Source organism: Artibeus jamaicensis, unplaced genomic scaffold, assembly GCF_021234435.1.
Source record: "Artibeus jamaicensis isolate MK-2021 breed Jamaican fruit bat unplaced genomic scaffold, CSHL_Jam_final scaffold_537, whole genome shotgun sequence".
Classification (NCBI taxonomy): Eukaryota; Metazoa; Chordata; class Mammalia; order Chiroptera; family Phyllostomidae; genus Artibeus; species Artibeus jamaicensis.
In genome coordinates this window covers 1798641-1869858 of record NW_026522047.1, presented here as the reverse complement: position 1 = coordinate 1869858, position 71218 = coordinate 1798641, and the positions used below count along the sequence as shown (strand labels likewise).

Here is a 71218-nt window from a genome sequence, read left to right as displayed (position 1 = left end):
TTGGTGAAACCAACCCAGCCCAGGGTGTGGGACCCAGTGTAACTGCGGAAACTGAAGGAAGGTGTTTAAGGCATTTGGAAGGGAAAGAGGCTGCTGAGGAAGTCAGACGGGGCTCGGTACCATTTGTAAAGGGAAGGCGTGTGGGTGTGTCCCTGTGTGTGGTGAACAGAAAGCTCTAACTGGCTGTGTTAATTAGTGTGCCTTCTGGATTATGGAATAATGGGTGGTTTTAGTTTCTTTATTTCCCAAACTCACTTTTTAAAAACAATAACTGCATAGAATCAGGAAAAAAAATAATGTTCCTATCAAGTATGAGAGTCTGCAAAAGAAGATCTTAAAGTGCAAATTTCGCAATGTTACACCAGTTTTCTCCAGGTGATGAGATTAACAATCTTCTAATGTAAAGAATTATTGTTTAAAAAGCTTTTTTTAGTAACTTTTAAGAAGCCTGATATTTGAAGACAGCATCTATGGGTAACATACCTCCCCAAGGGTGGCTCTGAGGCGTTGGGTCAGGAACTTTCCAGGGCAGTGAGGACCAGGGCCAGACCAGGCCAGGGGCCAGACCAGCGACAGACAGAGAAGGGTCTTGGTGTCATGACAAATCTGCTAAATTTCAGAAAGGCCTACTTGGCCCCAGCTTGGAAGGCAGTGAGCTGGTCTGGGTTCGTGGCTGACCATCTGGCAAGTGACCCCCTCAACAGCCCAGCTAATGGTCCCCAAGCCAGCCCACAGTTCCCTTACCTGGGTGGCAATCAGAACATAAACCAGGTGGGACTGGCCACAGCTGCAGTGGCCACTATAGTCACAGATGTGTGATGGAGGCAGGCGGCCATGCCGTCCTGTTGCCTCAGCCACTGATGTCCTTTTTGCCCAAGGACTATTGACCTGCCCATCCACATCACTCACAGCGTCATGTGGAGGAATTGAGGAGCCAGCAGGTGCAGCTTAGCATGGCCTTGGATGCACACCAGGTGTCATGGGGACAGGACAGGGATTTCAGCTGCCTGTCAAGGTCGAAACTCAGAATTCAGATGTCAGGGTGCACTCCCTTCTTGGAGCCTCCTCTTCAAAACAAGGATGGTGGTGGCCAGCCACTGACTGGTGGGCAGGAGGGGTGTGTAAACACCCAGCTCCCTGCACAAGGTGGTGTGAGACCATGGGAACTGTGTGAGCAAAGCTAAAACAAAAGGGCCTGTTTATGACTTAGCTTTGAGAGCCACACACCATTTTTGCAACACAGATCAGCCCGGTTGTATGAAGGAGGGGACTGTACAAGGTCGGGGTGACAGCATGTGAATTTGGGGGACACCTTGGAGGCTGACAGCTGCACTAAGAATGTGTTTTGCTGCTGAAAGGGAACAGACCTGTCTACTCATCTTGAATTGCTAAACCTTCTGGGAGAGCTCCAGGGTCTGTCTTGGTAGGGGGGGTGGTGAGCATCACCTGGCAGTCTGTGGGTTCCCCTCCTCATTGTATTCAGTGCCAGCCCCTCTGCCAGGATTACACCAGGACTCTGCCCCTTTCCCATGGCCCGTGCTGAAAGCCACAGAATGCCGAGATCCTGGTGTTCTCTCTGGGCTGTGGTGGTGGGGGAAGAAACAGGGAAGGGAAACAAAACACAAGACACGTACTCCTTTAAAAAGGTAAAAAATAATAGTGAAAATTTATTATTGCAATCCACATAGTTTATATAGACTCTTCTTCACAAGCCTGGCACTGGGAGGAGAAAAAGGTCATTGTTCCAAGTCATGGGGGTAGGTGTCCCCCTTTGGTGAACCCACCCCAGCAGGAACAGGGTGGGTCATGCTTAGGTCTCCCTTATCCAGGAGAGATTCTGATGAGGTCCTCACTAATTGTTCACCATCTCTCTGTATTGAACTCAGCTCTGGTTCTAAGAAAAGTACCTTTGGGAGTTGTTGGCACCCTTGCTTCTGCAGATGTAGATGTTTACCCTGTTCTCACCCTGAGTCTTGCTGGACTCCTATTGGGAGTCCATGGGAACTTCGTGCTCTTGGACTATTGTGGACATTATCTGTGAATAAGTGGCCAGGAATGACCAATATTGTAAATGTCCATTATCCTAACAGACTCCACAAACAAGTTTAAAGATCCATAAGTAAAATGTTGAGATGGTGTCAGTGGTGTATGAAGCTCTGTGGGGCCCAAGTACAAGGAGAGGGCATTACATAAGCTACTGTGTCATGGGCTTCATGAATGCCACATGCAGACCGGGTACGCCTGTCACAGGAGAAACTCGGTCCTTCTTGCCAATGCAGTAAAGGATTACAGATCAGCAAGTGTATTCGTGTGCAAGCAGGGTTTTAGTGACATGTTCTCACGGAAGAGGACAGGTGAACATCCCTTGTCCTCTTACATAAGGGAGGCACAGAGGCACATCCCTTGCTGAGGTGGGAAAGGCAGGAGCACCAGGTCTTCTGTCCTGAGGACTTACATAATGGGTGGGATAGGGGTGAAGAAGTTACATATTGATTGACCGGTAAGAGTGGTGCCAGCTTCCATGGGGGACATGACTATGCAAACATAGGTATGTGTGTGTGTGTGTGTGTGGGGGGGGTCTGTTAGCCTGAATCCTTATCTTGCTTCTGACCCCACTTGGTCATCTCGTAAAATAGATCCATGACAGGAGTTAAAGTTGAGGCGGTTACCCAAAGTTACCAAAGGTCTCTTTCTGTAAGCACTAGGGACCCTCTCATAAAAGATAGTGGACAGAGGTAAGGAATTAACCAGATTTGTTTTACGGGTCTTTCCGTGAGTGCTGTAGACACCCTTCCATCTTCTAGGCCTTGGGATGAATACAGTTTGAAACCCTTTCTTTCCCAGATAGTGGAAACAATACCTAGAATTTCAACGTGTTAGCATGGTGTTTCTTGTGATGCTAGAACATCTGACAAAGGAATTGGACCAGGCACAGGACTAGAGTCATTGGGTGACACCCATCTTCCTCTTCCTTGTCCTCCTTGCCTTGGCTCACCATCTACCCTAACACCCCAGTGCAGGCAGGTGCTGTTCCCAGTGTCAGTTCTCAGCAAGGGGTGGGTGAGGGTCTTGTTTCACAGGCCACTCTCAGCACCACCTGCCTGTGTTGAGGAGGCTCTGAGGATGCCCAGACTTTAGTGAGAGGGTGGTGATCAGGAGGGAGGCACATCCCTAACCTCACCTTCCTTCTTAGGGCAGCTCAGTCTATGTGGGGAAAGCAGTGGTGTCTGCTCAAATTCTGAATTTGGTTAGACCCCACTTGTTCAGCCAGGCTCATGTCCATGCACAAGCATCCATCTCTCCCTGCCATTCACCTCTGATGCTCCAGAGGTTGTAGGAAACCAGAAGAGCCGAGAGAAGGCAAGGGAGAAGTATGGAGCTGATTAGGAGAAAGGCCCTTTCCAGGAGTCTGGGGAATTCCCTTCCTGGGTGAGTCTGTCTCAAATCCCTCTCTTTAGGGAGTAACAAAAGTAGACTGATTCCACATTTACACATTTGCAGGAGTTGAATTTCTGTGGCTGAGAGAATGAGTTCTTTGTGGCTCTTTAGGAATCCTCTGCTTTCAGTGATGGGGAAAATGAGAGATGTGTATGGAGACAAAACGTTTTAGAATAGGTCAAAGAACCATGAAGGAGTTTGGTGCTGACATCCCCATATTACTATGGAACTGTTTGTCCATTTCATCTCTTGTAATGAAACTGGAAGGTTTGTTTAACCAGTTACTTCTATACTAATTACAATCTTGGGGAGAGTAAGGGGCTGTGACTTCCTATGGCTATTGATACGTGACTTAATGCTAATGACTCACTCACTCAACCTGCAAACATAGAGCTTCTCCCCAGAGTGTGTCCTCTGGTGTCTGATGAGATTTGTCTTGCATATAAAGCCTCGCCCGCACTCTCTGCAAACATAGGGCTTCTCCCCAGAGTGTGTCCTCTGGTGTCTGATGAGATCTGACTTCCATGTAAAGCCTCGCCCGCACTCCCTGCAAACATAGGGCTTCTCCCCAGAGTGTGTCCTCTGGTGTGTGATGAGATCTGACTGCTGTGTAAAGCCTTGCCCACACTCCCTGCAAACATAGAGCTTCTCCCCAGAGTGTGTCCTCTGGTGTCTGATGAGATGTGACTTGCATGTAAAGCCTCGCCCGCACTCCCTGCAAACATAGGGCTTCTCCCCAGAGTGTGTCCTCTGGTGTCCTATGAGATGTGACTTGCATGTAAAGCCTCGCCCGCACTCCCTGCAAACATAGGGCTTCTCCCCAGAGTGTGTCCTCTGGTGTGTGATGAGATCTGACTTGCATGAAAAGCCTCGCCTGCACTCCCTGCAAACATAGAGCTTCTCCCCAGAGTGTGTCCTCTGGTGTCTGATGAGACGTGACTTCCATGTAAAGCCTCGCCCACACTCCCTGCAAACATGGGGCTTCTCCCCAGAGTGTATCCTCTGGTGTGTGATGAGATCTGACTGCTGTGTAAAGCCTCTCCCACACTCCCTGCAAACATAGGGCTTCTCCCCAGAGTGTGTCCTCTGGTGTCTGATGAGAGTTGTCTTGCGTGTAAAGCCTCGCCCGCACTCCCTGCAAACATAGGGCTTCTCCCCAGAGTGTGTCCTCTGGTGTGTGATGAGATCTGACTTGCATGAAAAGCCTCGCCTGCACTCCCTGCAAACATAGGGCTTCTCCCCAGAATGTGTCCTCTGGTGTCTGATGAGAGTTGTCTTGTGTGTAAAGCCTCGCCCACACTCCCTGCAAACATAGGGCTTCTCCCCAGAGTGTGTCCTCTGGTGTCTGATGAGATGTGACTTGCATGTAAAGCCTCGCCCGCACTCCCTGCAAACATAGGGCTTCTCCCCAGAGTGTGTCCTCTGGTGTGTGATGAGAGTTGTCTTGTGTGTAAAGCCTCTCCCACACTCCCTGCAAACATAGGGCTTCTCCCCAGAGTGTGTCCTCTGGTGTCTGATGAGATTTCTCTTGCATGTAAAGCCTCGCCCGCACTCCCTGCAAACATAGGGCTTCTCCCCAGAGTGTGTCCCCTGATGTGTGATGAGATGTGACCCATCACTGATGCCTTGCCTACACCCTCCATGCTCGATTGTTACAATTTGTGACATTCCTACTTCCACAAAAAACTTGCCTGTGTCCTCCGGACTCTCTTTCTGGCCTCTCTGGGGCTCTTCTTCCATCAGTCTCTCATGCTCACTAGAGCTCATTTGTTCTTTGAAAGGTTGGAAAAAGGGTTTTGAGATTCTCCTCTGACTGATCCTTTTAAGCAGAGGTTTGGACTTTTCTTTGACCTCTTGACCTTCAGCTTTATTCCAGCTGTGCGTACTAGGATGTTGCTGCTGCTGATTCTGATCCTCCGGACAGGGTTCCTCTGCTTGGAGGTGTTTTCTTGCAGATGTTCCTGGGAGAATCTGAGAGGGATGACTGAGTTTCACGTGGTGGCTGAGGAAGTTCTGACTGGAGAAGGCCAGAGAGCAGGAGGGACATGGGTGCACCTCTGGCTTTGGTTCTGCTGAAAGAGAAAGGTTTGGTCAGGGCAGATGTTGACAATGCCTGGGCTGTATGATTAGTCTTCTGGTAGGACCTGCCCCGTGAGTCCTTCTTACTGTGGTGACGACACAACCTCTGTCTCCCAGTGTCCACTCACCGCCTATTTTCCTGTTTATTTTTATGCAGTGCATCTTCCTCAGAAATACAGAAAGCCCATATCAAGGGTCTTTTCTAATGTTGCCCGGACTAGAGACTTTTGAAGATCACGAGAGGCCATTTCACTCCCTGTGTGGATCGAACTGCAGTGACCTTTCCCACCTGTAGGTATCTTCCAAGTCATGTTAAAGGGGAAAACCACAGGCCCCAACTAGGAATCACTTCTCTGTTTTCCAAAATAGTAAAATGAAATTTGCTTCCTCCAGCCTCACACCAAATATTTATTTATGCTTTATCTCATTTAGTGTTAAGACTATTTCAAATGCACTAAGAAGACCTGTTTCAAAATATTTCAACCACATTTCTTACACACCCGACTCCTGTTCCTCTCTGGCCAATCCACCATGCTCTATCACCTGGAGATGAAGTAATCTGAGGGGATTCCCCACTGGTTAATTTTCTAAAAATTAACAAAACAGAAGAGAGAACACACCACTCTACAGCTGACAACTGCACACTTTCACTCAGGAGAGTCCCCAGTGTCTCAACTCGGGTCATCAGCACTGCATGTCCGGGCTGCTAAGCATCCGTCTGATGTCTGTTTTTACCCTCTGTGCTGAGACGAGACCTGAGTGACCCTCAGCCAATTCAATGCTGCACCTCTTTTCTTCCCTGGACTAGCTGCTCCCTCTGCCTGGGATCCTCTGGCCACAGGTATTTTTGTAAATGTTGTCTCCTGAGAGAGCCCTTCCTGGACCACCTGCCACACGCCTCCCCTCACACTGATCCCCAGGCACTTGTCCCAGATTAGTTTTCTCCAAAGCACTAACCGCTGTGTGGTGTCATGCACATGCAAGCTTGTGTGCCTGGGTTTCTCTCCTTCACCCATCAGCTCCTCAAGAGCAGTGATTCTGATCCTCACATCAACCTGTATATCCAGGTCCCAGGACACCATGCACCACAGAGTAGGATCTCTCATGATAATTCATTGAAATGATGAACGAATGTGCCCTGCCTGAATGGTGTGGCCTGGTGGGTTGGGTGTTTTCTGAAAACTGAAAGGTTACAAGTGCAATACCCAGTCAGGGCACATGCCAGGGTTGTGGGCCAGTTGGGGGTGTGCCAGAGACGACCGGTTAATGTTTCCCTTGCACATTGATTTTTTTTTCTCCCTCCTTTCCACTCTATGTAAAAATAAATAAAATCTTGTTTAAAAATTTTTATATATGTATTTATTTTCATAAAAGGGGGAAGGGATGGAGGGAGAAAGAGAGAAACATCAATGTGTGGTTGCCAAAGCCCAGGAATATGCCCCAACTGGAATCAAACTGGTGACCCTTTAATACACAGGCCAGTGTCCATCCAGTGTCCATCCTCTGAGCCACACCAGCCAGGACAAAAATCTTTAAACAAAAATGTTTTATTTAGAAGTATGGAGGAAAATTCAGAAGAAACAACTATAAAAGTGTCAGAAAAACTGAAAAAACTGCCGTGGTGAGAGAACTGGTTAGTGCTTGTAAACTGCTCTTGGACTTCCACCAAGATGGAGGCAAGTGAATGGTGCCCTAAATAAAGTGTAGGAGGGTTAGAGAAAGGCCTCTCAAGAGAAAACACATGTGGGCTGAGTACTGGATAATTAGTGAGCTAATTCAGAAGCAGAGCCCTAGATCAAACACCAGGTTCTGTGATGTGAGACAACTTGATTTAGAGGTTGGAGAAGCCAGTATCACTGGACATTATGGCCAGTCATGGTGGAGGTTAAGTCTAGAACTGGGTGTTAGAAAGTAGTATTAGGCAGGATGAACACTGCAAACAAGACTCGGACGTAAGGATTCACATGACATGCTGGCAGACGCTCAGACACTGAACAGAAGGTTCCCTGAGAGCATTAGGGGCCGTGGGCAGCACCAGAGCCTGAGGGCCTTCAGAATCAGTGAGGGGCTGGACATGGATGTAACAGGTAGTGGGAACTCATCACTGGTTTTCTTTCCCTTCCTCTGCCTCAATTCCAGGTTTGTGAACTGTGCCCGTGATGATGAAGAGCAGAACCTGGTGGCCTTTCAATACCATGGGGAGATTTTCTACCGAACCTGCCGGGTCGTCAGACCAGGATGTGAGCTGCTGGTCTGGTGCGGGGAGGAGTATGGCCAGGAGCTGGGCAGCAAGTGGGGCAGCAAGTGGAAGAGAGAGCTTGCGGCCTGGAGAGGTGGGCACCACTGTTCTTCAAAACAGAGAGAATTCTCCATAGAAACATTTGTGATCCAACTCTTAAGTGGAGTACAGTCCACTCTAAAGTCAGTCAAGTTTCAAATCAGATGCTTCAGAAATTCACAGTTCATTCATATGCCTTTGATTCTTAGACAAATATTTTATATATGTTTTATTTTTTATATATTTCATGCCCGAAATAAACAACTGCAAATAGTGCTGAAAGGCTGAGAGGCAAAATAAGAGCAGTTTTTTTTTTGTTTTTTTTTTAATTTTTTAATTGATTTTGCTGTTACAGTTGTTCTATTCCCCCCTTCATTCCCCTCCACACTACCCCCCCATCCCCACCATTACCCCCCTTTAGTTTATGACCATGTGTCTCAAGTTCTTTAGATTCTATATTTCCCATGCTATTCTTGCCCCCCATCTATTTTCTACCTACTGTCTATGCTACTTATTTTCTGTACCTTCTCCCCCCTTCTCCTCCTCCCACTCCCCTCTTGCTAACCCTCCATGTGATCTTCATTTCTATGGTTCTGCTCCTGATCTAGCTGTCCTTTTAGTTTGCTTTTGTTTTAGGTGTGGTTGTTAATAACTGTGAGTTTGTTGTCCTTTCACTGTTCATGTTTCTTTAACTTCTTTTTCTTAGATAAGTCCCTTTAACATTTCATATAATAAGGGCTTGGTGATGATGAACTCCTTGAATTTGATCTTATCTGAGAAGCACTTTATCTGTCCTTCCATTCTAAATGAAAATTTTGCTGGATAGAGCAATCTTGGTTGTAGGTCTTTGGCTTTCATGACTTGGAATATTTCTTTCCAGCCCCTTCTTGCCTGTAAGGTCTCTTTTGAGAAATCCGCTGACAGTCTGATGGGGACTCCTTTGTAGGTGACTGTCCCCTTAGCTCTTGCTGCTTCTAGGATTCTCTCCTTCATTTTAATCTTGGCTAATGTAATGATGATGTGCCTTGGTGTGTTTCTTCTTGGGTCCAACTTCTTTGGGACTCTCTGAGCTTCCTGGATTTCCTGGAATTCTATTTCCTTTGCCAGATTGGGGAAATTCTCCTTTATTATTTGTTCAAATAAGTTTTCCACTGGTGGCTGTGCCTTTCCCCTTCTGGTACCCCTATAATTCGGATGTTGGAGCGTTTAAAGATGTCCTGGAGGTTCCTAAGACTCTCCTCATTTCTTTGAATTCTTGCTTCCTGACTCTTTTCTGTTTGGCCATTATTTGCTTTCTTCTGGTCCACTCCATTGATTTGAGTCCCAGTTTCCTTTTCATTGCTATTGGTGTCCTGTGCAATTCCATTCATTTCAATTAGTTTCGCCTTCATATATTTGTCTAATTTGTCAGTATAATCAACCAGTTCTGTGAGGATCCTGATGACCAGTGTTTTAAACTGTGCATCTGAGAGTTTTGCTATTTCTTCATCGCTTAGATCTATGGGCTCTGGGGCTTTGAGGTCTTCTTGTGCCATTTTTGGTCTGTTCTGGCCCTTTAAGTGTGAGAAGTGGTGCCTTGGACTCCCAGGTCGCTGGGTTGTGACGCTGTATGGGGGGCGTGGTCAGAGCGGGGAAATGGCGGCGCCCTCCACTGCCGCTAGCCACGGGGACCGCAGGGGCACCGGTCCAACCGCCCACTCCCTTGCCTGTCCGCTGGCGCACAAATGGGCGACCACAGTCAACACGCAGCACCGCTTCCCCGCTGTCTCCTTCGGGGTTGCTCGCCTGGTGGCTCGCTCGGTCGCTCACTAGGTCCAACCCTGCGCCTGGATTCCGCGTCTGGATTCCGCGCCTGAGCCCGTCTGACCGAGTCCTCCTGTGCAACCCCTCACCAGCTGCTGGTTTCACCCCTTACCGGTCAGGCTGAAGAATTTGTTGTTAACGGACTTCCGAAAAGTTCAATTTTCTGTGTTCTGGCTGTGTTTTCTGTTGCTAATATTTAGTTGTCTCTAAACTTGGTTGTGTGAGAAGGCACGGCACATCCACCTATGCCTCCATCTTGGTGGAAGTCCAAGAGCAGTTTTCAAGCATAACCAGCTCTGTCACCAAGACAGTTTTCTGACACTTTTATAGCTGTTTCTTCTTAACTTTCCTCCATACTTTAAATAAGACATTTTTGTTTATAGGCATTCATTATTTTTTAAATGTTTTTGTCCTGGCTAGTGTGGCTCTGGACTGAGCGCCGGCCTGTGAACCAAAAGATCACCAGTTTGATTACCAGTTGGGGTACACGCCTGGATTTCAGGCCAGGTCCCCAGTAGGGAACACGTGAGGCAACCACACATTTATATTTCTCTCCTCTTTCCCTCCCTTCCTCCTTTTCTGAAAATAAATAAATAAATCAGATATATTTTGTAAAGATTTTATTTATTTTTACAAACAGTGAAAAGGAGAAAAAAAATACGCAAGAGAGACATTAACCAGTTGTCTATGGCACACCCCCAGCTGGCTCCTAAACCTGGCATGTGCCCTGACTGGGAATTGAACTTGTAACCTTTCCATTTTGGGACAACCCGCAACCCACCGAGCCACACCATTCAGGCAGGGAGCATTCATTCATCATTTCAGTGAATTGTCATGAGAGATCCTACTCTGTGGTGCACAGGGTTCTGGGACCTGGAGATACAGATTAACATGAGGATCAGAATCCCTGCTCTTGAGGAGCTGACGGGTGAAGGAGGAAAACCCAGGCACACGTGCTTGCGTGTGCGTGACACTACACAGCAGTTAGTGCTTTGGAAAAAACTAATGCAGGACAAGGGCCCAAAGATCAGTGTGAGGGGAGGTGCAGTGTGGCAGGTGGTCTGGGAAGGGCTCTCTCAGGAGACAACATTTACAAAATTACCTGGGGGCAGAGGGAGCAGCTAGAGCAGGAAAGAAAAGAGGTGCGGTGTTGACTTGGCTGAGGGTCACTTGGGTCTTGTCTCAGCACAGAGGGTAAGGACAGAGATCAGACAGATGCTTAGCTGCCCAGAAATGCAGTGCCGATGATCCGAGTTGAGACACTGGGACTTTCCTGAGTAAAGTGTGCAGTTGTCAGCTGTAGAGTGGTGTGTTCTCTATTCTGATGATGTTTTGTTAATGTTTATAAAATAAACTCCAGTGGGGAATCCCCGCAGAGATTACCTCGTCTCCGGGTGAGAGCGCATGGTGGATTGGCCAGAGAGGAACAGGAGTCAGGCGTGATAAGAAGTGTGGTTGCAGAAATATTATGAAACGTCTTCTTAGTGTGTTTGAAGTGGATTAACTCTGCCCTCACAGGACACACTCAGAAGAGAGCCGTATGTTTGCAGGGAGTGTGGGCGAGGCTTTACACAGAGGTCACTTCTCGTCAGACACCAGAGGAATGAGATGAAGGATAAATATTTAGGCTTGAGGCAGAACATTTTTAGAGGGGAAGAGGGAGAAAGGGAAATATCAATGTGTGGTTGCCTCTCACACCCCCTGCTGAGGACCTGGCCCACAACCCAGACACGTGCCCTGACTGGGAATGAAACCTGCGACTCCTTGCTTTGCAGGCTGCCACTCAATCCACTGAGCCACATGAGCAAGGGCAGGGAGGACATTTTACTTTACTGTTTTGGAAAACAGAGAGAAACAATTCCTGGGGGCCCGTGGTTTTCCTCTTTACCATGACTTAGAAGATAACTACAGATGGGAAAGGTCACTGCAGTTCCGTCCACACAGGGAGTAAAATGGCCTCTCATTCTCCTCGAAAGTCCCTACTCTGGGCAATGTTAGAAAATACCGTTGATGTGGGCTTTCTGGATTTCTGAGGAAGAGGCACTGCATTAAAATAGAAAGGAAAATAGATGGTGAGTGGACACTGTAGGAGACAGATCGTGTTACCACCACAGTAAGAAGGATTCCTGGGGCAGTTGTTACCAGGAGACTAATTACGGCCGTTACTCTCATCAACATCTGCCCTGACCAAACCTTTCTCTTTCAGCAGAACCAAAGCCAGAGGTGCACCCATGTCCCTCCAGCTCTCTGGCCTTCTCCAGTCAGAACTTCCTCAGCCAACATGTGAAACTCAATCATCCCTCTCAGATTCTCCCAGGAACATCTGCAAGAAAACGCCTCCAAGCAGAGGAACCCTGTCCAGAGGATCAGAATCAGCAGGAGCAACATACTAGTACGCACAGCTGGAATGATAAAAGTGAAGGTCAAGAGGTCAAAGAAAGGTCCAAACCTTTGCTAAAAAGGATCAGTCAGAGGAGAATCTCAAGACCCTTTCAACCTTCCAAGGAACAAATGAGGAGCTCTAGTGAGCACAAGAGAATGATGGAGGAAGAGCCCCGCAGAGGCCAGAAAGACTGTCCAGAGGACACAGGCAAGTTCTTTGTGGAAGTAGGAATGTCAAGAATTACAACAATCGAGCATGGAGGGTATTGGCAAGGCTTCAGTGATGGGTCACATCTCATCACACACCAGAGGACACACTCTGGGGAGAAGCCCTGTGTTTGCAGGCAGTGCGGACGAGGCTTTACCTGGAAGTCACATCTCATCACACACCAGAGGACACACTCTGGGGAGAAGCCCTATGTTTGCAAGGAGTGTGGGCGAGGCTTTACATGCAAGTCAAATCTCATCACACACCAGAGGACACACTCTGGTGAGAAGCCCTATGTTTGCAGGCAGTGCGGGCGAGGTTTTACATGCAAGTCACATCTCATCACACACCAGAGGACACACTCTGGGGAGAAGCCCTACGTTTGCAGGGAGTGTGGGAGAGGCTTTACATGCAAGTCAAATCTCATCACACACCAGAGGACACACTCTGGGGAGAAGCCCTATGTTTGCAGGGAATGTGGGCGAGGCTTTACACAGAAGTCATATCTCATCGCACACCAGAGGACACACTCAGGGGAGAAGCCCTATGTTTGCAGGGAGTGTGGGCGAGGCTTTACACAGAAGTCACATCTCATCACACACCAGAGGGCACACTCTGGGGAGAAGCCCTATGTTTGCAGGGAATGTGGACGAGGCTTTACATGCGAGTCAAATCTCATCACACACCAGAGGACACACTCTGGTGAGAAGCCCTATGTTTGCAGGGAGTGTGGACGAGGCTTTACATGCAAGTCAAATCTCATCACACACCAGAGGACACACTCTGGGGAGAAGCCCTATGGTTGCAGGCAGTGCGGACGAGGCTTTACCTGGAAGTCACATCTCATCACACACCAAAGGACACACTCTGGGGAGAAGCCCTATGTTTGCAGGGAGTGTGGGCGAGGCTTTGCACAGAAGTCAATTCTCATCAGACACCAGAGGACACACTCTGGGGAGAAGCCCTATGTTTGCAGGGAGTGCGGGCGAGGCTTTGCATGCAAGTCAAATCTCATCACACACCAGAGGACACACTCTGGGGAGAAGCCCTATGTTTGCAGGGAGTGCGGACGAGGCTTTACATGCAAGTCAAATCTCATCACACACCAGAGGACACACTCTGGTGAGAAGCCCTACGTTTGCAGGGAGTGTGGACGAGGTTTTACATGCAAGTCAAATCTCATCAGACACCAGAGGACACACTCTGGGGAGAAGCCCTATGTTTGCAGGGAGTGCGGGCGAGGCTTTGCATGCAAGTCACATCTCATCACACACCAGAGGACACATTCAAGGGAGAACCCCTATGTTTGCAGGTGGACTGAGTGACTCATTACCATTAAGTTGTGTATCAATAGCCATAGGAAGACTAGGGCCCCTTACTCTCCTCAAGATTGTAATTACTGCAGAAGCAACTTGTTAAACCCTCCACTTTCATGACAAGAAATGAGATGGGGATGTCAGCACCAGTCTCCTTCATGGCTTTTTGACCACCTATTGTAAAATGGTTTGTCTCCCTACATCCCTCATTCCCCCCATCACTGAAAGCAGAGGGTCCCGTAAGAGCCACAAGGGTCTCGTACTCTCAGCCACAGAAATTCAACTGCGAATGCATAAGTCTTTAGTCAATCTATTTTGGTTACTGCCCAGAGAGGGATTTGAGACAGATGCATCAGGGAAGGGAATTCCCCAGACTCCTCGGAAGTGAGGTCTTTTCTCCTAATAGGCTCCCTACCCTCCTCCCTTGGCTTCTCTTGGCTCTTCTGGTTTTCTACAACCTCTGGAGCTTCAGAGGTGTGAACAGCAGGGAAGAATGTGTGCTTGTGCATGGATGTGAACCTGGCTAAGAACAAGGTAAGGGTCTAACCAAATTCAGAATTTGAGCAGACCCCACTGCTTTCCCCACACAGACTGAACTGCCCTGAAAAGGAAGCGTGAGGTTGGGGAGGTGCCTCCCCCTGATCACCACCTTCTCACTGAGCCTGGGCATCCTCAGAGCCTCCTCAACACAGGCAGGTGGTGCTGAGAGTGAGCTGTGAAACAAGACCCTCACCCACCCCTTGCTGAGAACTGACAGGGAACAGCACCTGCCTGCACTGGGGTGTTAGGGTAGATGGTGAAGCAACGCAGGGAGGAAGAGGAAGATGTGTGTCACCCACTGACTCGGCAGTCCTGGCCTGGTCCAACTCCATTGCCAGATGTTCCAGCATCACAAGAAACACCATGCTAACACGTTGAAATTCTACCTATTGTTTCCACTATCTGGGAAAGAAAGGCTTTCAAACTGTATTCGTCCCAAGGTGTAGAAGATGGGAGAGGGTCTACAGCACTCAAGGAAAGGACCCATAAAACAAATTTGGTTAATAGCTTTCCTCTGTCCGCTATCTGTTTTATGAGAGGGTCTCTAGTGCTTACAGAAAGAGCCCATTGGTAACTTTGGGTAACTGCCTCAACTTGAACTGTCTCCTGTCATGGATCTATTTTATAATGTGGCCAAGTGGGGTCTGAAGCAAGATAAGGATTCAGGCTAACAGACCCCCCACCACCACACACATACCTATGTTTGCATAGTCATGTCCCCCATAGAAACTGGCACCACTTTTACCTGTCAATCAACATGTAACTTCTTCGCCCCTATCCCACCCATTACATAAATCCCCAGGACAAAAAACCTGATGCTCCTGCCTTTCCCACCTCAACAAGACCTGTCCTCTTCCATGAGAGCATGTCCCTAATAAACCCTGCTTGCACACTAATACACTTAATCTGTAATCCTTTACTGCGTTGGCAAGAAGGACTGAGTTTCTCCCGGGACAGGTGCACCCAGTCTGCATGTGGCATTCACGAAGCTCACAACACAGCAGCTTCTGTAATGCACTGTCCTTGTACCTGGGCCCCACAGGCCTTCATACACCACTGGCACCATCTCAAAATTATTATTTATTGCATCTTTAACCTGTTTGTGAAGTCCAATGGGATAATGGACATGCACAATGTTGGTCATTCCTGGCCACCCATCCACAGATAATCTCCACAAGAGCATAAAATTCCCATGGACTCCCAATAGGAGTCCAGCAAGACTCAGGGTGAGAACAGGGTAAACATCTACATCTGCATAAGCAAGGGTGCCCACAGCTCCCAAAGGTTGCACTTTTCTTAGAACCAGAGCTGAGTTCAATACAGAGAGACGGTGAACAATCAGTGAGGACCCCATAAGACGCTCTCCTGCATGAGGCAGACCTAAGCATGACCCACCCTGTTCCTGCTGGGGTGGGTTCACCAAAGGGGGACACGCACCCCCATGACCTGGAACGATGATCTTTCTGTCCTCCCAGTGCCAGGCTTTGAAGAGTGTCTACATAAACTACGTGGGTTGCAATAATAAATATCCACTATTTTATTTTTTATGTTTTTAAAGGAACGTGTGTGTCTTGTGTTTTGTTTTCCCTTCCCTGTTTCTTCCCCCACCACCACAGCCCAGAGAGAACACCAGAACCTCAACATTCTGTGGCTTTCAGCACGGGCCATGGGAAAGGGGCAGAGCCCTGGTGTAATCCTGGCAGAGGGGCTGGCACTGAATGCAATCGGGAGGGGAACCCACAGACTGCCAGGTGATGCTCACCCCTCCCAACCAAGAGAGACCCTGGAGCTCTCCCAGAAGGCTTAGCGATTCAAGATGAGTGGACAGATCTGTTCCCTCTCCCTCCCCTTTAACAGCAAACCACATTCTTAGTGTAGCTGCCAGCCTCCAAAGTGTCCCCCAAATCCACATGCTGTCACCCTGACCTTGTACAGTCCCTTCTTCATACAACCAGGCTGATCTGTGTTGTGAAAATGGTGCGTGGCTCTCAAAGCCAAGCCATAAACAGGCCCTTTTGTTTCAGCCTTCCTCTCACAGTTCCCATGGTATCAGACCACCTTGTGCAGGGAGCTGGGGGTTTGCACACCCCTCCTGCCCACCAGTCAGTGGCTGGCGGCCACCATCCTTGTTTTTAAGAGGAGGTTCCAAGAAGTGAGTGCACCCTGACATCTGGATTCTGAGTCTCTTGCCCTTGACAGGCAGCTGAAATCCCTGTCCTGTTCCCATGACACCTGGTGTACATCCAAGGTCACACTAAGCTGCACCTTTTGGCTTCCCGACTTCTGCACATGACACTGTGATCAACCTGAATAGGTCAACAGTCCTTGGGCAAAAAGGACATCAGTGGCTGAGGCAACAGGACACAATGGCCAATTGCTTCCATCACACATTTGACTCTGACTACAGTGGTCACCACAGCTGTGGCCAGTCCCACCTGGTTTATGTTCTGATGGTCTGCCACCCATGTAAGGGAGCTGTGGGCTGGCTTGGGGACCATAGCTGGGCTTTTGAGGGGGTTACTCACCAGAATGGTCAGCCACAAACACAGACCAGCTCACTGCCTTCCAAGCTGGGGCCAGGTAAGCCTTTCTGAAATTTGGCAGATTTGTCTTGACACCCAGACCCTTCCCTGTCTGTTGCTGGTCTGGCCCCTGGTCTGGCCTCAGTCCTAACTGCTCTGGAAAGTTCCTGACCCATCCTCTGAGAGCTGCCCTTGGGGTGGTATGTTACCCATAGATGCTGTCTTCAAATATCAAACTTCTTAAAAGTCACTAAAGAAACCTTTTTTATTTATTTTTATTTTTTAAATATATTTTATTAATTATGCCATTACAGTTGTTCTATTTCCCCCCTTCATTCCCCTCCACCCTTCACACCCCCTCCCCCACCATTTCCCCCCTTTAGTTTATGACCACGTGTCTCAAGTTCTTTAGATTCTGTATTTCCCCTACTATTCTTGCCCTCCCCCCTATCTATTTTCTATCTACCATCTATGCTACTTATTTTCTGTACCTTCTCCCCCCTTCTCCTTCTCCCCATCAGACTGTCAGTGGATTTCTCAAAAGAGACCTTACAGGCAAGAAGGGGCTGAAAAGAAGTATTCCAAGTCATGAAATCCAAAGACCTACAACCAAGATTGCTCTATCCAGCAAAGCTTTCATTTAAAATGGAAGGGCAGATAAAGTGCTTCTCAGATAAGGTCAAATTCAAGAAGTTCATCATCACCAAGCCCTTATTATAAGAAACCTTTTTTAAAAAATAATTTTTTAGTCTGGCTGGTGTAGCTCAGTGGATTAAGCATGGGCCTGCAAACCAGAGTATCAAGGTTCAATCCCCAATCAGGGCACATGCCTGGGTTGCAGGCCAGTTCCCAGCAGGGGACGCATGAGAGGCAACCATACATTCATATTGCTCTCCTTCCCTTCCCCTCTAAAGATAAATAAATAAATAAATCTTTTTTAAAAAAAATTTTGCATTATACAGTCAATTTATGACAAAGGAAACAAAAATATACAATTGGAAAAAAACAGTATCTTCAATAAATGGCATTGAAAAACTACACAGCTGCTTGCAAAGAATAAAATCAGAACCCCATGTTACCCCATACACAAAAATCAACCCAAATTGTACTAAATAGTTGAACATAAGATCTAAACTATAAAACTTGTACAAGAAACCATATGGAGCAAGCTCCTTGACAGTACTTTTTATTTACTTTTTTTTTAAATAATTTTTAACAGTAAGACATGGTTAATCTCATCACCTGGAGAAAACTACTGTCACATTGCGAAATTTGCCCTTTAAGATCTTTATGACTAACAAAGACAATTTTTTCTAACTCCTCACATTTCCTCACTTCTTGTTTTCTTTCAAGCTTTAACTATTTCTAGGTCATCTACACCAACAACCATGTAACGATCATTATTGCATGAGAGCATGTTTACCTTTGTAACTCATGAGAATCAACGAAAAACTACCACAAATAGAATCTAGTACAGTGATTGGAAAATAACATGCTTAAGTAAATATGTAGAAATAGTAAGTTAAAGATAAAATTCTTAAATGAAACTTGTTAGCAACAGAACAGGGTTTAAAATGAACCTGGAAATTACTTGAAAATACATAGGATGTGTGTGTGCAGAAAATTGGAAATTGCTTCCCAATAACAGAAACTTTAACAAATGAAAAATATCATCTCGTTCTTGGATTTAAGAAAAAACAAACAATGATACCCACTTACCGAAGTTCTCTATAATTGTAATAAATTTAGATTAATATAGAAAAGTGGCCCTACGGGAAGTAGTCAGTTAAATTGGGACCGGAGACATGTACCGCAGAAACAGTCTGGGCCCCCTCTCCTGCTCCCCACAGGGTGGCTGTGTCTGCCCCCACAGCCCCGTCACCTCATAGCCACCCCCCCCAACTCACCTCCTGTCCTTGGACTGCATTGCTTGCATGAGGTTAAGCTGTGAGCATCACCTCCTAACCTCCAGCCCGAATACTTGTTCATCTCTCCACCAGAATGTCCCGCCGCCCCTCACTCCTGCCAGCCTAAATATGCCTCCCACCCAGTCCCACCCACATCTTTGGCTCCCTCTCACCTCCAGCCCAGTCCTGCCTCTGACCTTAGACAGACCCCGCCCACATATGTAAATTTGATTTTTAGTGGTCCATTTAAATAAAACCGGCCAGGAATCTGGTATACTTATGGACATGCAGTTTAATGAAGAAATACATTAATAATGTATACTTCATAAAATTAAAGACAACTTTAAAAAGAATTGTTCAGACAATACAAATAAAATACACAAACTGAGAGAAAATGTGAATGACCTAAAACATAGTATGAAAGAAGACCAAAAGTGAAAGAATGAGGAAACATACACAGGGTGGTGCAAATGTAGCTTTGACCGAAAACACAAGTCACATGAAAATTACATAGTAACATGCAGTGGACTGCGAGGTAACAAGCATGACTAGAGATGGTGAGCACTTCACATCAAAAAGCTTAATTTACCCGGAAGATCCAAATTCGCCATGCACTTAATATCATAAACTTAAATTATAAAGAACACAAAAACAAAGAAAAATTTATAGTCATAATAGATTTAACAAACCTCCCTCATCAGAAATAGAGCATTTCCCTGTCAAATACAAGAGACCACCTCACAAAATTCACTGAGGATGTAAGAAACACCATGAGCAGCAAATTGGATTCACGTTCACAAATAACCAACCAACGCTGCACAACTTTTCCTGCTGACCTGCACTAATGTGTTATTCTCAGAATGAACACGAAGGGGCAGCAGATATGCACGCTTGGAACATTTTTTTTTACATTGACCATATCATAATGCAGTTTCAAAAAATAGTCAAAGAATTGAAATTACATACAGTATGTTTCTTGCTCTCATTGTAGCTAATCTACAAATGAGTTGTAAAATATAACTAGAAAGTCCTTACTGTGGGTGCCACTAGCCCCCCATGGCAAAGCCAGGGGGTCAGGGGGGCATAGCCACTGCTTGTGGAGACGTGACCGTAAGCCCCCCTTGGCAAAGCCGGGGGGCCAGGGACAGCTGGCAAGGCCGCTGCCCGTGGCACAGTTCCTCTCCACCTTGCTTGGCTCCCTGCCTGGAACCTGCTGTGGCTAGACAATAGGTTTCCCAAGAAAGCTAGACAGCCTGTTTCCCTGTAGAAGAGTAGGTCATGCACCGGTGCTTGATAAACAGGGAAATTTTGATAGCACCCTGTGTTCCCCTGTTGTTCCGTGGAGTAGCTTTGCAGAAAGGACAAAGAAACTGGCTTAGGTGCAGCCCCCTCCTGCTTATTCCCCATAATTGTAATAAAAGCCTTGAATAAACGGAGTTCGGGGCTCAGCGGGATGCTGAGACCTCTCCAACCTGACTCCCTGCGTCCTTGGCTCATTTCCACCCCCTCCCCTCTCCTGGCGAGGCTGGTCCGCGGCACCTTACATTTAAAAGTGATGACATACACGTCTAAATATGCCTCAAAATAAATCACAATTGGAGTTCAAAATAACTTGAACGGACTAATAATAAAAATACGTTAAAAGCCTATGGGAAAACGTAGTGATAAATCTGCACATTAAGGGGAGACAGCTGAAAATTCACAACTTTTGCATCCATATCACAAGCCCAGAATAATAAATCGAATCCAGGAAAGTAAAAAAATGAAATTGTGCAAGGAGAGATGTCTGGAAGGGGATATACTTGAAATGACAGCAGTTAGTACCTGTTTGGGTAGAATTTATTATTAATCTTAATTTTTTTGTATAATTAACTAAGCCACAACAAAAAAAAAAAGGCAGTCTCAGTTTGGGTTTTAAAGAAAGGTACAAGAGGAAAACTTGACGTAATTTTAAAATAATAATAACCCAGACCGGTTACCACGTGATTGGTGGTAAAGATGCCCCATACCAAAACTTGAGAAAGAAATCTTCACCTTGAATGCATAGGTTGGAAACTGAAGGTAGAAATGCACAAGTTCTGCACCCATAGCATAGAACTTAAAATACTAAATGAAGTCCAGGCAAAGCGGAGGAACCGAGCCCGTAGACAAGTCCTGAGGGACACAAATGAAATAAGAGCACTTGTATTTTACTTTACTTTTATAACCTCTTGGTGGAGAATTTCAGATACATTGGGCCTCCGTGATATTTAAGGAAGCTGCAACGGAAAAAGCAAATTGCAAATGGCTTTCAAGCACACTTGGCACTCGTAAAAACCTGCCTCTATTACGCTACAAAGCCAGTACCAAGAAACGACACATAAAATTCGGTTATTGCTCCCGCAGCTGATATCTGGAGACAAGCCGCAAAATAACTGCACAGTCCTGATAAGTGGACGTCTTCAAGTGCGCTTCTAAATTAGACTCCTATGAAAAGTCAATGATATTCCCCCTGGAATCAACCCCTTTTTCTGCTGACCTGCACTGAAGTGTCATTCCCCAAAATGGCCACAAGATGGCAGCAGAGACAGACACTTGGAAAGCATGTCCCACAATGGCTTGGCTGAAAGGTTCCTTCACTTTTTACTGTGAGGTTTGACGATAGGCACACTTTCATTTTTCTCTTGTAGTCGCATTATATATAAATTTTACCTCCACATTGTTTTAGGAAGCTGCAACAGACAAAGCAAATTACAATCGACTTTCAAGCACAGGTGGCACTTGGAAAAACCTGCCTCTATTAATGCTACAAAGCCACTTCCAAGAAAAGTCACATAAAACATGCTTATTCCTCCCTTGGCCATTATGCTGGAGAACAGTCACAAGGTAACTGTATAGTCCTGACATTTAGATGTCTTTAAATGCACTTGTAAATACCACTACCATCAAAAGTCGTTGACAGCCCTGGCTGGTATAGTTCAGTGGATTGAGCACAGGCCTGCAAACCCCAGGATCACGGTTCGATTCCCAGTCAGGGCACATGCCTGGGTTGCTGGTCAGTTCCCTGCAGGGGCCAGTTCCCAGCTAGGGGAAGCACTAGAGGCAACCATACATTGATGTTTCTCTCCCTCTCTCCTTCCCCTCTAAAGATAAATAAATAAAATAAAAAAAGTCGTTGACAGTTCACTGGAATCAACCACCCCTCCTGCTGACCTAAACTAACATGTCATTCCCAAAATGGCCACGAGATGGCAGCAGAGACCGCCACTTGGCACACATACGGTACCATGGGCTTGGCCACAAGGTTCCTTCACTTTTTCCAGTAAGATGCAATGACAGGCACATTTTTTCATTTTCATCAACAATGTGACTGGTCAGCGGTTTCACCATTTGCTTCCATTGTCCTCTGCTATCATTTGGCCAACTTCACCATTCCATCTGCCCACATTATCTTTCTGAGCACAGAACTCTTCCAGGTGCCTTTTGCAGTCTTCCACGGACCGGAAATTTTTCTCCACGAAGAGAATTTAGGAAAGGCTGCTGAAATACCTGGCAGTCGGAGGATACAACATCTTATGTGTACTGTGCATGAATCATGACTGCCATGCTAGGCTTGAACCGTTTTCCCCTGGTCACCAAAGAGAAACGTGTTCTCTCCCTTTTCCTGATGGATGATTGATTACACATCTTCTGCTGACAAATTCAGGACTCTTCCCCTGGGGCAGTGAGTTCCACTGGTCCAATGGGGAGCAGAACTTTGGAAGTAAACACTTGGTATACGGCGAGGAGCTCCTAGTACAGGACTCCCTAGTGATCCCACCATATCCACAGTATCACCTTCTTTGGGTGCAGACCACACTTCGAAGTGGCTGCTGGCCCTGATCAAGGGCACTCCCTTCGTGTTCCCACGATCTCTCCCGTTCCGCATTAGTGTCAAATATCAACGATTCACCCCCCTGTCCTCAATGTCTTGGAAACATAACATTTTTCTCACATATGAGCAGACGATTTGATGTTGAAATGTGGTCATGCAGGGATCCTTCCTCCTCCCCCCTTAACTTCTGTGAACCCAAACATCAAAGCGATGAATGTAACCACACTGGTGGAAATGATTTTCGACACTAGATTTCAATCTTCTGAGTGTGTCACCTGGCTCCAGGGTGGCATATCGCGCTCTGTCCTCAGTTAATGCCTGATCTTCAAGGCTCTCAATGGCAACTGGTCTGCCAGTGGCACCTTCACTGAAGAAATCTCTGGCATGAGACTTTGCAAACCACTTCTGACATGTTCCATCACTCACAGCACCTTCTCCACACACACAACAAATCTTTCCTTTTTTGCCTTACAGTTGTGTGTTTACCTTCTGAGAAATGACAAAGTCTAATGTGCCAGAATGTTGCTTATGTTCATGCATCTTCAGTGTGAAAATGGCCACAGGCTCGATCAGTTTTTTTAACACAAGCAGATATGACAGGTGTCACAATAGTGTACAAAATGGTTTCAAATAACTGTAAAGACAAGTATATGGCACCAGAGTCACATGACAGGTGGCAGTAGGGACAGAACAAAAGGACTCTGTGGCCAACCCGATTTAAAGCAGGATTCAACCAGCATCACAGCATCGAAATCCTATACAATATGGTTTTTGCTCTCATAGCAGTTAAGCAGCATTCACTGAGAATGAGTGAATAGAAAGTTCTGTCATTCGGGACTTATAAAATGGACTCCTACAGAACCTTCAAAATGAACCACCATTGGAATTACAAAATAACTTGACCTGAATGATAGTAAAGATACTCTGTACCAAAGCTTGAGAAAGAAATCTTCACCCTTGAGTCAGATTAGAAACAGAACGTGGAAATGTACACATTGAGCCCCCGTATGAGGAACCTGAAATAGTAAACAAATTTCAGGGAAAATGGAGGAAATGATCCCATAGACATGTCTGGAAGGGCAGGTACATGAAATGAAATTGCTTGTACTTTACTTTGTTTGGTGGAGAATTTAGAATAAACTTACCTCTACATTGTTTTAGGAAGCTGCAGCAGGCAGAGCAAATTACAAAAGATTTTCAAGCACACTTGGCACTTGTAGAAACCCAAATCTATTACACTACACAGCAAGATCTGAGAAATGTCAAATAAAACCCGCTTATTGGCCCCTGGCTGTTAATCTGGAGACCAGTCATAAGGTAGCTGGACAGTGCTGACATTTGGACGTTTTCAAATGCACGTGTAAGTACCAATGACTTCAAAAGTCATTGACGCTCCACTGGAATCCACCACTTTTCCCGCGGACCTGTACTAAGGTGTCATTACTCAAGATGGCCACGAGAGGACAGCACTGATCCACAGATGGACCGTATATCCCACTAATGGCCTGACTGAAAGGTTCCTTTGCTTTTTACCCTGAGATGCAATGACTGACACACTTTTCATTGTCCCCCAACAACGTGACTGCAAAACATCCTCCCTGTTTTGTTCCACTGCCTTCTGCCACCTTTCAGGCGACTTCACCATCCCATCGTCCCATGCCGCAGACCAGCCGCAGCAGGGTCCAGGGATTCCCAAAGGTGGGTAAGGAGTTGGCGATGGGTAACAGGCGACAACACGCCTCAAAGGACAGTGAAGCTCTGTTCCATTTATTGCAAGTACAAGCAGGTTTTTATATTTTCATTTTAGGTAGTGATTAACATTTGCAGTATAGCACGATCAGTTAAGCAGAAAAACAAAGACTAACAAAGACAATTTTTCTAGCTCCTCACATTACCTCACATCTTCCTGTTTTCATTCAAGCTTTAACTGTTTCTAGGTCACCTACAGCTACAACCATGTAATGATCATGATTGCATGAGAGCATGTTTACCTTCGTAACTCATAAGAATCAACAGAAAAGTACCACAAATAGAATTTAGTGCAGTGATGAGAAAAATAACATGCAGAAATAAATATGTAGAAGTGGTAAGTTAAATATATAATTTTTTAAAGAATCAATAACAGCAAAACGGGGGGGAAACTTGGGAATAAGCTTAACAATGTACAGGATGTGCATGAACAAAATTGAAGATTGCTATGCAATAACAGAAACTTTAACAAATGAAAAATTTCATCTTATTTGGGAGTTAAAAATGGCTATCTTTATATCTCTATTTATCAAAGCTATCTATAACTGAAATATAATCTAGATATATAAAGAAAAGTGCTCTCACAGGAAGTAGTCAGATACATGTACCCCAGAAACAGTCCGCCCCCCCTTTGATGCTTCCCACAGGGTGGCTGTATCTGCCCCCACAGCCCCATCACCTCATAGCCCTCACGCAGCTCACCTCCTGTCCTTGTGTTACGGGAAATGAAGCGACCAGACACCGAGGGATTCTGGAGTACGAGGTTTATTCCTTTTACGTGCACGGGCCCAGAGGAGTCAGTCTCCAAATTCTGAGCCCCGAACAAAAGATTCTTGGGGAATATATAGATTAGGGGTCTTCCTATCTACGTGGCAAAGCAGGATACAGAAGCAGAATGCGGTAATTAGTTCTATCTACAGGGCAGAAGCAGAGTTCAAAGGCTAAATGTGAAAATTAGTTCTATCTGCGGGGGTGGTAGCCCTAGTCCTAGTGACTATCTGGCTATTTGCTTTATTTGCTCTTCCCAGACGGCCTTATCGTTCTCCTATGGCGCCTGGGGTCTTGGGTGAGCAAAGGTCTCCCAGGGCTTCTCCTATCACTTGGACTGCATTGCTTGCATCACGTTAGGATGTGAGCATCACCTCGTGACCACGGAGACCAGGAGCTGACAGTGCCTCACCTCCAGCCCACACACTGGTTCATCTCTCCCCCAGAACTGGCCGCCCCTCACTCCTGCCAGCCTACATTTGCCTCCCGCCCAGCCCCACCCACATCTGCGGCCTGGCCACCTCTCACCTCCAGCCCAGTCCTGCCTCTGACCTTAGACCCCGTCCTCATCTGTAGGTTTGATTTTTAGTGGTCCATTTAAACAAAACCAGCCAGGAATTAGGTATATTTGTGGCAGTTTAATGAAGAATACAGTAATAACATATACTTTATACAATTAAAGAATACTCTGAAAAAGAACTTAAGAGAATGAAAAGAAAAGACACAAACTGGAGAAAATACAAATGACCTAAAACATGGGGTGAAAAAACATCGAAAGGAAAAGAATGGGAAAAGACACACAGGATGGTGCAAAAGCAGCTTTAAAGCTGTTCACATGGACAATAATCTCATCATTATTAAATAATAACACAAAAATAAACTTTGTTTCTTGTACTCACAACTCTAAACCTACTTTTGCCCCACCCTGTCTTATGCAAACATAAACCACATGAAAATTACATGCTATTGTGCAGTAGACTTCAAGGTAACAAGCATGACTAGAGATGAAGAGCACTTTGTATCAATGATTTTAATTGACCAGGAAGATCCAAATTCACCATGTACTTAGTATCATTAACTTACAGAGAACAGAGACATGAAAAATAATTTATAATCGTAATAGATTTAACCAACCTCTCTCATCGGAGATAGAACATACTTCTTTCATAAACAAGAAACCACCTGAAAAATTCAGTAAGGTTGTAAGAAACACCATGAGCAGCAAATCGGATTCAACATTCACAAATAACTGACTATACATGCACAAGTTTTCCCACTGACCTGCATTAAGGTGTTATTCCCCAAATGACCACGAGATGGCAGCAAAGATGCACGCTTGGAACATTTTTCACATTGAGCATATCATAATGAACCAAGTTTCAAAAAAAATTCAAAGGATTGAAATTACATGAAGTATGTTTCTTGCTCTCATCGGAGATAATCTAGAAATCAGTGTTAAAATATAACTAGAAAGTTCTTACATTAAAAGTTATGAAATGCACTTCTAAGTAATCCTCAAAGTGAATCATAATTGGAGTTAAAAAATCATTTCAACTGAATAATATTAAAAATAGGACATTAAAAAGCTATGGGAAAACATAGTGATAAATGTGCACCTTAGGGGAAAACAGTTGAAAATTCACAAGTTTTGCATCCATACTACAAACCCAGAAAAATAAATTAAATTCTGGAAAGTAGAAGAATGGAAATAGACAAGGAGAGATGTCTAGAAAGGGATATACTTAAAACAACAGCAGTTATTACCTGTTTGGGTGGGATTTTGAATTTCTTTTTTATTTTTTCTGTATAATTCAAGTAAGCTGCCACAAAAAAAAAATCATTCTCAGTTTGGGTAATAAAACAGTACAAGAGGAAATCATGGCATAATTTAAGAATAAACAGACTGCTGTGGTAACAACACCACAGGCCTTTTCTCTGTTCTCCCAAATTGATCTTAGAGGGGCCCATTTTTCTTCTTTGTGTGCCAATGCAGCCCAGCAGAGAGGAAATGACAAGACCAGACCTGAATGAGCAGAGCACTGCTGGGCAGCACAGCCTGAGGGGCAACTTGCCCTGGGGCTGCCTCATTTGGGGAGGGGCCCTCACAGCCAAGACGCTTCACAACTAAGCAGCAGCACCACTGGGCTGACCCACACAGGGGCTGCTTCATGAATCACCTGGACCAACACTGAGCTTCCTAACAGCCATGCTGCACTCACACCCATTAGTACCAAAATGGAGCTATTTCCACTAAATAGAGTTTCCTTCTTCCCCAAACCCCAGCTCTGGAACTCCTGCTGACTTTGACTTGGAGCCAATGACCATCAGTTCACAGACACCAGATGCCACAGACAGACTCAGGACCAGACACAGGCCCTAGACTCCAGAACCTGGGCCCCAGAGCAGACCCAGAACCAAAAGCTGAACCCCATACCCAGGCCCCAATCCCAAAACTGTCCCCACGACCCAGGCCAGACCATCGACCCTGAATGCCAGACCCCAGACACCAGGGACTGATGGCAAATGCTGGACGCCAGATTCCACACATCAGAGCTAAGAGCCAGAGCTGCAGTGGACCCACACACCCTCCCAGGACATGAAGCTGCACCCAAAGAGACTCCAGATCCCAGACACACAGACACAGATTCAACCCCAGACCACAGACCCAGGAGACAGAACCCAGATCTGGAACCAGGATCCCACAGCCAGACCCCAGAGCTGAAGCTGGACAGTGGACCCCACTTACCAGATACAGGAACAGAACTGAGTCCTCACAATGTAAACAGAGCCAGGAGCCAATAAAGCACCGATTCTTGACTCTCCAAGTCCAAGAAGCTGGCCTCAGAAATAGTTTTTCATGCCAATGCAAATGTACAAGGAAAGAAAATAACTCCCAGCACTACTAAATTGTACCAAGCCCTGCTAAAATACACCAAAAAGGCTGACAGAGCAAAAAATAATAATAATGCTTACTCTTGCCAGGAGAAGTCTATGATCTCTCAGAGGCCACACTTTCCAGAAGTTAGTGTCCTGGCCATGAATGTCACACGGCCAGCTCACAAAACTAGTCACATGAGTAAAAAATTATTTTCCTCATATCTTCCAAGTTCTAACAGCTGGAATAACAATCAAATTCACATAATCCGAATAGTGGGAGGATTAATTCAACATCTACTACATGGGCAAGGGGAATTCATAATAAAATGAATCCCAAACATAATGAGGTAACATTGAGTATATGGGGTATTTTTGAAAATGGAAGAACAGAGTCTGAGATTTCAAAGGTCAAGTGGGGGACATGCAGATGATTTACAAAAAAAGGCAGCATACCTGCTGTTACATCCCGTCCTTGCGAGCAAGAAGGGTCGGAGACTGCTGGGTAGTCAGAGGTGTTTTATTGGCCAAAGTTTCAAAGTTTTACCTGCGCAGGGGCGAACTCTCGGGGTGCCTCCGGAGACACGGGTGCCAGAATGGCTGCAAATGAGAGTTGCGCCAAGCGCTCACAGGTTAGGGCTCTTATAGGGGCAGGCAAGCTAGCGGGTTCACAGAAGCAAGGGTGGCGGTTAGCAATTGGCTCGGGGCTATGTCAGGGCTCGTGGTCTTTCTAATGAGTGGACCATGGAGCTCGTTAGCAGCTCGAGCTCTTACTGATGATTGGATCGTAGAGCTCAGGCCATGTCTTGAGGTAAAAATTTTCCCCTAACGGGTGTCCGAGAGATTACTTCAAGGCCTTGGCTAAACTCCCTGAAACATCTGCCCACGGCCAGGTGTGGTTTTCTGCCTAAGTCTAAAAATAAACATCTAGTTTAAGCAAACATCTTGGCTCTTCTCCTCACCCCCCTAACACTGCCAGGTCGATTTCTGTTGAGCAACTTCCACAACTTTCAGACGCAAGGAGTACAGGAAGAGGGTCAACAAGCTCTTATGAGGACAGGAGTCTCACTGTCTGAAGCTGAGGTGATTGGGCTGAAGCTCTCTTCCTAAACCAAACTGTGGCAACTAAACCTCTTAGGAAGAACCGAGATGACAATCCTAAGGAATTTCTCAGTCTTCCCTTTCGGAACAGCCAGTTTCACATCAACATGCCAAGTGCAAAATGCTGGCCCTCTCATGACCACCCCAGATACTTTACATACAAGTTGTAAACTTGTATGTAAATCCACCACCTACATTAGTACGTTGTTCCATATTTCACTGGCATAATCATTCAGTTTTGAGAATCAGACTTTACTCAAATTGTTAAATCTTACTTAAGTAAATGGTGACATGCATGTACTCCCCAAATTCACCCCATATTAAATACCTGACTGCTTGCTTATGTGGTGGGGAAACAACCTTTTCTGGAACCTCAAGAATCGTTCTGCTGCTCTAATAATCCAACAGGTATGACACAGATTAGCAAGTAAAAGTAGCCAACTGTCAGACACACACAGCCAGGAAACCTCACTCAGAGGACAGAGTCAGAAATCCCACACGGACAAGAGCATAAATGAGGCGGTGATGATGTGAGGTGCCGTGGTCATTTTCTATGACAAAGATCTATCCTTAGATCTGTGGGAATATATTTGACATGTAATAAAAGGGGTTGGAACAACTGAATGAGAAAAATGTTGGGCCCCCTACATTACACCCTCCACCAAAATCAATTCTTTAACAGATTTCAATAGCCACTCAGAACTAACATAAAACACTGAGAGCCATCTAAAACATACCAAGAGATCTAAAGTGAAAGAATTGGAAAAATATACTATACAAACATGAACCAAATGAAAAAATATATAATAGACTTTAAGGCAAAAAATGAACCACTACTACAAATAAAGATGAGTACTTCACATCAGTAAGTTCAACATACCAGTTAGTTCCAAATTTTTATTCACTTACTAACGTAAACTCAAAAATATATGTGTGGAAAAATATACAAATTAACAATCATAATAGGAGAATTATCCAACCTCTATCATTCAGGTTCTGTTTCAGAATAAATAAAATCCACAAAAAATAGTGCAAATATTTAAAAAATAACATTAGAAAAAATGGCATTCAGTGTGCATAAGTACTTCACTGTATGCCAAAACTGCAAATTACAGATGCTTTCCAAGCTCCCTGGGAATTTTTTAAAAAACTGACCATATTGTGATATAAAGCAAGTTCCAACAAACTTTAAAGAACTGAAATTTATACACACACACACACATATGTGTATATATAAACATGTATATATTTATTGCTCTCACTGACATTAATCAAGAAATCAGTAACAACACATAACTAGAAAATACTTTTATTTACAAATTATGAAATACACTTCTAAATAACCACCCAAAAATAAATCATAATTGGAGTTAGAAAATTATTTGCATGGAATGATAGTAAAAACACTTCTTACCAAGGACAGATCACTCAGGTTCCAAACATAATCACAGCTTCCAGCTCAGTGGTTTTCCACCTCAGGTGGACTTTTCCCCCAAGGGGACATTTGGCACATTGTATGGAGACCTTTCAAATTGTTCTTGGGGTGGGGTTAAGGTGGGAGTTACTGGCATGCACTGAACAGAGGGAAGGATTACTAATAAGCACCTACAATGTGGAGGAAAATCCCCCAGGAGAAAAATAGTATCCATAGCAATGAGAAACCCTACTCTCTATGGAGCAGGATGGAGAGTCTATTAGAATACAAACAGCATGTGACTTTGCACCCTAGATCTGAAATCACGCCTCGAACTACTGGCTTGGAAAGGTTAGTTCACTTTTTACCATCAGCGGCTATGACAGGCACGCTTTTCATTTTCCCTCAACAACTTGACTGAACGCCGACTGGACAACATAGGCACCACTTTGCTCCCCTGCCCTTTGCCACTTTTCAGGCAACTTCACCATTCCATCAATCCCACAAAATTGTTCTCTTTCAGAGCAGAGAACTCTTCCAGGTGCCTTCTGCAGTCTTCCAGGGAATGGAAATTTCTCTCCATTAAGACAAGTTTGGAAAGACTGAACTAGATGGCCTTGCGCCTTCTGCGTCTTCTGCTGACAAATTCTGAACACTTTCCCACGGGCGGCTTTCAGTGGCTCTGATGGGAGGAACCCGCTGGGTTTCTGCAAGGAGCTCCCACTGCACAACACCCTCGGGAATCCACCACATACACAACATCACCTCCTTTGGATGAAGACCAGCTTTTGGAGGAGCTGCTGCTGGTGGTCCCTTTCCTTCCTTCAACTCTCCCATTCCACATTATTCTACCATATCAACTGTTCATCCCCCCTCAAAATTTGTCTTGAAGCACAATGTTTTCCTTAGGTTTCAGTGGAGAACCGCTTTGGGAAATGCAGTCAAAAGGGGTCCCCCAGAACCCCATTTCACTGCTTGGAACCCAACAGCAATGCAATTAACATCACCATACTGGTGCAAATAATTCTTGGTACTCAATTTCGGTCCTTTGAGTATGTCGCCTGCCTCCTGGGGGCCATAATGTGGTCTGTCCTCAGTGAACATCTCCCCTCCATGGCTCTCCACTGCACCTGGTCTGCTGACTCGTACACCAACTGTACGTAAGAAATCTCCAGCATGAAATTTCACAAACACTTCTGACACATTCCATCACTGACAGCAATGTCTCCACATGCACCATAAACCTTTTGTTGCCTTGCAGTTGCGCTTGTACCTTTCTTGAAGTGAGAAAGCCAAAGGGGCCAAAGATGTTGCTTATGTTCCTGCATCTTCAGTGGGAAAAGGGCCACACACTCATTTGCCACTTGTGATGAGGTTTTTTTTATCTTCTAAAAACTTTAAGACACAAGAAGTAAGGTAAGAGGTTCAAGCTCTTGCTAGGAGTAGTACTGTCTAGAGCTGTGCTGAAGCTCTCTTCCTAAACCCAGTTTTGGCAACTACATCTCTCAGGAATAAATGAGACGACAATCCTCAGTAATTCCCTCAGTCTGCCTTTTCCTAACAGCCAGTTTAAAGTCAACGTGCCAAATGCAAAATATTTGTCCTCTTCATGACCACCTCTGAAACTTTACATAGAAGTTCCATATAAACAAGCTAAATTAGCACATTGCTCCATATTTCATTCAGATAATCATTCACTTTTGAGAATAAGTTACTTCAGTTAAATTAGTAAATCTTACTTAAGTAAATGGTGACAAACATGTACTCCCCACATCCACCTCCTATAAATATCTGACTGTTTGCTTACGTGGTGGAGAAACAATTCTTCGTCTAACCTCAAGAATCTTTGGGCTTTAATAATGCAACAGGTATGAAACAGATTACCAAATGAAAACAACTAAATTGGAGAAGTCCATAGGCATGAGAACCTCACTCACATGGAAGGCTTAGAACCTCACATGCAGAAGAGCATCAGAGATAGAATGGAAACGTGCACACACAAAATGTACTGAGGCTGTGATGGTGTGCGGTGCCATGGGGCTTGAAAGTGACCTTGCAAAAGAATAGAACCAGATGCTACGCAAAAGGTGCTATTTCCAGAGTGTCCACAAGGTGACGACAAAAGAGCATCTCCTGCTGGCCTCAATTCAGATGCTATTCCAAAGACGCACACGAGATGGCGGTGTGCAGCAGAGTGTGAAAAAGGGCCCCACTCCCAGAGAGCAGGGGTCCTGCCAAGTCAGCCCTGGCTCTTCTGACTGCTGGGTGAAGTAATATTACCTGAGCGACGATGGAGCCTCGTGAGATGAGCTCTGGGTCCTCACCGGAGACCATAAGAGGTCATGTCAAGTCACCTCTGGGACTTATAAGCAAAGGGAGGGGCCTCACCTGAGACCTGTGGGTCCAAAGGTCCTGTGACCTCAGGCCTGGGCCACTTGAGTGTGGAGAGGACCACATGAGATGCAGGAGTGTCCTGTTACTGCACACCTGTGTCCTGTGAGGGTTGAGAAATGTCCCTGTCTGTGAAATGTAAGCATCCTGACCCTCCACCTTTGAGCCTGGTGACTGTGGGGAGGGGTCTGACTTGAGACAGCAGGGGGTCCTGTCACTTCAACTCTGGGTCCTGGGAGCCTGAACACAGCCTGCCTCCAGGAGTACAGGGCTCTGCCACACACCCCCTGTGACTGAGAGGTGCACGAAGGTTCTGGGTCCATAACTGCGGGGAACATCCCTGCCTCTGAGTGTGATGGATCCAGTCCCATCACCTGTGTCCTGTGGGTGTGACAACAGGGGCTTCGTGGAGAAAGCTGTGGGTCCTGTCACTTCAGTTCTGCCAGGGGGGTAGGAAGCTGTAGTTTCGAGTCAGCACTGGGTGTTGTGAGCAGGAGGAGAGGCCCCACCCGAGAGGACTCCTGGTCTTCTGACATCAACAAGGGTCCAAGACAGTGTGTGGGGGCTCAATATGGGATAGTCTGGGGTGCTGTCTCATCACCTCGGGGTCTCGTGAATGTGGGGTGGGCCCCTCACTGAGAAAGTAGGGGGCCCTGCCATCTGAACTCTGGGTCCTGAGACTGTTGGAAGGGGCTTCTCCATACCAGGAGTGGCATCTCGTCACAGTAAAGAGGGACCCGACCTGGGAAAGAGCTGACCTACCTGACAGCCGAGTCCTGTGGACATGGGAAGGGCTCCCACCTGACAGAGTAGGGAGCCTGTCACACTGGCTCTGTCCCCTGTGCGTGTGAAAAACTGTCCCACCAGGGAGAACAGCGCTTCCCCTTCCACTCAGCTGTGGGACCCCTGATTGTAGGAAAGGTTCCCTTCCAGAAAGTGCAGGCGATCCTGTCACATTGGCTCTGGGTGCTGCAACCCTGGGGTCAGGTCACACTGGAGACAGGAGAGGGCAGAAGAAGGCAGCCAACGCTGTGGTCCCAATTATTCAGAATGCAAGTCACACACTAACACCGACTCCAAGGAATTCCAGAGGCAGTAACTCCTGTAAAGAAAGGTCCCCACTTCAGCAACGGGGTTGGGCGAAAGCTACTACCCTCTGACACCTTCTGCCTGTTTCCTCCAGTCCGTATGCCACCCGCCTAGTTTTGTTGCAACAACAAAGTTCACTTTCATCAAATTACAGATGATCTCCAAGCATCCTCAAAACTTTTTAAAACACAGACCATATAATGACATAAAGCAAGTTCCAAGAAATTGCAAAAGACTAAAATTTGTGTGTGTGTGTATGTGTATTTCTTGCTCTCACTGCCATTAATCAAGAAATTAGTAACAACAGATAACTAGAAAATACTTACATTTGCAAATTACTCAATACACGTCTAAATAACCACCCCAAAATAAATCACAATTGGAGTTAGAAAATTATTTGCATGGAATGATAATAAAAATACTGCATACCAAGGCCAGGTCACTCAGGTTCCAAAGATGATCAAAGCTTCAAGATCAGTGGCTTTCACCCTGGCTGGGATACCTCGGTGGATTGAGCATAGGCTGGGAACCAAAGGGTTGCTAGTTCATTCCCAGACAGGGCACATGCCTGGGTTGCAGGCCAGGTCCCCAGTGCGGTCCATGTGAGAGGCAACCACATACTGATGTTACTTCCCCTCTTTCTCCCTCCCCTGCCCTCTCTTTAAAAATAAATTAAAATGTCCAAAAAAAGACCAGTGGTTTTCAACCTAAGGTTGACTTTGCCCTTGAGGGAATATTTGGCACATTGTATGGAGGCCTTTCAGGTTGTCATTAGGGCGGTTAAGGTGGAAGTTACTTTCATGCACTGAATAAAGATAACAATTGCTAATAAGCACCTATGATGTGGAGAAAAATCCCCCAATCTCATAGGAATGAGAAACCCTACTCTATATGGAGCAGGATAAAGAGTCAATTAGAATACAAACAGCATGTGACTTTGCACCCTAGATCTGAAATCACGCCTCTCTCTAGACAGGCAACCTGGAGGCTGAAAGCTAAAGAAAAACCACAAAAAATAATTAATTAATTAATTGATTGATTGATTGATTTTGTACAAAAATGCCAGCCATCTTGCCAAGACTGGGGAGGGATACCCTTGGCTAAGAATACACCCACAAAAGCTCAGAAGCCAAAGAAAATATGACACTTTAAGACACTGAACCACAGTGTGATAAACCATAGCACTGAGGGCCACTGTCCCTTTTCACTGCCCATAAATCACTCTTTAATAATTGTTTCTTAAAATTACTTGGAATCTATCATCTTACTCTTTTACATTCCAGAATTCACCATCTAACATTCTCCACTTTGAAAATGAGGACCTTTGCCGTATTGTGAGTTCCTCAGATAACCTACAAGGGGCACAATTTTACTTACAAAGTACTTCCGATTTCTAGAACACCATTGCTCCAGGTCCTGAACTCATTTACAATGCTAAGAAGCATGTTACTATTTTATTTAATTGTTAATAAACTTATAACTAACACATTTTTAACGCTTCTTGTCTTCACGTTTTATTCCAAGTTTTAATTATTTCTTCATGCTTTATACAGCTAAACTAACATAATTTTATTATTGCATGATATCTTATTTACCTTGACAACTCAAAAATATCAACTTAAAGTTATTATAAATAATACAATTTAGAAAATTGCGTGCTAAATAACCTGCAGAAATAAATTACTCTTTTGTATAGACAAAGGGTAATTTAAAGATATAATCAAGGAAAAGAGCCAATGGTGCACTCCCAAATCCAGTGTCTGATCTAGATGGTGTGCTCATACAAAGTGATCCCAAGGAACTGATCACTGACATTAGGACCTGAGACTCGTACCTTCAAACACTCTTTAAAAAAAATCGACAGTCACTGATATTCCACTGTAATCAACCAGTTTTCCTGCTCACCTGTACTAAGATGTTATTCCCCAAAATTCCCACTAGATGGCAGCAGAGGTGCACGCTTGGGGCACGTATTACTGGCTTGACCTTGGATCCAATACATAAATATAAAATTCATTGTTTTCATAATAAATGGTTTTCATCTCTCAAATAGTAACTGTGTAACACAGCATATTTTTTTACTATGGAAATATTCCTGCTGGAATAGGGCTTTGGATGCAAATCGGACACTTTGGGGTGATCAAGGTGCTATTCAGATAAGGAAGGCAACATGGGCCACTGGATATAATGAGGGTGTGTAGAATTTTTGTTGAGTCACTTTTAATTGCATACATATAGAACCAACCACTTCTCATCCATTCTTTTATATACAAGAAATAATTATAGATAAATTTAAGTAAAGGAGAAAACAAATGACACAATACTCCAAATGACATAAAGGAAAAGCAAGTTTTCCCCTCCACGTTGCCCAGGCCCTGATCCCAGTGCACAGTCCCTGTGTCTCCTCTCAGCACGTCCTCTGCCTGGGTTTTTTTTTTAACATATTTTGTTTTGCAGGATACTTTTCTCACATAATAACATTATTTAGAAGTTATTCTCTGTTTAAAAAAATCCATTAGAACCAGCTTATTAGGTTTTATTTCTTTAATAAAATATCATATATTCTCACCCATTTTTAATGTTCTATAATACTTCATAATGTGAGCAAACCATAATTTAACAGGTTCTCCTCTAATTTTGAACACTTTAAAATTACATCTGTTATTATATGTGTTGGATAAAATATATTAAACATACTTCATTTCATACACAGGAAAGCATAACTAGGGAAAAACTTTAATGCTTTTCTTTTCATTGCAGTTAGTTGTTCGGCTTATGTATTCATTCATTGGTTACTTCTTGTATTTGCCCTGACTGGGCAATGAAGTGACCACCTTGGCATGTAGGCAGGACACTCTAACCAACTGAGCTACCAGGCCACAGCTACTAGGAGAAAATTTTGAAAAGTGGAATTTTCGAATCAGAGGGTGTGAGGATGTTGTTTCTGGATGGCTATTCTCAAAAGAATCGCTGGGAAATCTGCGCCAAAGGACCCTTCCCCAAGTCTTTCAGAGCAAGGGCACTGCACCTGCTTGCTCATCAGCCTCAGAGATGTCAGGAGTCCTCTGGATCCCCATATGGGCCACCACATTATGTTGACCTTAAAAACATAGCATTCAGTTATTTTACCAGCGGATAAGGGGTTTTATTCAGAAACAGTAAAAAAAAATTGCAGTTTAGGACAAGCAAGCTGTAGCAAAAGTCATTGGCAAGATCCATAAGTAAAAGAGAGGAACGTAATGTTTCATAGAGAAAGGAGGAAGGCAGTAGGGATCATTTCAACAGAAAGTGCACTGGAGGAAACTGTCACGGTGACGATGGTTTCTCTCTGGCTGCGTTGCTGAGGAGTCGGTTTCTCCTGGGAGCACACAATACATCTTCATGTTGGGGCCTGTGACAGAATTTTTCCTGTAATTGACCCTGGGTGATGTTATGTGACAGCAACCCCACTTACCCCCAAGTCCACTTTAGTGAGGTTTCCCTTTACTCAATTTCACAGTAATAGTTGGCTTATTTGCCATCCATGGAAATCAAGTTATATTTACGTGCTCAAAACGAGGTAAGGACCAGAAAGGCTCTTCCCAGTAGCCGCTAAACTGACCCTGCTCTGTGGACCCCTGTACTCAAATTTGATGTTATTTTTATGCAAAATACTTGATTTTCCCAGTATTTCTAAATTTATTTAGTTTTGCTTGGCTTTATCTCGTCTTCCTATTTCTGAAATATTTTTACTCCTGAGCTACTTACAACACACCTATTGTTCATAACACCACTTCTTTGCGATGTGAAATTCTCCCAGTGTGTTTTCCAGTATACTTATTATGTCATTTGTTGTAATTAAATATTTCAGCCCTCTGGGACTTATTTTGTGTCTATGAATTGCGTGGTCAGAATTTACTGACTTAAGTTCCCACAGAACGCAATGCAGTCTTGACCGCGTCCTCACTGCTTATGCAGCTCTAGCTGAAAGTGGGTTTGAAAAGGGGGGGCGGGGGAGCGGACGGGCCTAGATGTAAGTTGTGGATCCCGACCACAGTCTGGTGGAACAAAGGCACTTTGTCAGGCGGCAGGAGGTCCACGTTCACCCTAACATCCTCCCCGGCTCGGAATTCCCAGCTCCTGCGGTATGGATTCCCCACCAGCTGCGGGACTCCGGGACTCGGAGCGACAGGCTGCGTGACTAACTAACGCTAGGGAGACCCAGGGTAGCCAATCCCCGCGGGGCGGGGCGGGTCTTCCGCTGGCCAGTCCGGAACCCAGGGGGCTCGGCCCCTCTGCCCCGCCCTTTCAGTGTCTTCTGATCGCCCATTGGCGGGCAGGGTTCTGGGCTCTCAGTAGTGATTGGACTATATTCAGGATGAATCCTCCCCCCCAGGGCGGGAAGCCCCGCAGCTCTACGAGGAGCACCGCGGAGGTGGGCGGTACCGCGGGGGTCCTCCGGAGACTGACCGGTAAGCGGGGAGCCTTGCCGCGTGGAACCCTTAGCCCGAGACCTTCAAAGTCCAGCCTGAGAGACCCCAGATGCCCTCATCCTGAGGGGCCCCAAACCCCTTCAGCATCGAGGGGCCCGCGTCCGCCTACCCGGAGGACCCACATCTCCTGACCCCCAACGCCTAGACCCCCAAACAGCCCGAAAACCCCAGTTCCCCTCGGCTCGGGGCACCCGACCTGCAGCTCGCCCAGAACGACCAAATCTCCCCAAACTCAGAGACCCCAAATGCTGTCGTCCTGGAAACCGACTCAGTGGTGGGGACCCTGAAGCCCCTCCATGGGACGCCCCAAATGTCCTCAGCCGCAGGGTCTGACCCTCCCCCCGGCCTCAGTGTCCTCAGACGGGAAGACGCAGGATCGGGTCTCAGGGACCCCCGAGCCTGTCAGCCTTCCCCGGGAAAAGTGCGTTTCCTGGCGCCCCCACAGGCCCGTTGGGACGATGGGCCCCCAGACACTCGGGCAGCTGCCTGCGGACCCCTGCTGAGGCGGCCACCGAGGGAAGGGCGGGAACAAGGGCGCCCCCGCCGGCGGCGCGGCCTCGCCGCATCAGCCCCTCCTCCCGCAGGGCCCGGCGTCCCCCTCTCCCGGCGCCCCGCCAGCATGGAGAAAGCCATTAGGTCCTCTCAGCGTCTTCTCCTTCCACAGGCTCCTCGGATTTCGGGCGGGACAGCATGAACCCCGACGGGGGTCCGCAGCACAGCCCCGAGGGAGAAGCGGGGCGGACGGGGCAGAAGCCTCAGGTGAGCTGAGGGGCCGGCGAGGAGCGTGGGGACAGGGCTCCGCAGACGCCCGGCCCTCGGGGTGGCCCTGGCTGTGCGGGTGCAGAGCGCTGGTGGGAGAGACGGGACTCCGCGGGGCAGGGCCGGGCAGGGAAGTGGGAGAAGGCCCCGAGGAACAGCGCTCGGGGAGCCAGCACTCGACGGAGACGGGCTCAGTGCTTGCGGCACGGGGACCACCGAGGCCCCGCCTGCTCCCTGCACCCGGGGCCGCGCGCCTTCTCACTCGCATTACTGAGTTACCGATGTTTCCACTCTGTTCTCCAGGCTGAAGAAGCTTTGAAAGACGCTTCCCTCCACTTCTCCAGGGAGGAGTGGGCAGAGGTGGGAGACCGGCAGAAACGCTGGTACCAGAACGTGAGGAGGAACTTGGACGCGCTCCCCAGCCTAGGTAGCTAGTGCGCAGGCGCTGGGCCCAGGGGCCTGATGAACCCCCCAGGCTGCTGGGCCGGCTCCAGCTCAGGCGGCTCCATCCGCCTGCACCTCCCTCTTGCAAGGACCCCGATCAGGGGGGCATTTGATCCTAATGTCAGAGCGGGGCTGGCGCTGACTGGTGCAGCTCTCACAGCAACTCCTTACTGTAGACTCTTCCATCCCATCAGAGCCGATCACAGGAGCTTCCTGGAGCTTGTTCCTCTTCCAGGCTCTGTGCTTCCAGGACAAAGGTGTTCTCTCTTTCCAGGTCTCAGGGCCCCTCGACCAGCTTTCCTGTGTCACCACCCCAGGCAGGCCACCGAGCTCCAGGAGGAGGACCCTGAGGACTCTGATGAAGAATGGACTCCAAGGCAGCAAGGTGAGGGGCAGGAGGAGCCTGAGCTGCCCTCCTGACACGGCCCTGGTTTAGGTCAGGCTGCACCTCAGCAGTTAACCAGGGAATAGGATTTGCTTGTCCAGCGAACAGGCAGGATGCAGAACAGTGTGTGGTACAGTGAGGGGCTATTGCTATAAACTTTCAAGTCTGCAAAATCATGTTATATATTTATAGACACATTAATAACCAGTAAACGTATAAGAACATACAAGTGAATAAGAAATAACTAATTCAGAATAGTCATCTCAAGAGAGGGAGGCAGGTCTGGCAGGCAAGGAGTGTTCGGACACCTGGCCGCCCGATGGCTGCAAGGAGACAGTCAGGAACAGTATTAACCAAGGTGATGACGGTAGCTGGGGGGAGGGGCCAGGGTAGTGAGTAGTTTTATCACTGTATCGTTTTCTGATGTTGGCCGGGGTGCCATTCCATCCTGTATCATGAGTGTTCGGTGGATAGAGTCAGTCCACTTTCATGGGTCTGGGGTTGAAACACAGCTGAAGCCAAGACGTGATCTTTAACTTGACTGGAATTCTGTTTCTGTGATCAGCAGACTGTGGATGCCAACCAGAGTCTAATGATAAGGAAGGGCGTGGATGGCCAGTGTGTGCACAGGGGGGAGGATACCAGAGAAAGGAGGCGAGGGGTTGGTAGGGCCGTTAGCCTGGACAAGGCCAGTTTGAATGAAGACAACAGAGCAGAGAAAGGGTTCTGTTGAAGACATGGAGTTTCTGTGCAGTTACTTTTATTACATTTTTGTCAGGAGGAGCCAATTTATTTTTTGATAAATGATAATAGATGCTTTATGAACATAGGATGAAGTGTAGAAGAAACTTTGTCTATTTTTTTATTCTAATGAAATTACTGGATGGCCCCAATAGAAGCATAGACTTTAATGATACCTCAGAAAACATTCTCCAATCATCCTGGGGTTGTTCTTGAACTACTCATTCAGAATTGTCTCCCTAATAAGAATCTCCAGATTTTGGAAACATTTACCAACCAAAACACTGATTTATCATCATCTTTCAGTGAAACCTTCTCCAGTGACCTTCAGGAGGAAACAGAGTAAACACCAGAAGGTGAGTGTTTCCCAAATCCTGTTGACAAGAAAATTTTCCTCATGGATAGAAATGCAGGTAAGAGTAGGAAAATGCAGAAAGTATCCTAGGAACTGCTGCCTTCTTTCCTGGACTCTTCAACACATTGTTTGATATTACCATCTTTTTTTAGAGATTTTATTTATTGATGTTTTAGAGAGAGGGGAAAGGAGGGAGAAAGTGAGGGGCATAAGCATGTGCGAGACACACCTGTATGGGTTACCACTCACCCACCCCGAGTAGGGACCTGAACCACAACCCAGGCGTGTGCCCTGACAGGAAATGGAACTGGTGACCTTTCACTCTGCAGGCCAGCACTCAATCCACTGAGTCACACCAGCCAGGGCTCATCATCATCTTAATAGTTAACAACTACAGCAACAGTTGTAACTACCATTTGCTTCATTCTCACAATGTTTCAGACTTTAAGAATTCTATGTGAATAAACTCACTCAAACATTACAACACCCCGATGAGGTATGTACTATATAACTGTCACCATTCATGATGAGGGAAGTGAGCTTTCAGAGATACAGAAATGTTTGACTATATGTCTAAGATCACAGTATCAGTGGTAGTGCAATCTAACCCATAGTTGCTTCTCTAAAACACTTAAAAACTCATTAAAACTTTCAGAGTTTTGACCACACCACCATGACCAGTTGCTTTTCGTGCTGCAAAGGGGAAGATCGCCAGTTTGTTCCTGGTCAGGGTGCATGCCTGGGTTGTGGGTCAGTTTCCAGGTTGCAGTGTGTGTGAAAGGCAAGTAAGTGACAATGTTTCTTTCTCCCTCACTTCCCCCTCTCAAGAAAATGAACAAAAATTTTTTTAAATTAGAAGAATAGACTTTCATAGTTTCTAAATTTTACATTGTCTTATCCGTATGTCATTACATCATTCATCTGACTGATGATTTCAACCAAAGTTCTTCTCTGCTATGCTGAAGTGAGAGATGCACTAAGACCCTCTGACTAAGGAAAGTGTATGATGTGTAGGCAGTTGGTGCAGTGCATGGTCCCAGATGAAGAAGAATGTAAAGTGTCCAGGATCACAGCCTCCCACTCTAATAAAGAGCATCTCCCACCCCTGAGGGGCTGCAGGTTTGATGATTGAGAAACAACAAATAATAAAATGACTTAAGGACTTCATATAGGTTGCACACTCTTCTCATCCATCTGGAACTGATTTCAAAGGCCCTTTCTTATACAGGCAAGTGACAGCTTCTTTGTCTGAGTTCCAGTGAGGCCACTCTCATCCTATTTAGCATCATTTGTTCAACCCGCTTCCCTCCCCATTGGAAGGTCTTTGAGAGGCTGGTCCATACCTGAGAGTTCTCAGAAGTCACAGGCACAGATCAGGGCCCCTGAGGGCCCCCGAATGCTTGCTGAATGAATGATTTCACAATTACAAATTAAACTAGAAGATGATCAATGAACACTGAAGGTAATTTCTGTGAGATGTGAAATATGGAGAGAGCTGAGCAGTAAATTAATAGCAGGACTGTAATCTCACATCTGTACTGTATTACACAATTCACAGAAGACTTGGGTGAGCATTATTTAATTGCACATTCACTGTAACATAGAAAATTAGCATGTTAGAGCTCATGAAACTGAACACAACTAGCTACTGCTACAGCCTTACTCAAACAGAACTGGTGGGAACCAGCTCATCTAAATACAAATATTCTTTCTAAGGTACTGCGAATTTTACCACCATTTTATTTACTGTCTAGATATGTTTCTGCCAAATATTTCTTTATTCTCTTCCCAATATCCTTTATTCTCAATATTATACAGACAGTTGAAAGAAAAGAGCCATAAGGCATGAGTTCTAATCTTGGATTCATTACCCACATTGGCCCTATACCCTCTAATATTCATACTCCCTAGACATTTTCAAGGGTTGAAGTGTTAAAGACATGTATGTAAAATGTACCACAAGCCTTAAAAATTAAATACTTGTTATCTTTTAATATGTGACTCTTATATTGAAGGCAACATCGAAGGTGCCATTAAGCAATGAATATAGTTTGAAGGAATTGTCAGGAACAGCAAATTTGATGACTGCAAGTGACTCAGAGCAGGCCCAGAAACCAGTGTTCCCTCCTGGAGAAGCATGTGCCTTTGGAAAGCATACTAGACGAAAATCAGGTAAGAAAAAATAATTTGGAAACTTGAGTTCCTCTAAGTCCTATAGAAGGGCTTGTAAGTACGACCTAGGTATGTGGGGAGGACTTTGGACGGGCCCAGATTTAAGGTGGGCTAAGCTGAGACTGAAGTTAGCAATGGAGCTTTGGGCAAATCCTATAAATTCTCTGAGCTCCCAAATGCTAATCTGTGAAGTGAAGGTAAGGAAACATCACTCATATATATTGTCTGAAAACATTAAATTTAAAACAGTTGACACATGCAACTTGTCCAATAAACCATGTGTGATAACAGCAACCACACTTTATTGGTGTTGTGTGCCCAGGCCTTTACCCAATGCCTAACACATACTGTGCACTCAACAAATATTTTATGAATGATTAAAGGTTGGCAAGTTAAACCTGGTATAGGGAAGATCTAGAAACTAAAATTGAATCCGTTATTTGTAGTTAGTGTGGAGTCTTCATCTTCTGAACCAATAGTTAACAGAGTAAAATACCAGAGTGTGCAAAAGGACAGGTAATAAATTGATGGGAGGAGATTGTGTGTTATCTGACAAAATGGGAACTAACACTATAGATCCCACCAACCTGGCTCACCTGCTCTTCTCCAACTCAGAACTCAGGAGAAAGGAGATGGACGTGAAGATGTACAGCCTACAAGAAAGAAAGGACTGTGTGTACCAAGAGGTCACCGAGCCCCAGGATGATGACTACCTTTGTAAGTGACCCTCACTAAGAAGCAAGTTATGATACAGTAATTCCATCTAGTCCTTTGGTCCCCAAATCATTCCCTTCCTTAGTCACCTGGAGTACAGGACTGAGTCTCAATGATGTCAGTGTCACACTCCCTCTGAAGGTCTTTGTGTCCAGGAACATGTGCTATACCTTCCCTAACCCCTGATGCTCTCGCTTCCAGATTGTGAGAAGTGTCAGAACTTCTTCATCGACAGCTGTGCTGTGCATGGGCCCCCTACATTTGTAAAGGACAGTGCAGTGGACAAGGGGCATCCCCACCGCTCAGCCCTCACCCTGCCCCCTGGGCTGAGAATCGGGCCATCGGGCATCCCTGAGGCTGGGCTTGGAGTGTGGAATGAGGCAGCTGATTTGCCAGTGGGTCTGCACTTTGGCCCTTATGAAGGACACATCACAGAAGATGAAGAGGCAGCCAAGAGCAGATACTCCTGGCTGGTGAGAACTATTTACCTCTTCCACTGTCCTCTGGCTTCCCACATTCCTTCTGAGGCCTGGAGGGACCTCACCTCTTATGTGCTAGACATGGAGGGGACAATGTGGTCAGCTCTGTGTATTGACTGGACTTCACATGTACACAGAGCTCCTGTTGAAGGATCAGAAAGTAAGTGGGAGCAAAGTGGTGCAGACACAAAGGAGCGGCTCCTCCCTTATGGGGCTCCTGCTCTGATTGGACAGGTAAACTCATGTGTAGGTGATGAATTAGAAAAATATCATGTGGTCACAGCTGGCACTTGAATCCCCATGCAGGCTGAATGAGCTTTGATGACCATGGAGTAAAATAATTCTGACTATTACCTTCCCACCAAAAAAATAAAAGGTCTTTACCTTCTTTTGTGAAACTCAGATCGCCAAAGGGAGAAACTGCTATGAGTATGTGGATGGAAAGGACAGATCCTGGGCCAACTGGATGAGGTGAGGTCAACAGGTCTCTGGGTGCCAGAGGGGACTCTCATCCCCCATGAGCCCATAATACTGTCCCTCTCATCATTCCTCCCTCAGTGGTCTCCCTCAGTCCTTTTTTCCCTCTTCTTCTCCATACAGTGTTCTTTCATTTCAGGGGACTTTTAGGGAAAAAGTATAGCACACGTCCTCAAAATATAAAGGTCTCTGCTAGAAACAATATGGGTGCTAGAAAGGACCGTGAAGAGCCCAGATACACCAGGGACGCTGGGTTACACTTTATTATCACATGAACATTAATTAAGCACTTAGTATATTCTAGTTATGGTGAAGGGATACATTCCTTCAGATCACACAACCCATGTCCTTCCGGAGGACCTCTCGCAGACGGGCATAAAACCAACTGCTCTTAGAAACTATTAATTTTCAAGAAGTGCACAGAGTTAAGATAGCACAAACCAAGGGTGGCCTAAACCTGTGAGGGCAGCAAACCATCCCAGCCTCACTCCAAACTAGAGCTGGGGTGAGACCTGCAGAGGAAGGGTCATGGGCCCTTATCCTGAGAGCGGTTCTCTTTTATCCGGGATAACAGAATGTGAATCAACTACTATCTCTCTGTTTTATTTTACTAAGACAAAAAGACCTCCAATTTTCTATAGTAATCTTGAGCAGGCAAGTGAATGGTGCCCTAAATAAAGTGTAGGAGGGTTAGAGAAAGGCCTCTCAAGAGAAAACACATGTGGGCTGAGTGCTGGATAATTAGTGAGCTAATTCAGAAGCAGAGCCCTAGATCAAGCACCAGGTTCTGTGGTGTGAGACAACTTGATTTAGAGGTTGGAGAAGCCAGATATCACTGGACATTATGGCCAGTCATGGTGGAGGCTAAGTCTAGAACTGGGTTCTAGGAAGTGGTATTAGGCAGGATGAACACTGCAAGCAGGACTTGGAGGTAAGAATTCACGTGACATGCTGGCAGACGCTCAGACACTGAACAAAGATTCCCCAGAAGCATTAGGGGCCGTGGGCAACACCAGAGCCTGAGGGCCTTCAGAATCAGTGAGGGGCTGGACATGGATGTAACAGGTAGTGGGAACTCATCACTGTGCTTTTCTTTCCCTTCCTCTGCCTCAATCCCAGGTTTGTGAACTGTGCCCGGGATGATGAAGAGCAGAACCTGGTGGCCTTTCAGTACCATGGGAAGATTTTCTACCGAACCTGCCGTGTCATTAGGCTGGGCCATGAGCTGCTGGTCTGGTGCGGGGACGAGTATGGCCAAGAGCTGGGCAGCAAGTGGGGCAGCAAGTGGAAGAGAGAGCTCATGGCCGGAAGAGGTGGGCACCGCTGTTCTTCAAAACAGAAAGAAAAGAAAGAATTCTCCATAGAAAAATTCATGACCCAACTCTTAAGTGGAGTAAAATCCACTCTAAAGTCAGTCAAGTTTCAAATCAGATGCTTCAGAAATTCACAATGCATTCATATGCCTTTCACTCTTGGGCAAAAAAATTTTATTAAATTTATTTATTTATCTTTAGAGGGGAAGGGAAGGAGAGAGGGAGAGAAATGTCAATGTATGGTGCCCCTTGTGAGTCCCCTGATGGGAACTGGCCTGCAACCCAGGCATGTGCCCTGACTGGGAATCGAGCCATGGTTGCTTGGTTCCCAGGCCCACACTCAATCCACTGAGCTACACCAGCCAGGGCTAGGGCAAAATTTTTATATTTTTTATTTTTTAAATAAATTCATGAACAAAATACACAACCGCATGTAGTGCTGAAAGACTGAGAGGCAAAACAAAAATTCTCAAGCACTAACCAGTTCTCTCACCAAGGCAGTTTTTCTGACACTTTCATAGCTGTTTCTTCTTAATTTTCCTCCATACTTCTAAATAAGACATTTTTGTTTAAAGATTTTGTCCTGGCTGGTGTGGCTCAGAGGATGGAGCACCGGCCTGTGAACTAAAGGGTCACCAGTTTGATTCCCAGCCAGGGCACATGGCTGGGTTTTGGGCCAGGTCCCCAGTACGGGGCATGTGAGAGGCAACCACACATTGATGTTTCTCTCCCTCTCCCTACCTCCCTCCCCCTTTTCTGAAAAGAAATAAATATATAAAATCTTTTTAAACAAGATTCTATTTATTTTTACAGAGAGTGGAAAGAGGGAGAAAGAAAAATCAATATGCAAAGGAAACATTAATCGGTTGTCTATGGCGCACCCCCAACTGGCGCACAACCCTGGCATGTGCCCTGAGACTGGATCGAACTTGTAACCTTTCAGTTTTCAGGCAACACCCAACCCACCAAGCCACACCATTCGGGCAGGGCACATTCGTTCATCATTTCAGTGAATTATCATGAGAGATTGTACTTTGTGGTGCATGGTGTCCTGGGACCTGGAAATACAGGGTAATGTGAGGATCAGAATCACTGCTCTTGAGGAGCTGACAGGTGAAGGAGGGAAACCCAGGCACACGAGCTTGTGTGTGCATGACACGACACAGCGGTTAGTGCTTTGGAGAAAACTAGTGCAGGACAGGTGCCTGGGGATCAGTGTGAGGGGAGGTGCAGTGTGGCAGGTGGTCCGGGAAGGGTTCTCTCAGGAGACAACATTTACAAAAATACCTGCAGGCAGAGGATCCCAGGCAGAGGGAGCAGCTAGTCCAGGGAAGGAAAGAGGTGGGGCGTTGAATTGGCTGAGGGTCACTCAGGTCTCATCTCAGCATAGATGATAAGAATAGAGATCAGACACATGCTTAGCAGCCCAGAGATGCAGTGCCGATGACCTGAGTTGAGACACTGGGGACTTTCCTGAGTGAAAGTGTGCAGTTGTCAGCTGTAGAGTGGTGTGTTCTCTGTTCTGATTATGTTTTGTTAATTTTTAGAAAAGAAACCCCAGTGGGGAATCCCCTCAGGTTACTTCATCTCCACGTGACAGAGCATGGTGGCCTGGCTAGACAGGACCAGGAGTCAGGCGTGTAAGAAATAAATGTAGTTGAAATATTTTGAAACAGGTCTTTGTGTATTTGAAATAGTCTAACACTAAAAGATAAAGCATAAATAAGCATTTGATGTGAGGCTGAGGAAGGACATTTCATTTTACTATTTTGGAAAACAGAGAAGCAATTCCTAGTTGGAGCCTGTAGTTTTCCTCTTTAACATGACTTGGAAAATACCTACAGATGGGAAAGGTCACTGCAGTTCCATCCACACAGGGAGTGAAATGGCCTTTTATTCTCCTCAAAAGCCCCTAGTCTGGGCAATATTAGAAAAGACCCTTGATGTGGGCTTCCTGGATTCCTGAAGAAGATGCACTGCATAAAAACAAAACAGGAAAATAGACGGCGAGTGGACACTGTGGGAGACAGAGGTTGTGTTGTCACCACAGTAAGAAGGACTCACGGGGCAGGTCTTACCAGGAGACTAATCATACAGCCCAGGCATTGTCGTCAGCACCTGCCCTGACCAAACCTTTCTCTTTCAGCAGAACCAAAGCCAGAGGTGCACCCATGTCCCTCCTGCTCTCTGGCCTTCTCCAGTCAGAAACTCCTCAGCCATCATGTGAAACTCAGTCATCCCTCTCAGATTCTCCCAGGAACATCTGCAAGAAGACGCCTCCAAGCAGAGGAACCCTGTCCAGAGGATCAGAATCAGCAGCAGCAACATACTAGTACGCACAGCTGGAATGATACAGCTGAAGGTCAAGAGGTCAAAGAAAGGTCCAAACATTTGCTTAAAAGAATCAGTCAGAGGAGAATCTCAAGACCCTTTCAACCTTCCAAGGAACAAATGAGGAGCTCTAGTGAACAGGAGAGAATGATGGAGGAAGAGCCCCACAGAGGCCAGAAAGATAGTCCAGAGGACACAGGCAAGTTATTCGTGAAAGTAGGAATGTCAAGAATTGTAACGATCAAGTATGGAGGGTGTTGGCAAGGCTTCAGTGATGGGTCACATCTCATCGGAGGCCAGAGGACACACTCTGGGGAGAAGCCCTATGTCTGCAGGGAGTGTGGCAGAGGCTTTACCTGGAAGTCACATCTCATCGCACACAACAGGATACACTCAGGGGAGAAGCCTTATGTTTGCAGGGATTGTGGGAGAGGCTTTATATGCAAATCACATCTCATCACACACCACAGGATACACTCAGGGGAGAAGCCCTATGTTTGTAGGGAGTGTGGGAGAAGCTTTACACAGAGGTCAAATCTCATCAGACACCAGAGGACACACTCAGGGGAGAAGCCCTGTGTTTGCAGGGAGTGTGGGAGAGGCTTTACATGCAAGTCACATCTCATCACACACCACAGGATACACTCAGGGGAGAAACCCTATGTTTGTAGGGAGTGTGGGAGAGGCTTTACATGCAAGTCATATCTCATCAAACACCAGAGGACACACTCAGGGGAGAAGCCCTATGTTTGCAGGGAGTGTGGGAGAGGCTTTACATGCAGGTCACATCTCATTGCACACCACAGGATACACTCAGGGGAGAAGCCCTATGTTTGTAGGGAGTGTGGGAGAGGCTTTACATACAGGTCACATCTCATCACACACCAGAGGACACACTCAGGGGAGAAGCCCTATGTTTGCAGGGAGTGTGGGAGAGGCTTTACATGCAAGTCAGATCTCATCAAACACCAGAGGACACACTCAGGGGAGAAGCCCTATGTCTGCAGGGAGTGTGGGAGAGGTTTTACACAGAGATCAAATCTCATCAGACACCAGAGGACACACTCAGGAGAGAAGCCCTATGTTTGCAGGGAATGTGGGAGAGGCTTTACATGCAAGTCACATCTCATTGGACACCACAGGACACACTCAGGGGAGAAGCCTTATGTTTGCAGGGAGTGTGGGAGAGGCTTTACATGCAAGTCATATCTCATCACACACCACAGGATACACTCAGGGGAGAAGCCTTATGTTTGCAGGGAATGTGGGCGAGGCTTTACACAGAGGTCAAATCTCATTACACACCAGAGGACACACTCTGGGGAGAAGCCCTATGTTTGCAGGGAATGTGAGCGACACTTTACACAGCGGTCAAATCTCATCACACACCAGAGGACACATTCTGGGGAGAAGCCTTATGTTTGCAGGTGACGTGAATGAATCACTACTATTAAATCACATGTCAATAGCCATAAGAAGTGTATGGAACCTTACTCTCCCCTAGATTGTGGTTAGTAGAGAAGTAACTGGTTAAACAAACCCTCCAGTTTCATGGCAAGAGATGAGATGGACAAACAGTTCCATAGTGATATGGGGGTATCAACAACAAACTCCTTCATGGGTTTTTTGTTGTTGGTTTTTTTTACCTGTTCTAAAATGTTTTGTCTCCATACCCATTCCTCATTTTCCCCATCACTGAAAGTAGAGGATTCCTGAAGTGCCACAAAGAACTCATTCTCTCAGCCACAGAAATTCAACTCTTGAAAATGTGTAAATCTGGAGTCAATCTCCTTTCGTTACTCCCCAAAGAGAGGGATTTGAGGCAGACTGGCCAGGGAAGGGGATTCCCCAGACTCCTGGGAAGTGGGGCCTTTTCTCCAATCCGCTCCCTACCCTCCTCCCTTGGCTTCCCTTGGCTCTTCTGGTTTCCTACCACCTCTGAAGCCTCAGAGGTGTGAACAGCAGGGAGAGATGGATGCTTCTGCATGGATGTGAGCCTGGCTCAGTCTGGGCACCTGGTCTTCCTCACTCCTTGCTGCCCCTCAGGGTCAGCATTTCCTGGTGCATAGCACACAGATTCCACATCAGTCCATAGTGGGTGTGAGTCTCAGCTCTGTCTCCTCCAGCTGTGTGACCTAAGGCAAGATTCTCAACTTCTCTCTGCCTGCTTCCTAGTCTGTGCAATGGAAAGGGGAACTCCAGCCTTTTGGTTTGACATTCGAAGTTGAGTCAGCACAGACAGAATCTGGCAAGAGGATCGCAGAGATCACAAGTCCTGCTGAACAGACTGCAGTGCCCATGTCTTCCGGGTCTTTAGTGCCGGACAAAGGAAGATGGGGGTCTGCAACCAAATTCAGAATTTGAAAAGCAGTAGGACCCCACTGCTTTTTCCACATAGACTCAGCTGCCCTGAGAAGGAAGCCTGAGGTTGGGGGGGTGCCTCCCCCTGATCACCACCCTCTCACTGAGCCTGGGCATCCTCAGAGCCTCCTGAACATGGGCAGGTGGTGCTGAGAGTAGCCTGTGAAACAAGACCTTCACCCACCCCTTGCTGAGAACTGATGGGGAACAGCACCTGCCTGCACTGGGGTGTTAGGATCAATGGGAAGCCAAGGCAGGGAGGACGAGGAAGATGGGTGTCACCCACTGACTCAGCAGTCCTGCGCCTGGTCCAGTTCCATTGCCAGGTGTTCCAGCATCACAAGAAACACCATGCTAACACGTTGAAATTGTAGGTATTATTTCCACTATCTGTGAAAGAAAGGCTTTCAAACTGTATTCATCCCAAGGCCTGGAATACTGGAGAGAGTCCGCAGCACTCACGGAAAGGACCCACAAAACAAACTTGGTTAATTCCTTCTCTCCACTATGTGTTTTATGAGAGAATCTCTAGTGCTTACAGAAAGAGCCCATTGGTAACTTTGGGTAACTGCCTCAACTTAAACTCTCCTGTTAGGGGTCTATTTTACAAGATGGCCAAGTGAGGTCTGAAGCAAGATAAGGATTCAGGCTAACGACCCCCACACATACCTACGTTTGGATAGTCCATCCCCTAGTAAGCTGGCACCACTTTTACCCACCAATCAATATGTAAGTTCTTCTCTCCCCCCCATCCCACAACTGTATATAAGTCCTCAGGACAAAGGGCCTGGTGCTCTTGCCGCCCAACTTCTTGCCTTTCACTCCCATCTCAGCAAGACCTGTCCTCTTCCATGAGAACGTATCACTGATAAACCCAGCTTGCATGCTAATGCACTTGCTGATCTGTAATCCTTTACTGCATTGGCAAGAAGGACCGAGTTTCTCCCGGGACAGGTGCACCCAGTCTGCATGTGGCATTCACAAAGCCCACAACACAGCAGCTTCTGTAATGCACTGTCCTTGTACCTGGGCCCCACAGGCCTTCATACACCACTGACACCATCTCAATATTACTACTTATTGCATCTTTTTAAAAAATATTTTATTTATTTATCTTTAGAGAGGAAGGGAAGGAGAGAAGGAGAGAAATATCAATGCTTGGTTGCCTCTTGTGAGTCCCCTGCTGGGAACTGGCCCACAACCCAGGCATGTGCCCTGACTGGGAATTGAACCACGATCATGTGGTTCGCAGGCCTGTGCTCCATCCACTGAGCTACACCAGCCAGGGCTACTTATTGCACCTTTAAACTTTTGTTTGTGGGGTCTGATGGGATAATGGACGTGCACAATGTTGGTCATTCCTGGCCACCCGCTCCCACATAATGTGCACAATGGCCCAGGAGCACAAAATTCCCATGGACCCAATGGGTGGGAGTCCAGCAAGTCTCAAGGAGAGAACAGGGTAAACATCTACATCTATATAAGCAAGGGTGCTAACAATTCCCAGGAGTCACACTTTTCTTAGAACCAGAGCTGAGTTCAATACAGAGAGATGGTGAACAATCAGTGAGGACACCATTATAAGCTCTCCTGCATGAGGGACAGGACCTAAGTATGACCCACCCTGTTCTTGCTGCAGTGGGTTCACCAAAGGGGGACACCCACCCCCATGACCTGGAATGATGACCTTTCTGTCCTCCCAGTGCCAGGCTTATAAAGAAGAGTGTCTGTATAACCTATGTGGATTTCAATAATAAATATCCACTATTGTGTTCTTTTATTTTTTTTTAAAGGAAGGTGTCTTTCTTTGGTTTGGTTTCCCTTCCCTCTTTCTCCTCCCCCAACCACCACAGCGCAGAGAGAACACCATAAACTCGATATTCTTTCAGCATGGGGCATGGGAGAGGGGCAGAGTCCTGGTGTAATGCTGGCAGAGGGGCTGGTGCTGAAATACAGTGGGAAGGGAACCCACAGACTGCCACGTGATGCTCACCCCTCCCAACCAAGACAGACCCTGGAGCTCTCCCAGAAGGTTTAGCAGTTCAAGTTGAATAGACAGAGGTCTGCTCCCTCTCATTCCCCTTCAGCAGCAAACCACATTCCTAGTGTAGCTGCCAGCCTCCAAAGTGTCCCCCAAATGCACGTGCTGTCACCCCTACCCTTGTACAGTCAGTCCTTCCTTCACAGAACCAGGCTGATCTGTGTTGTGAAAATACAGTGTGCGGCTCTCAAAGCTAAGTCATAAACGGGCCCTTTTGTTTCAGCCTTGCTCACCTAGTTCACACTGTCTCAGACCACCTTGTGCGGGGAGCTGGGGATTTGCACACCCCTCCCTCCCACCTGCCAGCAGCTGGCTGCCATTATCCTTCTTTGAAGAGGAGGCTCCGAGGAGTGAGTGTAGCCTGGCATCTACTGGATTCTGAGTCTCTTGCCCTTGACAGGCAGCTGAAGTCACTGTCCTGTCTCCATGACACCTGGTTTGCCTCCAAGGCCACACTAAGCTACACCTGCTGGCTTCCCAACTTCCCCACAGGACACTATGATCGACCTGGGTGGGGCAAGTCAATAGTCCTTGGGCAAAAACGACATCAGTTGCTGAGGCTACAGGATGGGATGGCCACCTGCCTCCATCACACATTTTGACTCTGTGACTGCAGTGGTCACTGCAGCTGTGGCCAGTCCCACCTGGTTTATGTTCTAATTGTCTGCAGCTGTGGGCTGGCTTGAGGGGGTCACTCACCAGAATGGTGAGCCACTAACACAGAGCAGCTCACTGCCTTCCAAGCTGGGGTCAGGTAAGCCTTTCTGAAATTTGGCAGATTTGTCTTGACACCCAGACCCTGCCCTGTCTGTCTCGGGCCTGGCCCTGGTCCTAACTGCCCTGCAAAGTTCCTGACCTGGCCTCTGAGAGCTGCGCTTGGGGAAGTATGTTACCCACAGATGCTGTCTTCCAATAGCAGACTTCTTAAAAGTCACTAAAAAAGGCTTTTTAAAAAATAATTATTTAGAGCAAAAGATTGTTAATCTTATCACCTGGAGAAAACTGCCGTAACACCATGAAATTTGCCCTTTAAGATCTTTGGCAGACTCTCACACTTGATGAGAACAATATTGTTTTTTCTAACAACATGCAGTCATTGTTTTTAAAAAGTGAGTTTGGGAAATACAGAAAATAAAAGCACCCATTATTTCATAATCCAGAAGGCACACCAATTAGCACAGCCAGTTAGAGCTTGTGTGAACGCGCACATGGGCGCACCTGCAGTTTCCTTTACAAACGGTACGGAGCCCGTCTGACTTCCTCAGCAGCCTCTTTCCCTCCCACACGCCTTGAACACCTTCCTCCAGTTTCCACAGTTTCACTGGGTCCCACATCCCTGGGCTGAGGTTGCACCAAACCCCCTTGTTGGACCAGAATGGTGTTTCCAGGGAGAGTCTGTACAGCACACGTCAGCCTAGTTCAGTGCAGACGTGAATGTGCAGTGTGTGCCGTGCATTCAGGGCCCAGGAAAGCTCTCCAGTGTCCTGCATTTAAGGGCACAGCACACTCCACCTTCAGGCCTCACAGGATGTCAGCGTCCTCCTCTCAGCCTTCTTCTCCTGAGGAAGGTGTTTCAAAATCCTTGAGGCCATGGTGGGGGTGGGGACACTGCTTTCTGGGGAGCAGAGGAGAAACATGACGGCTGAGTGCTGGCTCTCAGGCGGGACCACGGGCATTGTCCTCTGTGCCCTAGCCTACTTCTCTTTGGTTTTGCAGCTTTTTGCCCAGGTGATGAGGGCCCCCAAGATGCCTCAGACGCTGTGGTTGGTTATAGAAGGTCAGGAGGCAGCAAACCCAAGCCCCTCCCACAGGTCAGGGTGGTGCTGACAGCCGCTGGGCTTACTAGACAGTTGGCTTGTGCTCTAGTTTCTCTCCTGTTGTCCTTTTAGGAAGCTCTGTCTGGGCACCAGATGGACTACTGATGTTCCCCAATGGCCCCTTTGATCTCAACAGGCAAAGGAGAGACTGGGCTACCCCTCCCATCTACTTCCCAGAGAATGACTGAGACCCATTCCCAAAACTGTAGGTCAGGAATTGACAGACCTAGGCAGGCCTAGGAGGAATGGAAATTCACCAGGCAGGAAACCGCCTGCCAACCCTACCCAGGAGGAACAGATGCTCAGCTAAGATTGGGATCTGGGGTCGGTCTATGGTCTATCCGGCACAACCTGAGGCTGGCATAATCTCGTCAGCCTCAGAATGCAGATTTAACCTGAGGCTGACAAGATGTATCAAGAACAATGGTCAGCAGAAATGGCACCCAGCCACCAGCACTAGCCAGTCAGACTCTGACACCCGAACCAGTTACTCTTTGTGGGTTTTTGTGCTTAAAAACCCTGCCCTAAGAACAACGGAGCAAGTCCCAACCTCCCTTGGCTGGCTTGACTTTCCCCCACTAATAAACCCTGCTCCATAGCTTTCCATGTCTGGTTTCTTGAATGACTCCGACCTCATAGGAATGGTCAAGGGCAAGCTCTGGTCTCATTCAAGGAGTCCCGCTGAGAACACTTAGACTTGATGGGGATTGTTCTCTGCAGGTTCTGTTCCTGCGTCATCTCCAGATCAAATAGAACAAGGACAAGAAAGTCCAGGTTTCCTACAGCATCATTGGTCCAGGCTCTGACCCATCTCTTTTCTTTTTCTTTATCCTCACCCAAGGACATTTTTTGGTCATTGCTTTTAGAGAGAGGGGAGGGGTTGAGAGAGAGAAACATTGATGCAGTGATTGGTTGCCTCCCGTACACATGCCTACCAGGGATCGAACCCTCAACCTAGGTACGTGCCCTGACTGGATTGGAACCCTCAACCTTTCAGTTACAGGACGATGCTCCAACCAACTGAGCATCTGGCCAAGGCTGACAAACCTCCTTAGGTGTTTGTTGTAAGAAGGGAAAGTCGGTGGCTGCAGGTGACAACAACCCTGGACGGGGAGAAGCGATTGCACTGCTGTGTCTCCTGTGTGGCGTCAGGGGGGTCTAGAACCAGGGGTGACGGCCTCACTTCCTAAACACCTCAGAGAGCCCCTCGTCTTGTGAAGTCATTCGTGACACATTTGTAAGCCCCTTTCACATTCCAGGGGCTGCACACGGTTCAGAGGGTGGAGGTGGGCAGAGCTGGGTGCAGACCTGAGCGGTGTGCGTCATGGACAAGCTCTGGGCCTCGCGGGGCGGGAAGGTTACAAGGCAGGCCAGCCTCTGAGCTCAGAGTAGACAGCAGCAGCTGAAAAGTAAATGAAACTGAAAATTCCGCATGAAAGGTCATTCTGATGGGCTGATCTCCAGTCCCCCTCACCTGCCAGTGGCAGCCACTGCTGTTTTCTCCCCCTTTTCCTTCCTTTTCTGTCATCGTGACGGCTTTGTCCCCACAGCAAACCCCTGCTCCCAGCCAGCACCAACTGTCTCCTGATGACCCCATGAGGGGAACAGCCACCTCAGGTTCATTCATGGACCAAACTCCAAAGACTTGGTTTAAGCGACCAGGACTCACTCCCCCCACCCAGCTCTCCCCTCTGGCTTGTGAGGCCAGTGTCCAGACAGGATGCCACTGACATTGTCAGGGAACGAGGGATGAGGACCTGGGAGCAGTGGGACAGGTAGAGTGATGAGACCTGGGACGGCCATATGCCCTTCCCTCAGGTCCCTGATAGTTTCATGTTAATGAGGGACAGTGTTCCCACAGCTACAGCCACGTCAGAAGAAAGCCCCAAATCTTTCCAAGTGAGTGAACAAACAACCATGAAATCGCTGCAGTCGTGCAGTGGACTGTACTGCCGTCTGCACAGTGAGGGGACTGAAACGGGAGCACGTTGCACTGTAGACTGCTGTGCTGCTTTTGTTGCCATGCTGGTTGTCAGCTGTTGGGATGTCAACTCCCCTCCACGTTCCCCTGTAGGCACCACCAGGATGCAAGTGACAGCAATGGACACAGCCAACAACAAGAACACCTACAACGTAGCCACGGCTCTCACCACGGTGCCTCAGCACAGCACGCTCACCATCAACCAGCACACGGGCATCGTCGCTGTGCTCACTTCAGGGCTGGACTGACGGGGTCGGGGGCAGGAGGGGCCACTGTGTGCGGTGGGGTCCATGTATATTTGTCCCAGCTGGTGAGCACAGACACCAGCCAATCAGAGCAGATACCAGCCAATCAAACCAGACACCCGCCAATCAGAACAGACTCTTAGAACATGCACCAACCAGTCAGAAGGGGCACCTGCTGCAGACTGGGTCCTGGTGGTGCCCACAGGCTGACTGAGCCCTGAGCACAGTAAGCCCTAAGGAATCACCACAGCACATCAGAAATGTGCTCACGAGGACTTCCGCCAAGATGGAGGCATAGGTGGATGTGCCGTGCCTTCTCACACAACCAAGTTTAGAGACAACTCAATATTAGCAACAGAAAACACAGCCAGAACACAGAAAATTGAACTTTTCGGAAGTCTGTTAACAACAAATTCTTCAGCCTGACCTGTAAGGGGCGAAACCAGCAGCTGGTGGAGCGGGGTTGCACAGGAAAACTCGGTCCAACGGACTCAGGCGCGCGGAATCCAGGCGCAGGGTTGGACCTAGTGAGCGACCGAGCGAGCGACCAAGTGAGCAACCGCGGGGAAACAGCGAGGGAGCAGGGCTGCGGGTTGACTGTGGTCGCGCATTGGTGCGCGGATAGACAAGCGAGGGAGTGGGCGGTTGGACCGGGACCCAGCGGGTCCCCATGGCAAGGGGCAGGGAGGGCGCCGCCATTTCCCCGCTCTGACCCCGCCCCCACATACAGCGTCACAACCCAGCGACCTGGGAGTCCAAGGTTCCGCTCCTCACACTTAAAGGGCCAGAACAGACCAAAATGGCTCAAGAACATCTCAAAGCCCCAGAGCCTATAAATCTAAGCAATGAAGAAATAGCAAAACTCTCAGACGCACAGTTTAAAACACTGGCGATCGGGATCCTCACAGAACTGGTTGATTATAGCCACAGATTAGACAAATATATGAAGGCGAAACTAATTGAAATGAATGGAATTGCACAGGAAACCAATAGCAATGAAAAGGAAACAGGGACTCAAATCAATGGAGTGGACCAGAAGAAAGCAAATAATGGCTGAACAGAAAAGAGTCAAGAAGCAAGAATTCAAAGAAATGAGGAGAGTCTTAGGAACCTCCAGGACATCTTTAAACGCTCCAACATCCGAATTATAGGGGTACCAGAAGGGGGAAAGGACACAGCCACCAGTGGAAAACTTATTTGAACAAATAATAAAGGAGAACTTCCCCAATCTGGCAAAGGAAATAGACTTCCAGGAAATCCAGGAAGCTCAGAGAGTCCCAAAGAAGTTGGACCCAAGAAGGAACACACCAAGGCACACCATAATTATATTAGCCAAAATTAAAATGAAGGAGAGAATCCTAGAAGCAGCAAGAGCTAAGGGGACAGTCACCTACAAAGGAGTTCCCATCAGACTGTCAGCAGATTTCTCAAAAGAGACCTTAGAGGCAAGAAGGGGCTGGAAAGAGGTATTCCAAGTCATGAAATCCAAAGACCTACAACCAAGATTGCTCTGTCCAGCAAAGCTTTCATTTAGAATGGAAGGACAGATAAAGTGCTTCTCGGATAAGATCAAATTCAAGGAGTTCATCATCACCAAGCCCTTATTATATGAAATGTTAAAGGGACTTATCGAAGAAAAAGAAGTTAAAGAAACACGAACAGTGAAAGGACAACAAACTCACAGTTATTAACAACCACACCTAAAACAAAAGCAAACTAAAAGGACAGCTAGATCAGGAGTGGAAACATAGAAATGAAGATCTCAAGGAGGGTTAGCAACAGGGGAGTGGGAGGAGGAGAAGGGGGGAAAAGGTACAGAAAATAAGTAGCATAGACAGTAGATAGAAAATAGATGGGGGGGGCAAGAATAGCATGGGAAATATAGAATCTAAAGAACTTGAGACACATGGACATAAACTAAAAGGGGGGTAATGGTGGGGACGGAGGGGTAGGGTGGAGGGGAATGAAGGGGGGAATAGAACTACTGTAACAGCATAATCAATAAAAAATTTTTAAAAAGATAACTAAATCAGAAAAAAAAAATGTGCTCACAAGACTGCCCTGTGCGTAGCAGGATGAAACGGCCTCTCGCAAAATTAGACCACATTCTCTGCTGAAAATAGAAAACACTCTCAGCATTGCCGCCACCATAAGTGTGGAACACAAAACTAAAGGGGTCCCAGAACCCATTGTCTGGTGCTGGGGCTGGGAATACATGGATCAGATCCCAATCCAGGTAAAGTCTCCTCCGGTCGGTTCTGGGAGGGGATGGTCTGAAATCACCAAACTTTGCCTCTTTGTGGAGCGGGGGGGGGGGGGGGGGGGGGGCAAGGCACAAGCTGAGCGGCCTGTCAGCCTTGCCTTGAACGCCTCACAGGACCCGACCCAGAAGCTGGTTGTTTAACGGAGAGGATGGTCCTTCCAGGTGGGTGCCTCAGGGGTTCATCTGCTCTCTGGGTGGCGCTGGGTGGACGAGCCCAACCTGCCTCTGATCCCCAGGGCAGAGCGCCGCGTGTCTGTCTGCAGAGCGTGCCCGTGTACAGCCTGACAGTCCAAGGTGATGAGTTAAGTTCTGCAGTGACAGCTGGACTCACACTCACTGACAGCAACAGCCACCCTCCCATCTCCAGCCTGACTGTGCCCGGCAGAAGCCAACATACGTCCTGTGAACTGTGTTCGCTGGTGGCTCATGCGTCACTGTGTTGGGCCGCAGTGTCACCCAGGCCCATGGTCCTCAGCCAGGTGGCTTCTTAGAACCCTCTGGGCCTCGCTGGGACACGCCAACCAACCCTCTGTCCCAGGGCAAGAGCAGCGATCTCTAGCCTAGGCAGCGACTCAAACAGGGAGACAAGGGCAGCAGGCAGAGTCCACGACAAAATCCGGATGCAGTTGCTCTGAGGTCAGGAGAGGGGCTCTGACTCCAACCACAAATTCCCATCACAGTGGCATAGGGGTTGGGCACGGGCATCCTTCCTGTGATGGTCAGCCACCGTGGCGTGTGGGCCTCCCTGTGGTCGGTGCTTGTCCAGACAGCGGCCAGACCAGCCAAGTTCTCAGGACTCTGCTCAGGACCTTGGCTGACCAGGAAGAACTGTTAGCTCCAGGTTACTGAGCAGTGTGTGCTGCGTGTTTTACCTGCATGGTCTCAAGTCTGTGAGGCAGAAACGCCTTCAGCCACATGCCCGGAAATGTCGGCAAGATGGTTCAAGAGCACGACTGGCCTGTGGCTCCGTCACACAGTCCAGGCCCAGAGGCCCGGCTGCCAGGCAGCCCGGCAGCAGCACCAGGCACACAGCTCCACCTGTCCTTCCGCTCTGTCTTCCTGGGCCTGTGCGTTGTCCTCCTGGTAGTGAGGGGCCCCTGCACTTCCAGCATCGCACGCCTCCAGTCCCAGAGACAGGGAGGCAGGGGGCAAGAGCCAGTTCCTTTTGAACTGGGAGGCTGCTACTGCTGGGCTTGTTACAGTTGGGGAGCCCTCCCCTCTCTGGATGAAGCCACCGTTTGTGTACTTTGATTCCAAAACAGAGATGCCAGGACACAGAGAACAGCAGAGGTTTGTGCCATTATTCCCAGTGACAAAAATGTGAAGGCACGTCTGGACACTACTTTCTCGTCTAAATGGTCCTGAGCAGTAAATCCAGCTCTGTCCCCAAGGTGACAGGCACATGTCAGGGTCTCGCCTGGGGCTGTCGGGCACTCCAGCTGGGCCCCACTGAAGACTGCACAGGCCTGGCTCAGGACGGAGAAATTTGCTCCCCTCGGAAACACAGTCAGAGGGGCTGGGACAGGGAGGTGGCGGGGGTGGGGGGACCGGCAGCAGAGGACACTCCGGGCCTGACTTCTGCCTCCAGTCCCAGCCCTGCAGGGCTGAGGGCCACGGGCAGGGCCTGAGGGTCTGCAGCCTTGGCCGCTGCTGCCTCCTCCCCCTGCCAGCGGAGCACCTGGGATCGGGGATGCACGGTGTTCGGCCCCTGCCGGCAGGGTCGGTGCTCCTCGTCTGACTGGACTCTGGGTGTTGCTGACCGTCAGCCAGGAGCCTGTGGGGAGCCACCCAGCCCCTGACCCCCGGCTCCCAGCCTGGCACCTGCCAATGCCCCTGACTGTGGTTTGTCTCTGCCAAGCACCTCACTTGAGTGTCTTGGTATTTGGGGGTTTTTTTCTTTGTAAGTGTCATTTATATAACTCTAATGCCCATGGTTACAGCTTCAGACTAGAAAGAGCAAAAGTAAAATAACACAAGTAAAAAAAAATTTACCATATTGTGCTATAAAGCAAATCCCAACAAATGTCCATTGAATGAAATTATTTAAGGTATGTTACTTGCTCTCACTGCTAATAATCTAGAAATCAGGAACAGAGGGTAACTAGAAAGTCCTTTTATTTAGACGTTATAAAATACACTTCTAAATAATCCCCTCAAACAAATCATACTTGGAGTTAGACATAACTTAAACTAGGTGATAATAAAAATACTGTGTACCAAAGCCAGATCAGGTTCCAAATGATCACGGTCAGAGGTTCTCAAGCACAAGTGATTTTGTCCACAGAGGGACATTAGGTAAAGCAGCAACACGTTTCAGATTGTCATGAGGTCACAGGTGAGGGAGGGTGTTACTGGCTAGCTGTGAATAGAGGTAAGGGATGCTAATGAGCACCTACAATGCAGAAAAAACCCAGGAGAAAGAATTTCGTGGCCCAAAATGTCAGCAGTACCGTTACTGGGAAGACTCAAGTTAGGGGAGTTGAGGGATTCCCCTCCGAGGTTCTTATCCTGCTGGAAAGAATGGACTCAGACTGGGGACGACAAGCACAGTGAAAGTGAGGTAGCGGGTTTACCTGTGAATCGCACTGGAGAGGAACCTGCACCAGCCGGTCTGAGTGCTCTGCCTCCTGGGGTTCCAGGGCTGGCACGTTTGCAGCGAGCCTCCAGGCTTCCCCTCCCCGCCCTTCTCCCAGCCTTGGGATTAACACGCAGTCTCAAAGGCTTCCTTTCCCAGATGGAGGAAATGGTACAAAGAACTTCAAAGGCTCCGCTCCAGCTGGTGGTGTGCTCATCCTGGTCTCTCTTGTGACCTTGGAACCTCTGAGAACCTTACCTGACCTGGCTCAGGACTGCTGAATTCCTGGGTGAGACACATCCCTGTCCCACTCTCCCTGCCTTGGTTTGCTGAGAATGAAAAGACCTGCTCTGCATGGGACTCAGTGAAGAGTCCAGGAAAAGGGAAACCGCACGTCACTTTGCTCCCTAGATCTGAGATAATGCCTCTCTCTTTTCGCAGACAGCATACAGACTGAGACCTAAGGAACAATAACAACAACAAAAGCTCTCCATCTTGCAGAGATTGGCGAGTGTCCTAGGCTGAGAAGACACCCTAAAAAGTCAGGAGGCAAAAAGGTCTGACACCTTAGGAGACGGAACCACACTGTGATACGTCATGACGCACGCCTGAGGGCCACTGCTTCTTCTCGTTGCCCACACATCACTCTTCAATAGCTGTTCTACAATGTAACTAGAATAGATAATCTTAGTTGTTTAGTTCCCAGAATTCACCATCTAAAATTTCTCTTTGGAAATTTGGACATTTGCCGTATTATAAGTTCTTTAGATTACCTACAAGAGGCACAGTTTCCCAGAACTGCCCACCCCTCAAGCCTGCCACCTAAATATGCCTCCCACCCTGCACCACCCACATCTGGGGCCCCCTCTCACCTCCAGCCCAGTCCTACCTCTGACCTTAGACCCCGCCCCTCATCAGTAGGTCTGATTTTTAGTGGTCCATTTAAACAAAAATATCCAGGAATTAAGTATACTTATTAACATACATTGTAATGAAGAAATACATTAATAACATATACTTTAGAAATTAAAGACAACTCTGAAAAAGAACTTGTTCAAACAATAAAAAGAAAGGACACTAACTGAGAGAAAATATGAATTACTTAAAACATGGGGTGAAAAATAATCGAAAGTGAAAGAATGGGAATAAAATTCATAGAATGTTGCAAAAGTAGCTGTACAGTTTTTCAATGGGAAAAATATAATTATTAAATAACACACAACAATAAACTTTGTTTCTCGTACTCACAACTCTAAACCTACTTTTGCCCCTCTACTATGCAAACATAAACCACGTGAAAATCACATACTAACATGCAGTAGACGTCAAGGTCAAAAGCATGACTAGATATGAGGTGCACTTTATATCACTGAGTTTAATTTACCAGGAAGATCCAAATTCATAAAACAATGTCATAAACTTAAATTCTATAGAACAGAGACAGAAACAAAAATGTATAGTCATAATAGATTTAACAAACCTCTCTCAGCAGAAATAGAACATTCCACTTTCAGAAACAAGACACCACCTCAAAAAATTCAGTAAGGAAATGAGAAACACCATGAGCAGCAAATTGGATTCAACATTCACAGATAACCGACTATGCACAGCTTTTCCTGCGGACCTGCACTAAGGTGTTATTCCTAAAATGACCACAAGATGACAGCAGAGATGCACGCTTGGAACATTTTTTACATTGACCATATTGTAACGAAATTTTTTTTTAAATTCAAAGGATTGAAATTACATGAAGTTTCTTCCTTTCATTGTAGATAATCTAGAAATCAGTTGTTAAGGTCACCAGAAATGTCTTACATTTAGAAGTTATGGAATACATTTTAAATATTTGTCAAAATGAATCATAATTGGAGTTAAAAAATCATTTCAACAGAATAATATTTCAAATACATTAAAAATCTATGGGAAAACATAGTGATAAATCTGCACATTAAGGGGAAACAGTTGAAGATTTACATGTTTTGCATTCATATTACAAACCCAGAAACATATTAAATCCAGAGAAAGTAGAAGAATGGAAATATGCAAGGAGAGATGTCTGGAAGGATATGTACTTAAATAATAGCAGCTACTACCTGTTTTGTTGGAATTTTGAATTAATTTTTATTATTCTGTATAATTCAAGTAAGCGCACACACACGCATTCTCAGTTTGGGTAATGAAACAGTACGAGAGGAAAACGTGACATAATTTAAGAACAGCGATAACCTGACCGCTGCGGAAACAACACCACAGGCCTTTTCTCTGCTCTCCCAGGCTGACCTCACAGGGGCCCGTTTTCCAAAATACACTTCTTTGTGTGCAAATGCAGCTGAGGAGAGAGGAAATGACAGGGCTGGACCTGAATGAGCAGAGCACAGCTGGGCAGCACAGCCTGAGGGGGAACTTGCCCTGGGGCTGCCTCATTTGGGGAGGGGCCCTCACAGCGAAGATGTTTTACAACTAAGCAGCAGCACCACTGGGCTGACCCACACAGGTGCTGCTTCATGAATCACCTGGAACAACACTGAGCTTCCTAACAGCCATGCTGCACTCATAGCCATTAGTACCAAAACGGAGCTATTTCCACTAAATAGAGTTTCCTTCTTCCCCAAACCCCAGCTCTGGAACTCCTGCTGGCTTTGACTTGGAGCCAATGACCATCAGTTCACAGACACCAGATGCCACAGACAGACTCAGGACCAGACACAGGCCCTAGACTCCAGAACCTGGGCCCCAGAGCAGACCCAGAACCAAAAGCTGAACCCCAGACCCAGGCCCCAATCCCAAAACTGTCCCCACAACCCAGGCCAGACCATCAACCCTCAATGCCACACACTTGACAGAGACTGACAGAGAACCCTGGACACCGGGTCCGGTACATTGGACCCTAGAGCCAGAGCTGCACACGGACCCCACACACCCACCCAGGACATGAACCTACAAACTGTGGCAACTAAACCTCTTATGAAGAAATGAGATGACAGTCTTAAGTAATTTCTCAGTCTCCCCTTTCTTAACGGCCAGTTTAATATCAACGTGCCAACTGCAAAATGCTGGCCCTCTTGTGACCGCCCCTGACACTTCACATAGAAGTTTTATATCCAAGAGCTACTGATATGGGAAACTTTGAAAAACCTCTGTTTAACCTTTATTTGCCAAGACCCCAGGCGCCCTAGAGAGAATGATGGGGCCGTCTGGGAGGGCGGGTGGCCGGATAGTGAGGACTGGAAATGAAGGGAGAGGTCCCAGGAGACCTTTGCTCACCCAAGACCCCAGGTGCCATAGAGAACGATAAGGCCGTCTGGGAAGAGCAGATAAAGCAGATAGCCGGGTAGTCACTAGGACTAGGGCTAGCACCCCCGCAGATAGAACCAATTTTCACATTTAGCCTTTGAACTCTGCTTCTGCCCCGTAGATAGAACTAATTACCGCATTCTGCTTCTGTATCCTGCTTTGCCACAGAGATAGGAAGACCCCTAATCTATATATTCCCCAAGAATCTTTTGTTTGGGGCTCAGAATTTGGAGACTGACTCCTCTGGGCCCGTGCACGTAAAAGGAATAAACCTCGTACTCCAGAATCCCTCGGTGTCTGGTTGCTTCGTTTTCCCGTAACACTACATTAGTACATTGTTCCATATTTCACTGACACGATCATTCAGTTTTGAGAATGTTACTTTAAATCGCTACATCTTATTTAACTAAATGGTGACATATGTGTATCCCCAAATTCACCTGCTGTTAAAACATCTGACTGCTTGCTTATGCGGTGGAGGAACAACCCTTCCTCTAATCTCAAGAATCTTTGGGCTGTTCTGATAATCCAACAGGTATGACACAGATTAGCAAATGAAAATAGCCAAATGTCAAGCAAACATAGGCATGGGAACTTCACTCACATGAAAGAGTCAGGAACCCCAGTGCAGACGAGCATCAGAAATAGAACAGACCCTGGCTGGTGTGGCTCAGTGGATTGAGTGCCAGCCTGGTAACCAAAGAGCCTCTGGTTCGATTCCCAGTCACAGTACATCCCTGGGATATGGGCCAGGTCCCCAGTAGGGGGTGTGTGAGAGGCAACCACACACTGATGTTTCTCTCCCTCTTTCCCTCCTTTCTCCTCTCTAAAAAAATACATAAACAAAATCTTTTTAAAGAAAGAAATAGAACGTAAATGTGGGCACAGAAAACACACTGAGGCTGTGGTGACTCGAGGTGCAGAGGGTCTTCAAAATGTCCTTGCAAGCTAGAGCAAATGCTTGGAAAAAGGTGCTGTTCCCAAGATGTCCGCTAGGTGGCAACAAAAATAGCATTTCCTGGAGACCTCAACTCACTTGGTATTCCAAAGATGCACACTTGATGGCGCTGTGCAGCTGCGTGAAAAGGGGGTTCCCACCCGGAGAGAGCAGGGGTCCTGCCTTCAGCCCTGGGTCCTCTGACTGCAGGGATATCACCTAAGAGAGGATGGAGCCCCATGACATGAGCTCTGGGTCCTCACCAAACAGTATAAGAGGTTGTGCCGTGTCAGCTCCAAGTCCAGTGAACATTGGGTGGGGTTTCACCCAGAATGAGCAGTGGGGCCTAGGACATCAGCTCAGGTCCTGTGAGTATCGGGAGGGAGCCCACCTGCCAGAGTAAGGGGTCGTGTCACTTCAGCTGTGGGTTCTGTGATTGTGGACAGGGGCCCCTCTCTGGGAGAATATGGGTTCTTGTCAAATTAGCTGCATATACCTCCTGTTAGTTTGGAAAAACACCCCTCATGAGAGGATAGTGGGTCCCTCCACATGCACCCGTCGTGGGGTCCAACCACGACGGTGAGTCGGACCTGCTGAGCTGGGGTGGTGCGAGGTGCCCTGGGGACTCAGCGTGTCCTCCCAGGATGATACGAGTAGATGCTTAGTGGCTCAACTCTAAATCGCAAACTGACTTAAAACCTTTTTTTTTGCTCATCAGTTTTCATTAGTGTTTGTGAATTGAATGTGTGGCCCAGAGATGCCAACAGGCTGGACACCCCTGCCTGGAGAATAAAGTCTCCTTCATCGGCAAGGTGTCGAGACTCTTCTGTCACCAGGAACCCCGAGGCCAACATCGGCCTCTCCAGTTGGAGGTGGTGGGGGCTTTCACAGACGCAGGGGCCAGCACCAAGACTGAGCTTTGCCTGTGGGGAACTGAGTGGAATATAGACTTTAGTTCATGATCGTGTATCAGTATTTGTTTATTAATTATAACATTCCTGTACAAAAATACGGAGGAGAAATTAAGAGCCAAATAGCTGGAAAATTAGAGAAAATGGGTAATTTCCTAGTAAAAATACACATTATTAAAATGGACTCTGCCCTGGCTGGTGTGGCTCAGTGGACTGAGTGCCAGCCTGGGAACCAAAGAGCCTCTGGTTGGATTCCCAGTCAGGACACATGCCTGGGTTGTGGGCCAGGTCCCCAGTAGGGGGCGCTTGAGAGGTAACCACACATTGATGTTTCTCTCCCTCTCTGCCTCCCTTCCCCTCTCAAAACAAATAAATAAAATAGACCCTAAAATCAGGAAAATACAAACAGAGAAATCATTCATCCAGGCCCCTCCTCTCTCTCTCCTGCTCATCGTGGTCTCCTCATTGTTCTGGGGTCCACACCCCACCCCCTGGACAGGAAAGGAACAGGGCAGAGCTGCCGGGCAGCCCCCTACCCTGTCCTCAGCTCCCCTGCTAGGCACCCCCAGTGAGGCCTGAGCAGAGGGCACCTGGGAGACCACAGATTCTGACGTGGCCGCCAGGACCCTTTGACCACAATGTACTGGACCCGCTTACTGAGGGAACATGAATTAACAAATGGTCCATGGCAGGAAGAGGTCGGGACTTGCTAGAGGCGCACTGACGCCTGGCTTTGGCCCTGGAAGGTCGGGTGGGACTCTGACACTCAGGCCCCTCTGCCCGCAGGCACCGCCCCCCCCCACACACACACACACCGCTGTAGCTGGAACTGGCCGACGGGACACTGCCCAGGGACAGTAAACCAGCAGCCACGTGGCGTGTCGGGATGTGGGGCTGCTGTGAGGTCACCAGTTCTCCTGGGCGGACCCCGCCTGAAGTAATGAAGATCATGCAGAGAGACAGGTGCGAGCCCAGGTCTCCCACTGCAACCTCGTGGGCGCAGGCCCCGGGCCAGGAGCCACTGAAGCTCGGGTGCATCTCCATCCGTTGCGCGCGGGTCCTTCGGTCTCCACGAGGCCCGGGACCGTCAGCAATCTCAGGCAGCAGGAAGGAAAGTGGAGCGGCCCCGGCCCAGGGTTCCAGAATGACGCAGCCTGCGGCCGATGGAGGCCCTCACCCCGCGCCCTTCCAGCAGTCACGCACGCGGCATTCCTGCCTGTATCTTCCCGCTTCTGTCCCCTCCAAGTTCCCGCGCTGCTCTTCCCCACTCCCTCGCCCCTCCCCAGTGTGAAAATACAGATCTTTTCTCTTTTCTCTTTAAAAAAAAGCTGCATTGCTCTCCTGTCCTGTAAGGTCAAAGGGGAAAAATGGGGCAAGGTGGGAAACAGACTTCGGACGCGGAATCTGCGGGCGCCTTGATCATGGACTTCCCAGCCTCCAGCTTGTGAGAATACAATTCCCGTTGCTGGTCACCTGCCGGTCTCTGGTCTGAGGCCGCAGGGACCAGCGCACCCCGGCAGCCATGGTGGGGGGGGGGCTGGTGAGCCAGAAGGACCTGGCTGGGCAGACCCCCCCCCCCGCCCCGCCTCACAGAAAAGGTGGGGAATTAATTGCTTTAAGCCCTTAAATGTTGGAGTGGCTTCTTACACAGCAATAAGTGACTGATACACTTGAACACCCTACCAGTTTTACATAATTTTCAAATAAGCTTAAACAATAAAAAACCTGAAAATGGAAAAAATACTAGTGGCACAGATACCCACTGAAAATGGCCCTCTCTGGGGCCCTGGCCGGGTCGCTCAGGGGGTTAGAGCGTCGCCCTGATGCGTGGAGGTTGCTGGTTTGATCCTGGATGGGGCACCTGCAAGGAAGCACCCACGATGCGTAAACAAGCAGAACAACAAATCGCGCTCCCTCACTCTCCACCTCTCCCCCCCCCTTCCTCACTCTCTAAAATCAATAAATAAAAACTTTTTTTAAGGAAAAGGAAGTGGCTTTTCTGTCCTGACCCGGGACTAGCCTGACCGTCCACCCTCAGAGGACGCAGCAAACGCCGAGGAAGCAGCGGGACTGCAGCCAGGCCCCCCGCTCAGCACGCCGAGACCCCTCAGTGTGCAGCCGGTGGGTCCCTTCTCCACTTCCCTCGGCAGGGCTTCCAGCTCTCAGCGCCTCTCCCCCAGGCCTCTCCCTATGTCTTCGGTCCACACTCCCAGCCACAGCCCCGCGGCCAGCAAGCTGCTGCTGGGGTCACCGCTGTCTCGCAGCCACTCCGTCGCCACGTCAGGACCTAACAGGACGCCTCCGTGTGGTCTCCAATGGAGAAGGTCCCGTGCTCGCTTGGTTCACTGCGGTTATTCACCTAATTCCTCCCAGGGCACCTGTCCTCTACCCACGAACTTTCTCTTTTCACCTTCAGTCAACCTTCTCAAGATCTGCTTCCCTTCCGACTTTGCATCTGGCCTCGGCGCTGCCGGTGAGAACCAAGCACCACACTCTCTGCTCGGGCCGAGTGCCTGCCCACTCACACAGTGCGGCCCAGCCCCCCGTTCCTCAGAAGGTGACTGCTTTGTAAGACTAGACTTTTAAAGAGGTAATTAGGGTAAACTGAGGTCACACAGGTGGGCCTTTCCTTACAAGAAAAGGAGATGAGGGCTCAGCCAGAGGCAGCGAGAAGGTCATTTGGAAACACGGGAGGAGATGGACATCTGCAGGCCAAGGTCAGAAGCCTCAGATGGACCCAACCTGGCTGACACCTTGAACTTGGACTTCTAGCCTCCAGACCAGTGAGGAAATAAATCCCCTTTCTGAGCCGAACCTTCCCCAGCACTAAAGTGTGGTTACAGACCCGCTGTGTGGCTTTCAACAAGTGGCACCGCCCCTCTGGGCTTTCCTGAGTGTCTGTGGAAGAGATGACTGTAGAATGGGACTCCGCGGGGACCTCCAGTTCAGGTCTAAGCGGGGTCTGGACTGAGACATGATCTCCCTCTGTGGCCAGCGAATGCCCCTCCTCCTCAGATCCATCCATCCTCAGCCCTCGTTTGCACCTCGTTCACGGACCCTTGCTGAGGTTCTGTTCAAACATCTCCTTTCCTGAACTCCTAGCGCGTCTCCTCAGCCAGGCAGCAGTTCCTCAAAGGCCGGCACGTGCCTCTTCTTTCCCAGCAAAGGCTCTGCGCACAGGAGCTCACACGCCGCCCACCCCACCCACCAACCCTGCCGGGGAGCCCACCCGCCCCGCGCTGCCCCAGTCAGCAAGGTGAGCCCTGGGCGTGGGCTGGGCCAGCTCTGGCCCTTCCCTTGACTTGTCCAGGAATCCCAAGCTGAAGATGCTGCTGGCCACCGGGGCCTGGAATCTCAGAAGTGAATGCACGCTGAGCACCTGTGTGGGGACCGGCCTGCTGGCCAGAGGGGCCTCCGGTTAGGGCGTCAGGCTGGGCTGGGGTGTGGCCAGGAGAGGGTCTGACCTTGCTTCTGGGCTGCTGGTGCCCCCCTGGGAGGGCAGGGGAGTGGGCTCAGCCCAGGGTTTTGAGGAGCCCAGGATCTGAGGAGGCAGCAGAGCAGTTCTGATCTGCCCGGGCCTCAGAACCCTCATCCAAGAAACAGGTGGATGGCAGGCCGCAGCCACCCCAGGCACCACGTCCACGCACTCTGAGCTCAGGAACAGGGTGTCTCGCCTGAGAGTTTCTGTCCTACTTCTGAGTGTCAAAGGCAGTCTGTGACACTGAGTTCGGATGCCAAAATGTTGGCATTTTTGATGATTTATGGAGGTACTGGAATGGGTCATTAGGAATGAGTCTCTTCCTGGCAAGCTAGAGACTTGGTCCCCAGTTTCTAGTGCAGTCCCTGCAGGAGCCTGGAGGTCAGTGTCCCCAAGGCTGCTGTGCTCTTGGGAGAGGACCCCAGGACGTCACGGCCCCTCCACAGAGGCAGGGAGGGAGGAGGCCCGGTGGGACCCAGCGTGGCAGGTGCCAGGCGTCCGGGGGACGAGGAGGCCCCCCTCTGTGGTTGTCAGGCAGCCTCTTTTGAGGAACCTCACGGGAGTAAGGCAGGACAGCCCAGTGTGGCCCAGAGAAGCCGCGATGCTGTTTCTCAGCGTGCTCTCGTGCTCCTGGGCGGGCTCTCCCGTCCTGCCCCTGTGAGGGGGCCTCTCGGCTGGTACGAGACCCGGCAAACCAGTGGAAGGACCTCCCACAAGCTGGTGGCTGGTGGCGAGGCTCTGTGAGCTGCAGTTTCCGGCCAAAATGCCTCCTGCTTCCTACACACACACACACACACACACACACACACACACACACACACACTCTTCCTTCAGGGCCGTGCAGGGGAGCTGTGGCTCCTGGTCACTGATGGACCTCCTGGAAATTGCACTGAGAGGTGGAGGTGCTGGTCAGGGCAGAAGCCCCCCCCCCAATAGCCACCCCGCCTCGGGAAAGGGCAGG

At 47.7% G+C, this 71218-nt stretch overlaps 3 protein-coding genes across 4 annotated transcripts; 2 read left to right on the top strand and 1 right to left on the bottom strand.

The window, feature by feature from the left end:
• Positions 1 to 3268: 3268 nt before the first annotated feature.
• On the bottom strand, positions 3269 to 5523 carry LOC128626321 (histone-lysine N-methyltransferase PRDM9-like; the record flags this gene model as incomplete). Its single annotated transcript, XM_053658260.1, has 1 exon — positions 3269 to 5523. A coding segment is annotated over one exon (1719 nt), but the record flags the coding sequence as incomplete, so codon positions are not given.
• Positions 5524 to 12020: 6497 nt separating this feature from the next.
• Positions 12021 to 13513, top strand: LOC128626370 (histone-lysine N-methyltransferase PRDM9-like). The gene is made up of 2 exons (XM_053658541.1): positions 12021 to 12235; positions 12407 to 13513. Exons 1-2 carry the CDS (start codon positions 12110 to 12112, stop codon positions 13511 to 13513), a joined length of 1233 nt encoding a protein of 410 aa, XP_053514516.1. The 5' UTR covers positions 12021 to 12109.
• A 24528-nt stretch (positions 13514 to 38041) lies between these two features.
• LOC119060948 (histone-lysine N-methyltransferase PRDM9-like) lies at positions 38042 to 52447 on the top strand. 2 transcript variants are annotated; one of them, XM_053658685.1, is made up of 11 exons: positions 38042 to 38163; positions 38849 to 38943; positions 39247 to 39370; positions 39662 to 39772; positions 40820 to 40869; positions 42884 to 43040; positions 43656 to 43757; positions 43956 to 44227; positions 44637 to 44704; positions 45830 to 46023; positions 48173 to 52447. In XM_053658685.1, the coding sequence occupies exons 1-11, from the start codon at positions 38070 to 38072 to the stop codon at positions 49783 to 49785; spliced, it is 2880 nt and encodes a 959-aa protein (XP_053514660.1). In that variant the 5' UTR covers positions 38042 to 38069; the 3' UTR covers positions 49786 to 52447. The 2 variants fall into 2 exon arrangements, with proteins under 2 accessions (XP_053514660.1, XP_053514661.1); XM_053658686.1 differs by lacking the exons at positions 44637 to 44704; positions 48173 to 52447 and having other exon boundaries at positions 43617 to 43757; positions 45830 to 45942.
• Positions 52448 to 71218: the final 18771 nt, after the last annotated feature.

Bases quoted from the DNA above. Each gene is read 5' to 3' on its own strand.
- LOC119060948 (XM_053658685.1), top strand. From the start codon at position 38,070: ATGAATCCTCCCCCCCAGGGCGGGAAGCCCCGCAGCTCTACGAGGAGC. The intron at 39,371-39,661 runs GTAGCTAGTGCG...CTCTCTTTCCAG, and splicing joins GGACGCGCTCCCCAGCCTAG to GTCTCAGGGCCCCTCGACCA. The intron at 40,870-42,883 runs GTGAGTGTTTCC...CTTATATTGAAG, and splicing joins AACAGAGTAAACACCAGAAG to GCAACATCGAAGGTGCCATT.
- LOC128626370 (XM_053658541.1), top strand. From the start codon at position 12,110: ATGAGGAGCTCTAGTGAGCACAAGAGAATGATGGAGGAAGAGCCCCGC. The intron at 12,236-12,406 runs CATGGAGGGTAT...CCCTATGTTTGC, and splicing joins CAAGAATTACAACAATCGAG to AAGGAGTGTGGGCGAGGCTT.